General features: G+C 41.2%; 1 protein-coding gene across 1 annotated transcript; it reads right to left on the minus strand.

Annotated features, from left to right (window-relative positions):
- Nucleotides 1-14,734: 14,734 nt before the first annotated feature.
- Nucleotides 14,735-34,569, minus strand: LOC126134101 (glutamic acid-rich protein-like). The gene is made up of 4 exons (XM_049915192.1): nt 33,984-34,569; nt 32,733-33,196; nt 32,405-32,586; nt 14,735-14,768 (listed from the first exon to the last, which is right to left on the minus strand). The coding sequence occupies exons 1-4, from the start codon at nt 34,567-34,569 to the stop codon at nt 14,735-14,737; spliced, it is 1,266 nt and encodes a 421-aa protein (XP_049771149.1).
- Nucleotides 34,570-72,089: the final 37,520 nt, after the last annotated feature.

Below are 72,089 nucleotides of genomic sequence, written 5' to 3' on the forward strand. Positions count from 1 at the left end.
GGAATGCTTCCTGTAATTTGTATGTTTTCTCTTTCAGAATAGCTTTATTGTTGGTATGAACTGTCCGTAATGTTCTCATTAACGTACACGTTCCTAACAGACGTGCCACAATTGTCAAGCATTTGCAAATGTGCACGCTCGATGTTAGCAATCCTGTGTGTCATTTCTTGCTGCCACAGCGGTACTGGCAATTTGTATCTCGCTTCGCTTTTTTCACCTGCGAGTGGTAGCGTGTCTACTGTGAGTTGTTTACATACAGCTGCTCCGTTAGTTACTTTTTGCAGAGCACACTGTATTTTGCTTTCTACACGTTCTGTGATCTGGCTTTCTTTTTCAGTGAGCCAGTCATGGAACTCTTTTTCTACTTTCTGGGCTTGATCATTTAAATGCGTTTCTATGGTTTGTTTTTGTGTCATTTATAAATTGTCCATTCGGTTTGCAAGCTGCTCTACTTCGTCCCGGATGACTGTGTGTGCCGTCTGAAGCGTTTGCACATCTCGTGCTATGTTGCTTACAATGTTCGGCAGTTCGGCTTGGGCTTTCTTTATTTCTGTCATTTCTGAATGTATCTTTTCGAACATTGTACCTATACTTTCTATTAAGACCTTTTCTCTTTCTTCATTTTGTTCCCTTATCTGATTGACTAGCTGGTGATTCCTCTCTTAACTCAATCTCTCTCTTTCTTCATTTTGTTCCCTTATCTGATTGACTAGCTGTTGATTCCTCTCTTCCCTCAATCTCTTTCTTCGTTTTGTTCCCTTATCTGATTGACTAGCTGTTCGTTCTTTTTCTCTAATTTCCGTAAAAATTCAGCAAATGGATCCGGTATTGGTGAGCATACCGGTGTGGTAGTTGTTCTAATCATTGGAAAATTATCACTAGCCCTACTGGTAGTACCTATCGGTTTTACTGTTTTTGTCTGCTGGCTACTTTCTGGCATATCACCGGAAACTACATTGTTTACATTTTCTCCCCCCCCCCCCCCCCCGATCACTATTAATATTTAGTAAGTCAGTGTCACTATCCATATCGCTCAATAATTGCACCTTATTTGTAACATTGGACACATTATCTGGTTGCAAATCTAACACACGTCCAACTTTTCCCATAATGACTCTCACTGGGCTAACTACAAAAATTGTTCCAAGCTACAAATGCGGACTAAGTTCACAAGTCAAACTGCGTATTGTTTCCAAAATCACACAATATTAATATCTACACCACTGTACACCATGTATCATCTATGATACTATACTTTGATGATACGGGCCTATGTAGCAAGCTTTTACGCATAGTGGTCCTTACCTTGATTTCTTTTTTCTTTTCTCTTCTTTTTGCTATCTCGTCCTCTCAGGGTCTATACAGTTCTTCTCCGCTTTCCTCGTTCAAGTTTATATATGAAATGGAATTTGCTAGACATTAGAATACATACAATACATGTTAACAATTACATACATACAAACCCTAAAAAAAATATTTTATCTCATTGGGCCCCACGTAACAGGGCGATATTTATTATATCTCTTAAAAAAAGTAATGTAACTATTAATTTAGAGGAAACACTCTACTAGTAAATTTGTTTGTCCTTTGATTTATCGTGATCTGTTACTGATTTTTAGTGGAGTTAGTTTTTACTTTTAGCTTTCAAAAAAAATACAAAAGAGATATAATAAGCAAAATAATGAATTTCGTAGGTTGTCAATTACGTATTATATCTGGTTTTATCGAGCGCCAGGCTCCCTACAAATTACTGTAAATGCAATAGCGTAGTATTACTCAGCTCCAGTTCACTATCATAGAAAATAGACAAGTTTTAATAAAATTATTTCACTGGATTACTTCAATTAATCTCACTGAATATTTTTACATAATTTCTCCCGCTCCGGCTATCAGACATTGTGCTGTGAAAAAATATTTTTAAATGTACCGCGTAATGGCGGCTAATTGTTAACAATCAGAGATCACTATTACTCGCTCCGCAGCAGCTGGAAACATGCTAAATAATTTTCATTAAATATTCTTTTCATAAGATAAATGTGGCGTAGGTTCTTGAAATAACACACGGAGATCACTTTATACTAATATATTCTTACTAGGACACAGTTTACACCGTTAAATATTTGCAATTACATTACGACAGAAACAAATGCTAGCGCAGCACAATAGCTTGCGTACCTTATTCCAGCTAACACCAGAACGAACAGAACAAAACAGACTAGACAGAAGAATGAACATTGCATTGTGTTTTATACTCTTACAGAGATGATAATACTTCTTTTAATTACTTACACATTATAATCTCATACACTACAAATAATGTCTTTTCTGCATCTATCGATCTATATTGTATACTTTTACAGTTAGTATTATTACCTTTCGCAGATAAATCGATGTTTGCAATTCATTTTCGGTCACATACAGTCATTTTTATTCATTTTTCACCTCGATAAGGGTGAATATTGCAAAAGGGACACTACACTATCAAAACATATGTAATTGGTGTCGCTTTCAGTGTTTGAAAATATTTTACTGGGTGCTAAAAAGTTACCAATCACTCTGAATTTTTTGTTTTTTGCTCCATATTCAACCACAAAATTAAGTGAGGGATGTAGTTTGCATTATTTCGAAGTAGTTCACAGGGTACTCACAGGTAATCAAACATTTTAATAACTATTTTACAACATTATAAACCGCATATTCACACAAAAAATTAAACCTGCAGTATTTAAAGTACTTCACAGGGTGCTCAAAAGTATCTGCACAACCTAATATTTTATTTTTTAAGTTCTATTCAACTTAAAAGTTAGGTAATGGATGTAACTTGCAGCATTTTAAAGTACTTTAGAGGTATTCAGAAGTATCCAAACGCTATGAATAGTTTAGCACCATATTTATCCAGAAAATCATGTAAAGGGTGTAAATTGAAACATTTTGAAGTACTTCATAGGGTGCTCAAAAGTATCTGAACACTCTTAATTTCTTTCTTGCGTTGCATTGGTCCAAAAAATTATAGGAAGTGTATAACTTACAGTATTTCGAAGTAATTTACAGAGAACTTAAAAGGAACCTAATGCTGTGAATTTCTTTTTATTATGCCACGTTTATCAAAAAATTATGAGATTGGTGTAAATCGCAGTATTTCAAAGTACTTTACAGGATGCTTGAAACTACCTGAATGCTCTCTTATTGCACCATATTTATCCAAAAAATTATGTGAAGGGTATAAACTCCAGTAAATCAAACTACTTCACAGGGTATTCAAAAGAATCTGAATGCACCATATTTCCTTCTTAGTTTTTATTTGTGCAAAAAAATTAAGAAAGAGTTGTCAATTTCAGCATTTCAAATTACTTTACAGGGTACCCAGAAGTACTGGAATGCTCTGAATTTCTTTAGTACTGTATTAAACGAAAAATTACTTTAAATCTAAAACTAGCATCATTTCAAAGTACTTATGCATGCTCTGTACTAAGTCCAAATTTCGTTAAATGTTGTAAGGCACAACTAATCCTCAACTTAATTATTTTCCACATCTGTTATGATTTTCAAGTGTCACAAGACAATCAGATAGCAGCAAAACTGAACTATTGCCTTGATATTTTGCTTGTTCCAACAATTTCCTGCTGAATGAATTTTCATTCCTGTGTTAATACATTGGTCTTTCATGCCATGTGTGCACCTAATTTTATTTAGAATGTAATAATTTTATATCTATAGTATTTTTTGCTTGAGATTTTTTTCTTTCCTGTTCCCTCTGTAATATGTTACAAAAATGAAGATGGAATTTTCTGAAACAGAGAGAGAAAGAGAAAGAGAGAGAGAGAGAGAGAGAGAGAGAGAGAGAGAGAGAGAGAGAGAGAGAGAGAGAGAGAGAGAGAAAGAGAGAGAGAGACAGAGAGAGAGAGAGAAAGAGAGAGAGAGAAAGAGAAAGAGAGAGAAAAAGAGAGAGAAAGAGAGAGAGAGAAAGAGAGTGAGGGAGAGAGAGAAGGAGAGAGAGAAGGAGAGAGAGAGAGAGAAAGAGAGAGAGAGAGAGAGAGAGAGAGAGAGAGAGAGAGAGAGAGAAAGAGGCGAGAGAGAGAGAGAGAAAGAGAGAGTGAGAGAGAGAAAGAGAGAGAGAGAAAGAGAGAGAGAGAGAAAGAGAGAGAGAGAGAGAGAGAGAGAGAGAGAGAGAGAGAAAGAGAAAGAGAGAGCTGAATAGCAAAAATTTACACAATTAAGATGAAGATTCTGGAAAATACTGCACCATTGGCACTACTTCTTTCGAACATGGTGCCCAAAGAAGCAAATGTAGTATCATTAATCAAATTAAATATAATGAAAAAAATATTGCATTGTGATTAGTTGAAAAAATATTTCCCTACCTTTAATTTTTTTACATTCATTATCAACATTAAGTTTTGTAAATTTACCGTTGACCATCATCTTTAATATCTAAATCTATGACCATTTTTATGTTTTAATTTTGCCATTCACCACTGTCTATAATTTTTTAAATGTATCATCCATCACCATCTTTTATATCTAATTTCAGATTAAAATTCAGTTGTCAGTTCCACAGATATTTTTATTTCATTTTATACATTTCAGAAAATTAATTTGTTATCTTCAGAAGCCTACTATATTGGAAATATTATAAATCATTAGATCTAGTCTATACATTTGTATAAGAAATGTACTACAGAAACTTACTCAGTATTGTTCCTCCATAAAAGTATAGTGGAATACAATAATCACATACAAAATGTATAAATGTATAGCCAAGGTCTATGGATTTATAATATCACTAATTTTGTAGGTTTCTGAAGATGACTAATTAATTTGTCAAAGCTGTTAGAGCACAATAAAAATATCTGTGCAACTGATGATTAAATTTTATCTTTAGGTATGTAGTAAAGTTGCTGAAAAATGACAGCTGTGAATAAAACAACTTTATGTTTAAGATTTCTGATATTTTTAATTTTTAAATTTCCCACCCACTGCAGTTTTTAACTTTTGAATGTACCACATCCTTTTATTATATATTTTATATGTTGAATAACAATGATATTTGACAAAAGACATGTTCACTAAGGGTAGCGTCTTTGACTACTAAACAAAACATCTTGGGTCCCATGTCGAATCTAGCCACTGCTTAAATATTAAATAAAAATCATCAGCAATGGTGGCCAAAGACTTCTGGCATTAGAATTCACCCTCTATCTGGCAATAGCCTTGTCAAAGAGGCGGATGAGCAGACAGAGGCTCAGGACACCCTCTTGCCACTGAGGTGGGACACTGCCCTGAAACTACGGTAGAATCAGCAATGATCAATATTATGAGGAAGCAGAAAGCAGTGAAAACCACTGCATTAAATGCACATATTGACGTGCATCAACAGGACATGTGACATGTAACTGAAAATAAGTGTCATGATCATCTCGCCATTGGCAAAATATTCTGGATTAGTTCTCATTTACATCTACATCTACATCTACATTTATACTCCGCAAGCCACCCAACGGTGTGTGGCGGAGGGCACTTTACGTGCCACTGTCATTACCTCCCTTTCCTGTTCCAGTCGCGTATGGTTCGCGAGAAAAACGACTGTCTGAAAGCCTCCGTACGCGCTCTAATCTCTCTAATTTTACATTCGTGATCTCCTCGGGAGGTATAAGTAGGGGGAAGCAATATATTCGATACCTCTTCCAGAAACGCACCCTCTCAAAACCTGGCGAGCAAGCTACACCGCGATGCAGAGCGCCTCTCTTGCAGAGTCTGCCACTTGAGTTTGTTAAACATCTCCGTAACGCTACCACGGTTACCAAATAACACCGTGACGAAACGCGCCGCTCTTTTAGATCTCTTGTAGCGGACTGCCAGTGGGGAGCTGACCATGGGAATGAGCGCGTTACTCAAAAATGGGATAACATTCTACGAACTGGAGCATGTAATAACGGAAGTTTGAACGTAATAGGAAAGCTAGAAAATCTGAAAAGAGAAATGCAAAGGCTCAGTCTAGATATAGTGAGGGTCAGTGAAGTGAAATGGAAAGAAGATAAAGATTTCTGGTCAGACCAATATGGAGTACTATCAAAAGCAGCAAAAAATGGTATAATGCTGGTAGGTCTCGTTACAAATAGGAAGGTAATGCAGAGACTGAGCTACTGTGAACCGTTCAGTGATAAGGTTGTCCTCATTAGATTCGACAGCAAATACCAACGCCGACAACAATAGTTCAGTTATACATGCCAACGCCACAGGCAGAAGTTTAAGAAATATAGAACTACATGATGATACTGTACAGGTAATTCAGTATGTAGAAGGAAAACGTAATACTCATCGGGGATTGGAAAGTGATTTCAGCGGAAGAAGTAGAAGAAAAGGTTGCGAGAAAATAACGGCTTGGCAGTAAGAATGAGAGAGGAGAAAGGCAAATCGAATTCTACAATAAATTTCAGTTGGTAATAGCGAATACTTTGTTCACGGGTCACAAAGGAGTAAGAAAACTTGAAAAGACCAGGAGACACAAGAAGATTCCAGCTTGATTAAACCAATGTCAGACAAAGATTCCGAAATCAGATATTGGATTGTAAGGCGTACCCAAGTGCAGACAAAGACTCAGACAACTTAGCAAATGATGGAAAGTGGGCTGAAGTTTAACAGAATCGTCCGAAAGACTCAATGTGGAGCTAAGTGAGATAATGAAATATAGTGGAATGACGAGACGCATTTAAAGACCGTTGAGAACAGAGCAGGGCAAAATGCATTCTTGTACTTAAACATATAGATCTCTAAAAATATTACAGCTAAAATAATAAAACTTGAGACTGTTATGGACAACATAATACTAGATATTCTGTGCCATTTTTGTTTGAAAAAGTGCATCGACATAGGATTTGAATTTTTAATTACCATTTTTCTGTAATGTACCTTTTATTGTAAACTAACCAAGCAATAAAACTGGAATTTCATAGTTTACCTCTGCATAAAAGGCTAATAAAACTTGTGGAACAGATTTTTGTGTAAGGACGTAGTTGGTTTGAAATTAATTTTCCAGTTTCGTGTTACACGGGATTGCTCTATTTTTCTCAAATTTTAAAGGAGAACTTTTCTCTGAGAAAAAGTAATGGAACAGTCCTCCATAGGATTATTCAGTGAGTAATTCTTATTAACTATGCCAAATTTCAGTATGTTAGCTTTTATAGTCCCTGAGAAAAGGTGCATTATAGCTCAAAAAAGTCAGTTTACAGCAGTTTTCATTCAAAGTTTTTATTTCAGTTTTTGATAGTATTGCTATGCCTCTAGTGACTAATGCTGTCCATATCCATAATCTTTATTTTCTTCGTCGTCTTCCTGACGTAGTCTCTTCCCCTGCCTACTTTGCCTAGCCAACTTTTGCATTTTTTTCTTCTGGTGCCTGACCTTTGTCCAGTCATGCTTCATCGATGCTTCTGAGTATCTTCAGTGTAAATGCAACCTGTATGGAAGCTTAGTCTCTGCAAGCACTTAATCCTTCCTACATTTGCACTATTTAACACTAGGCAGGCATCACATGCAGCTATCTTCACAACAACTGAAGACACTGTCATCGTACAATCTAAAGCCTTTGACCCACAATTACGACATGCAGACGTCACATGCAGCTATCTTATAACAATTGAGGAGAGTGCCATCATACAGATTAAGACCGTTTGACCCACAATTACGACATGCACATGAAGAATTAATCACATGGGCAAGTATTTCTAAGTCAGTTAATCTAAATCCACTGAAAAACTCGTCTTTGGCAATGCACAAAGCATCACCAATTCCTTCACTAATTTTCTTCTTAATTGAACTCAGTGACTTTATAGAAAATTGTTCTTCACACTTAGGAGTAACATACATAACACTCTTATTTAAATTTCCTGTGCCTTTTACATGTTAAATTCGTTATTTCCTCACTGTTTTGAATATGTGTCCACTCTTACGACACATTTCGAGCATAACAGATTGATATATGCAAAACTAAAAACTGAAATAAGTTTATAGCACATACTATTAAAAAAACGCTTTGTAAACAAAGAAACAACCAAAGATAATCTTTCTCAGAGCCTTCATCTGTAGTTCGTTTCGATTGTGTGAACGAAAAAAAAGGCACAAAAAGTTTCTGGCTTAGGGAAGGTGTGGATCAAAGCACAGAAATATTAGATATCGCAGGTGCAGACGCAAAAACAAATTAAAAAAAAAAAGAAAACATATTTCTAGGCGGAATTAGACTACGAAACTTTGCATTGTTACTCTTATAGAAGCAATCTAATAAATTACGCAATAAAAAAATTGAATTTTTTCGCAATTTTGCCCCACGTCTGCCCTTAAGATGTGAACATTGCGATAAGGAAACCAGAGTAGGTAGCTCTGCTGCAGAGGAGTGGACATCTCTAAAATGGGCTATCAATGATGTTGGACATATAAACATACGTACAAGGAAGGTAACTGTGAAGAAACCTTGCGTAACAGATAAAGTAAGTTAATCGGCAAAAGACGTTAGTACAAAAATGTTCACGAAAACATGGAAATACAGCAATATAAATCCGTTAAGAATGAAATAAACAGCAAATACAAGACAGACAATGCGAAATGACTGCATGAAAGATGTGAATAAATCGAAAAAATATGATCGTCAGGAGGACTGATTCAGCCAACAGAAAAGTCAAAACAACTTCGATGAAAGTAAAAGCAAGGGTTCTACTATTAGATGAACAACGAGGCTTCCACTGTTAAATGCGGAAGAGTGAACATGTGGGTGGAAAGAGTGCACTGAAGGCCTCTATGAGAAACTGCAGGCGATAGAGGATCGACATAGGGGATCCAGTATTAGGCAGAACTTAAAAGAGCTCTGGAAGACTTGAGATCAAATGACACAAAAGGCATAGAAAATATTCATCAGAATTTCTAAAATCATCGGAGGAAGTGGCAAGAAGATTAAGTTGATCTGTAGAATCTATGGCACTGGAGGCGTTCCATTAGACTTCCAGACTCGCTCATAGCATTCGTCGTCCTAGAAAAATAAAATGGTGCAACATCGAAATTCTGAGAAAAATAGAAATACGTTATAGGGAAAGAGGGTAGTAAATAATAAGTACAAGAGTCAAGCGGGAACAATAAAACTGGAAGACTAAGAATGAAGTGTGTAAAACAGGGATGCAGTCTTTCGACACTATTATTCAACCTGTACATTGACGGGAGTGGGATTAAAATCCAGGGTGAAAGTACATCAGTGATAAGATTCTCTTATGATATTGCTATCCTCAGAGAATGTGATGAAGAATTACGGGGTCTGTTGGATGGAATGAACTGCGTAATGAGTACAGAGTAATGATTGAAAGTAAGGCGAGAAAAGGCAAAGGTAGACAAGAGAATAGCGAGAAATTTTACATCAAATTTGATCATGAAGTACAGAACATTAAGGAATTCTGCAGTGTTGGAAGCAAAATTACTCACGACGAACTAAGCAAGGAGAACATAAAAATTAGCCTAGAACAGGTAAAGAGGGCGTTCCTGGCCAAGAGAAGTCTACTGGCATCAAAAATTGCACTTACTTTGAGACAGAAATTTCTGAGAATGTATGATTGGAGCACAGCATTGTATGGTAGTGATGCATGGGGAAACCAGAACACAAGAGAATCGAAGTGTCTGAGATGTGGTGATAGAAAAGAATGTGGAAAATCAGATGGACTTAAAAAAAATGAGGACGTTCACTGCAGAATCGTGAAGGAAGTAACATACGGGAAACACTGACTAGAAGAAAGGGCAAGATGATAGGACATGTGGTAAGGCATGAGGGAATAACCTCCATGGTATTAGAGGGAACTGCAGAAGGTAAAATCTGTTGGGTGCAAATACTATTCTTAGGTGGAGAGAATGACACTGGAAATAACTTTTACAATCAAACTAATCTATATCCAAAATTCAGAGAATAATAAATATAGTTCATTACGTACAATAAAAATAATTGTTTCGTATCTGCAGGAATTCATTTAATGAGTAAAAGCTGTGTTCAGCCATGTTGACCTTTAGCTGGTTTTTAACTGCTTAGTGTCTATATACTTTCTGTACCACCAGTTAAAAGGATAGTCCGATGTCATGCTAGAATAAAATGAAATGAATCTTTATGAAATAATGTTGGTCTTGTTTTTTGCAGATGCATCTGTTCGTTTTGTCTTGCAATTATGTGCTTTGTAATTGTAGTAAATAAGTGAGGTTTTTGCATTAATGTTTCTTTTCATGTGCATCACAGTATCAAAATCATGTATACAATAAGGAGTCAAGGTACTGATGTAGATAACATTCTAAGGTTCTCGTATGTTTTCTGCTGTTGTAAATAATTCATCTTCACTGTACAGGAACAAAGATGAATGCATGCACTGCATGAATAGTGAATATGATCCTTGACTTTGCTACATTGTCTTTCTGTTGAAATATGTGTCATGTTAATTGTGTATGATAATGAATTTTGCTGCACTGCTTTTCTGTTGAACTATTTTTGTGCATATATGTCTATCACGATGCGTATAATATTACAAGAATTCACTTAGGATAAGCATTTACGATTAGAGGCATGTGTGTGTGTTTTTGATGAATGTATTTTTATTATCACTGTTCCTATGTTTACATGTTTGTTGTTAGTTCAAGTAACTACATATTTTCTGTAACGTAAGATCTACTATTGTGAGCGCACAAGAGTTTCTTGTACATTTTCATGACCATTTGTTACCATTAGAAGATAATGATGTCTGTCAGTTGCTCCTCTTGTTAACTTTACATTTTATCTGGCACAGAATGTTGTAAAATTCTTTCTGTATGTAGATGTATCCTGATCACACTGACTATTGTAATCTACAAATATTCGTGTTTTGTATGTAAGCTTCATCTTACACATTCATGCAATGCTCTTGTATTATTTCAAATACTTGTTAGGAATAAAGTCATTTCTTAGCCTATTTGTAACGTAAATCACAAAATAAATGGGGTTTACATTCTTCATATTCATCAGCATTAGTCACTTATTGATTCAGTACTACAGGGTCAGGATCTCATCAGTGGCTGTACTTACGTCAATATTGTGCTGGTTGCATTCTTTTTCTTAGCCACAAGATTAATGATAAGAGACACTAATAGTACCTTTGTTGGTGCTAAGTGGTGCAATATTATGCCTTAGAATGTATTCACATAATTGTATCAAGATTAATGATATGAGACAACGTAAATCTTTGCTGACTTTGTGTGATACAACATTTACGTACAACTTTTGAACTCAGCAAATACTCTATGTGCTTCCACCCTTTGCAAAGACAATCTTCATACGCTAAATTCAAATGAGAACGTTCTATTGTGTCTTGTGTTAGCTAAATCCTAATGCTTGTAATATTATTTATAATTGTAACTTATTGTACACAGTTCTTTGTAATATTTTTAAAATTTCACTATTCTTGACTTCTCACAGCTAAGACAAACAGTATTAAATGTTTTCTGGGGGGGGGGGGGGGCGGCAGGAGATAATGTAAGGTTCTCATACATTTTCTGCTATTGTCAACAGTTCACCTTCACTGTAATGGGACAAGGATGAATAAGCGCAGTGCATGAGAAGTGGATAAGATCTTTGACACTGCGTTTAGTGTTATCTGTGGTTGACTTGTTAGTCAGTCTGTTTTGCATTGCTGGGACATTTTTATTTGAGGCCTCGTAGCGTGCAGTTGAGTTTTTCGAAGAATGCGACCTGTTTCCTATGAACCTATGAAACTGAGGGGAAACTATCTAGAATACTTTATTGTGGAGGTGAATACAGATATACAATGCTTTCTTGTTCATGTTACTGATGGAGGAGATTTTGGAGGAATTTCTGGACAGCGCACAGAGGGAGTGGAGTGGCAGCGACAGTTGCAGATAACAGCACAGGCCGCAGACAGGGCGAGCCTACCCAGTAGCAGCCAGGACTGTTGATATTTTTAAAAATATCGGGTATCCGATATATCAATATTTAAAATAATTTTCTATCGACTGTCGATGTATCGAAAAAGGTCTCGGTAAATCGATACAACGAAGTAGAAATATCGACACCCCGGACTATAAAAATATCGGCTGCACATTGTAAATATACTGCCAGTTTTAGAGCTGTATATTTAAGTACAGATTTATTATTAGATATTGTGTATATCGGAAGCTACCAGGCTGCTTATCCCCTTAGAGCAAGATTTGAAAGGAAAACTGTGTACGTTCACTCTTGGCTATAACCACTTTACTAACAATGGTAACTGCATGTACATGGTACAATAAAAAGTGTCCGTTGGGCCTGCCGTTGGATTTCGTTACATATCCGAATTATCCGGAACACTCCATGCCGACTTCCCTATTTTTTCTTTTTTTAATTTTTTCAACGTCAGCTACCTGTCAGTTGTAGTGTTAAAATTGCGCGGTGAAGCTAAACGTTGCAGTTTCTGTCGGTAACGCCGAGCGCTGATTACGTCAGCGTTTCCCCTCACACCTCTCCTCCCACGGCAAAGACCGATCTTGTCATTCGGGTTTTTGTTCATCATTTTCGGCAACTGTTTTAATGATGTGAAGAAATACGTTAATACGTTAAAAGTTCTTTTTTTACGCAAATCGTGTGCTGTTTCTTCACATTGGAAATCTTGTTATTCCATTCGCACCTAACACCCCCAGTACGTCGGACTTCTTCTTTTGTGGCACCTATACTTGTTTCACACATTTAAAGAGAAAGATTGGAGGTGCTGAAATCTCAACAAGTAGTAAGAGTATTTTACAAAGTGAAGGTAAAAATATGTTCTAGTTATATCGGATTTTTACGTTGGGATAAATTTATTCTATTTGTTGTTAGATGTTTTCGTTAAATAGCTGAATAAATTGTAATTAGGAATGATTTAATTAAGCAGAGTAGAGAAGATAGTCAAAGAGATGTTCATTGGGCGGACATTGTCGTAATGTAACGTCATTGCGTTGTTCGGTTGTTAAAACAAGTCGTTTGTGTTCCGTTCTGCTGTTCGGTAGTACGCGTATCTCAAAGGAATTAATTCGGGGACAAGAATAAACGTTCACATAATAGTTACGATTCGATGTTCCGACAAAAGGGGTTAACGTCAGTGTTAATTTGAATTGTGGGCGACAGGATTAGTTTTGACAGATACGTGAAAACAGACGTAACGAAAGTTGTTCGCATATCATCCTTGAACGTCACTTTTTATTTAATTAACGATTGCGGGCTCATTAAAAGCTATTATCTCATGATTAGGATCAAACCCTCTTTCCTCCTAAATAGTGATCATTCATTAACATTTACGTCATAAGAAAAAGGATTATTAATAAGTGATGTTAAATGACAATTACGTGTTATTCCGTTAGTGTGGAACCGACGTAATATCTCTGAAATGACATTGATGTATAATTTGTGTTAAATGCTGAACTGAGATAGGAAGTAAATTGAAATTAGTGAACATTTGATACTGAGACTATAGAAGTAGAAGCGCTTAAGGTTTCTCTTCTCTAAAATGGCAAAATAGGTACAAACTTTAACTCAATAGTCGACATTATGTATTGCAAAGACATTAGCATTTCATACTTAATTTGACGACGCGCTGTTAAACAAAGGAACGTTGAGTCTCTGTACGAGTAATAAAATTAAATCTAGAAACATAATTAATAACGGCGAACTCCGCTTTAACAAACTGTATTGCGTGTCGTCATCGGGCAATAACTGCTCAACCATGGAGACTTGGGTGGTGAAATTAGAAGTTGGGCATGCATATAAAACAAACTTAAAACTCCATTCAAGCTACAGTGGAGTCGGCACAACACGACGTGGGCAGTTATATACTACAGTTTCAAAAGAACGGCTTCAAATTGTGAAAAAATATAATATAAAACAAAAATGTCGGCACTGGATATTGCCATTTTGATTTCGATATATAGTCAGAAGAAATATCGATGATGTACATCGATGTTTTTTCGAAAAAATATCGGTATATCGATATTTTATAAACAGGCCTAGTAGCAGCGCAGACGCGGTGGAGAGCGTGGAGTCGCAGACGCCTTGTTCCACACCACACCCTCTTCCGGAAGCGCGTGATTGGCCCGTGCTCCGAAGAGGTGAGTGGTCCAGTGGCTGTATGGATGATGTGTACGAAACTTATAGAAAGGTTGCAAAAAAACGACGCCACCAGCGGCTGATCATCCGAGAAGGTTTTATCTTTGGAATGCACCGAGAAAGCCTGCAGTCACTTGTACGTAAAATGAACCGACGTACCCTCAGAGGTGAGTGCTCTGCATATCCCCAAACCACCTCCCAGATAGCACAGTAAGCCGGTTTCAAACTTGTTTCCAGATGTAAAGTTCAAGTATATAAGCTTGATCAAAGCTGGAATATTCAGGCCTGTTAGTTGGATTCAAGCTTGAAACAAACATCAGAGTTGGCAGAGTTCAAGCTATATTTCAAGCTTGACTTATCAAGTTTGGCTCCAGCTGTATCTACACACGTGGAATACAGCCTGATATTTACAGCTTGTTTTAAGCTACATAATTATTAATCTGAATTTATTGAACCTAATTAATTAAATAAATATCAGAATGGAAATGGTGTGAAAAATATTATCAAGACATGTATGTTTAAAATTTTTTGTTTTCGAAGTGTTTAAAATTGTTTTATTTTAAAATTTAATTATTCTGAAGCCCCTCTGGCACCAGCACACAGACCAGAGCAGGATCAAATATCGTTGACTTCTGCTGGTATAATGATCCTGTAACAGATAAAAGAAAATGTTAGCCATACCTAAACATAAAAAATGTAAAAAGTTGAAACTGATCAATCTAAATATAATTTATGCCTCAGATTAGCAAAATAACTTCAAACTCACTGATGTAGTAAGAATCATTAACTAGTATAAACGTCACTGAGTAAGCAGCTGCTTCTGGTGACTTCATTCCAAAGATTTTTAAAGTAATTTGAAATAACTTTTTGTTTGAAATTTTTAAAGTAAAGATGACATATGGGTAATTTTGCGATGACTTCATGAAGAAGCCACACATCACTATTTCTCACAGTTTCAGGGTCATTTAATCTGAATTTGAATTATAAAGAAACAATTACTTGAAGTCATATACACCTCATACTGTAAGCTTATAAGGAAACCACCGTTTAGAAAAATGTAGACGTTTTATTCTACCCACAATTATTTTTTGGCGAGTGAAACGGAATCAAAATGAAATAAAAGATGAAGTCGAAATGAATTTCAGAAATTACCAGTTCAGTGGAACTGAAATGTAAAAGAACAAAAAAAGGCGACATTTTAAAAAGATAAAATAACATTAAGTTTTAATTTATTGGCGCCACGTACTAGAGAGCTAGTTTAAAATGACCTCTTTTTGCTGAACATCTTGTAATATGTATTCTTAGCTGGTAATCCATTTCACTTTCATCCAGGCTCAATTTTTCTACGTAAAAGAATATGATATTTCTTTACATTACGTAATAATATTTAACATTTCTAATATTAACGTACCACCAGAGAAAAATGCACCAACGTACCTGTAATCCTCTTCAGACCCGGTGTAGCAGTAAGGCAGGAGACGCCACACACTTACCGAACTATTTTCCAGTATAAAACAAACTTCACAACAGTCAACAATCATTAACGCGCTTCACAAAGGTAAAATGGCTGTAAACCTAGCAGAGTCAGTGCAAGGCTTATAAACGCTTGTGGCGCTTCCCGTGGACGTCTATGGAAGCTATGCTGCGCGCGCATCTGCTGTACAGCCTTCCAGGGAAATTACAGTTTATTTCAAGCTTGGGAAAATTATTTTAATTCAAGCTAAATTTTTACAGCATGATGCAAACTGTGTAACAGGTTGATTTTTCAATCTCGATTTTTCAACTGAACCTAAACTCAATATCCACCTTGAAATAAGCTGTGTAACAGGCTGATTTTTCAATCTTGAATTTTCAACTGAACCTAAACTCAATATCCACCTTGAAATAAGCTTGAGTGCTAGCTGGGCTTCAACCGTAATTTATTCTGTAGTGTACATGCACAATAAGTAAGTTTTTGTTATTTGTATCCCAGCTGGTTTTTAAGGTCAGCTGCCATAAGAGAGAACTGAGTGAAAGTGTGCAAAGTGGGCTAACGGGCTGGTCTGCAAGTCAGCACAGAGAGAGAGAATGCAAGAAGGCATAATTGAGCCTTTTGATTAACGTATCCGTGTGCTGGTGCCGGCTCTGTTCGTTCTGCATCTGCATCTAAACTACCCAAGCCACTGTGAAACACATAGCCGAGTGAACTTCACGTTGTACTGCTTTTCTGGGCTTATTTCCGATTCAGTCGCACATAGTAAGAATGAGCTTTCCAGCACATGTATACCCATTGTAATTAGACTAATATTTTATCCACGATGTCGGTCCGAGTGATGTATAGGAGGTCGTTCGTTGTACATTCAAAGATTCCTCACTTAAAGATAGCTCTTGAAATTTTGTAAGCGGGCTGGTCGGGATAGTTTGCGTCTGTCTTCAAGCGCCTGCCAGTTCAGTTTTTGCCAGAATCTCCGTGATCCTCTCCCATGGCTCGGGCAAAATTGTGAGTAATCATACTATCCTTTGTGTATGTTTAATATTTCCTGTTAGAACAAACATCAAAAAAAGTTCTGCATCATCCCAGTTCCCAGAACTCCTGAAGATGGACGTTGACTGGATATTGTATCACATACACAGGCCCTTTGACTGTTCAGAGATCTCACTAAACCCGCCCAAAGATGTAAACAACCATGCATGAGTAAAGCCTATTAGACAGAGGGCGTCCGACAGCCGATCAGTTCCAGTCATCCCACCAGGAAGGAGGTAAAAAATGAAAATGTCGTGTGACTAGGGCCTCCTGTCCGGTAGACCTTTCGCCAGGTGCAAGTCTTTCGATTTGACGCCACTTCGGCGACTTGCACGTCGATGGGGATGAAATTATGATGATTAGGACAACACAACACCCAGTCCCTAAGCAGAGAAAATCGAACCCGGGCCCTTAGGATTGACATTCTGTCGCGCTGACCACTCAGCTACCGGGGGCGGCCAGGGGTACACGGCTCATGTTGTCTTTAGTTCAACCGTGCCTAGACGGCAAATACCGCAGTGCGATCGCGTCCGCATTGTTACTTTGTGCCAGAAAGGACTCTCAACAAGGGAAGTGTCCAGGCGTCTCGGAGTGAACAAAAGCAACGTTTTCGGAAATGGAGGAGATACAGAGAGAGACAGGATCTGTCGATGACATACGAGGTGTGGCTAGAAAAAAACCGGACTAGTACTGGTGAAACAATAAAACGAATGCAATAAGGCTGAAAGTCGCGTGGCCTGTCACGTGACTCTCGCTCCGCCTACTGCTCGAGTTTCATCTGCCTCCTGCACTCAGTCTGCCCGTGGCGTCTGTTTTAAGTAGTTGACGTTTTGTCTGTGCGTCGGAAAATGTCGAGTGTACAGAAAGAACAGCGTGTTAACATCAAATTTTGTTTCAAACTAGGAAAATCTGCAAGTGAAACGTTTGTAATGTTACAACAAGTGTACGGCGATGATTGTTTATCGCGAACACAAGTGTTTGAGTGGTTTAAACGATTTAAAGATGGCCGCGAAGACACCAGTGATGACACTCGCACTGGCAGATCATTGTCAGCAAAAACTGATGCAAACATTGAAAAAATCGGTAAACTTGTTCGACAAGATCGCTGTTTAACAATCAGAGCAGTGTCTGAGTTAACAGGAGTTGACAAGGAAAGTGTTAGGCAGATTCTTCATGAAAGTTTAAACATGAACAAAGTGTGTTCAAAAATGGTTCCAAAGTGTCTCACAATTGAACAGAAGGAACGCCGAAGAATGATTTGTTCTGACATCCTGGAAAACATTGAAAGTGATCCCACCTTCTTACAAAATGTTATTACTTGCGATGAATCGTGGTTTTTTACTTACGATCCCGAAACTAAACGCCAATCGATGCATTGGAAAACTCCTGGTTCTCCACGACAAAAAAAAGCACGAATGTCAAAATCGAAATTCAAGGCAATGATGATTTTTTTTTTTTTTTGACATCAAAGGGATTGTGCACATTGATTGGGTACCAGAGGGACAAACAGTGAATCAGCATTACTACATTAGCGTCCTGGCTACCCTACGTGAGCGAGTACGGAGAAAACGGAACGATTTGTGGAGAAAAAAGTCATGGATCCTTCACCAAGACAATGCCCCAGCTCACAGTGCGTTGTCAGTGAAGACGTTTTTGGCAAAACACAACATTCCCATCTTAGATCATCCACCCTACTCACCTGATTTGGCCCCCTAAGACTTTTTTCTTTTCTCTAAAGTCAAGTCAGCTTTGAAAGGAACTAGATTTGAGACTGTTGAAGCAGTAAAAGAAAAAGCGACGGAAGTAATGTATGGACTTACCGAAATTGATCTGCAGCATTGCTATGAACACTGGAAAATTCGTATGGAGCGGTGTACAGACCGAGGAGGAGAGTACATTGAAGGAGATAACATGAAATTGTAAATAATTGTAAATAAATGTTTTTCCAGCATCAGTCCGGTTTTTTTCTAGCCGCACCTCGTACCTCGCTCAGACCGCCCAAGGGCTACTACTGCAGTGGATGATCGCTACCTACGGATTATGACTTGGAGGAACCCTGACAACAACGCCACGATGTTGAATAATGCTTTTCGTGCAGTCATGTGACGTCGTATTACGACTCAAACTGTGCGCGGTAGGCTGCACGATGCGCAAATTCACTCACGACATCCATGGTGAGGTCCACACGCAGCACACTACAGATGGGCCCAATAACAAGCCGAATGGACCGCTCAGCACTAGCATCACGTTCTCTTCACTGATGAGTGTCGTATATGCCTTCAACCGGACAGTCGTCGGAGACGTGTTTGGAGGCAAGCCGACCAGGCTGAACGCCTTAGACACACTGTCCAGCGAGTGCAGCAAGGTGGAGGTTCCCTGATGCTGTGGGGTGGTATTATGTCGGGCCGACGTACGTCGCTGGTGGTCATGGAAGGCGCTGTAATGGCTCTACGATACGTAAATGCCATCCTCCACAGCGTATCTGCAGCATATTGGCGAGGCATTCGTCTTCATGGACGACAATTGGCGCCCCCATCGTGGACATCTTGTGAATGACTTCCTTCAGGATAACGACATCGCTCGACTAGAAAGGTCAACATGTTCTCCAGACATGAACTCTACCGAAAATGCCTGAGATAGATTAAAAAGGGCTGTTCATGGACGAGGTGACCTACCAACCACTCCGAGAGATCTACACCGAATCGCCTTTGAGGAGTGGGACAATCTGTACCAACATTGCCTTGATGAACTTGATGATAGTGTGCCACGATGAATACAGGCATGAGGACGTGCTACTGGGTTTTAGAGATACCGGTGTGTACAGCAATCTGGATGACCACCTCTGAAGGTCTCGCTATATGGTGGTACAGTATGCAATGTGTGGGTTTCGTGAGCAAATAAAAAGGGCGGAAGTGATGTTTATGATGATCTCTATTCCAATTTTCTGTACAGGTTCCGGAACTCTCGGAACCGAGGTGATGCAAAACTTTTATTCATGTGTATGCTTTTGATACTCTGTTTTCTGCTCCATCTCCTTTGTGTTAGTCCTATTTGATACAGTTTTTTCTACGTAAACTCCTTTTAAGACTAAATGCATTTTCCTAGTAGCCTCACAATGGATCGAAGTCAGCCACCTAACTTGCCTACGATTGAGACTGTGTACTTTGTATTTCGTATCCTAGCTAACTCTTACACCCAGGTATTTTCATGACTTGACTTAGTCCAATTGTAGCCTGCTGACTTTGTCGTCATAGGATACGATATATATTTTTTCTCTTGTGAAATGCGTAATTCCACGTTTCTGTACATTTACAGCAAGATGACAGTCTTTGCACCACTTTGACGCCTTGTTAAAATCTGACTGAATACCTGCTCAGTTTTTTTCAGACAGTACTGTGTGGTTGTAGCTTTCGCTACTTAACCCACTGTAAACGGAAAACTATTAACCGTATGGGTACAACTTTGTGAGAATGCTCTTCAGACTGTGTTTTGGTTCTAGTGTTAGTGTATTGACCGGTACTTGGACGCGACTTTGGGTTGAAGCGCAAGCATCGGTGTGCTCCACAGTTGCAGTCAGTCAGCATGGTTTTGGACAAGGTGATCAGTGCTTTACTGTTAAGGCTCTCTTATCAAAACGACAGCAGTGTTGCTACTGCTCTTCGCGAGTACCGATGCGTTAAAGGAATGAAGCATGGTGTTTGTGCCACACCGGGGTTGAAGAACGTGATTCGGAAGTACGAATTAACTGGCGATTTGGGAACTGCTCCTGGGACAGGCAGACGGCCAATTACGCCACAGAATAGAAGAAATCCCTGTCGGCCATGGACGAGAATGCTGGACGTAATATACTATCTTCAAGCAGTGCAAGAGCTTTCCTCGTATCTTCGAAATGCTTCCACAAAGTTTCATTGTTCTTCATCACTCGTTTCTCATGGGGGCCCTCTCACGAAGCAAAAGTTTAATTACAACCAATCCATACTTTAAATATATTAAACTAGAAACCCGCCTCGATTGCGAAAAAAGCACCTAGTGTTAACCTAGGTTTCAGCGTAGATAACTACACCTTCTTCAGAACAACAAAATCCACAAGTGCCTAAGAAGACCTTTGTCAATGATTAAAAGAACACCATAGCTATACATTTATAAACGAAAAAAGAAAAACACAAACAGTACATATGTACAAAGTCTAAACGACTACTTAACTTAATGGTATAACCTCCACCTCACACCGGCCTGTGTTCGATGGGCCATGACACGCCATAAACGTCCTGCGATTCAGATAAAAACTGGAAGACCGAAATTAACTGTTTTGAGGATTTTGAAGGCACATAAACATCATGCGTGTCATATCACACAGACACAGGCATTAACGCCGAAAGATATGCAAATACGCGTGCATTTCTGCCAATGGGCCTTGGAAATGATAAGAGGTGACAATGATTTTTTTAGATACGTTATGTTCACCGATGAAGCCACATTCAAAAACAATGACAAATTAAATCTTCATGATTGTCAGTATTGGTCTCCTGTCAATCCACACTGGCACAGGCCCATTGACAGTCAACACAAATGGTCGTTAATGGTCTGGTGTGGAGTTTTAAATGGTTGCTAGATAGGACCATGTTTTTTTGACCGAAGTGTTACTGGGAAACCTTATTTACAACTTCTCGGCGATAATTTGTTGGAGCTAATGGAAGATGTTGATTTAGAAAATAGGCAGTAAATGTGGTTCCAACAGGACAGAGCAGCTCCACATTATGCTAAAAATGTGCGGAACGTGTTAAATTTACGGTACCCTGGTTGGTGGATAGGACGTGGCGGACCAATTCAGTGGCCTCCAGGTTCACCAGACCTAACATCTCCTGATTTTTTCTTGTAGGGTTATTTAAAAAATATTGTTAATGAAAGACACGAAACGATATGAAGCAATGCATTCGAAGAGTGTGTGCAGCCATACCACGGGCTGTGCTGCTCAAAACTGTGGACAACTTTCACAGACGATTGACTTTATGCATTGAAGCAAATGGGGATAATTTTGAACAATTTCTTCATTGCTAATTTCATTAATTAAGCACCCCAAACTGTGAGAGGCAAGGGGACTCACACTAATGAAGCACCCCAACATGTGAGAGGCAAGGGTACTCACACTAATGAAGCACCCCAACATATGAGAGACTAGGGGACTCACACTAATGAAGCACCCCAACATGTGAGAGGCATGGGGACTCACACTAATGAAGCACCCCAACATGTGAGAGGCAAGGGGACTCACACTAATGAAGCACCCCAACATGTGAGAGGCAAGGGGACTCACACTAATGAAGCACCCCAACATGTGAGAGGCATGGGGACTCACACTAATGAAGCACCCCAACATGTGAGAGGCAAGGGGACTCACACTAATGAAGCACCCCAACATATGAGAGGCCAGGGGACTCACACTAATGAAGCACCCCAACATGTGAGAGGCAAGAGGACTCACACTAATGAAGCACCCCATGGGAACATCATTCTACTGCGTCCATGTCGTTGCTCCTGGGTAGCTCTAAAAGTAGGATACAGTACATTTTGTACAAAAATATCTTAATTTGGTTTAATGAAAGAATTGGTGCATATTTTTTATCGATTTGATGCGTCTTTCTCGGATAATTCTAAATAAATCAGAGTTCTTCCCCAATTTTACTTTTTTCTCGATTTCAGTGCCTCCTGTCAATGGTTTAAAAAATGTTTAAGACAAAACTTGATTACTTTTTTATGGAGAATCCGAATCTGCAATAAAAATGAAGGTTTCCATTTAAGATTTAAAAGTTGCCTCCTGCCTCACCCAAGGGGGCTGGAGGTCACGTGTAGTATCATTTGATGTCCCCCTTTGAGCTTACGAACTTGTCTTACCCACTATTTTTACCCAATGTATAGTTTTCGAGATAATCTCATCCGAAACTTCAGATGGACCACCCTGTACATGGCAGCCAAACCATTCAACCTGTCATCCATCATACTGTCGTACGAAGGTAAGAGTTTATCAGTTTAAGCGAAGAGAAGGTGGACTCCACACTACAAGTAGATACTGGTAATGTAGGAAGAATTTGTAAAAGCATTTTTATCTCAGGGAAAAATTCATTTGTGTCTTGATGTACCTCTGCTGCTGTTTGAGGGGGATGTTCCCTGTCTCCCCATAGCTCCTTCCAAAGAGTTTTTTCTCTGGATGACGAGAGAGGATGAGGCAAGTCGCTGCTACAAACACGTGGAGCTGCCACTAAAAGAGTTCAGAATTTCTGTTTTTACGATGGCACTTGGTAGAAGGGTGAACAGGTCGAGAACTGAAGAGTGCTGCTCTCGAAAAGCGACTCCTCAACTGTCATAATACAAAATCGATGAAAGGAAGGAATGCATTCAATCTGATACAAGACACGACGTGACATTATTCTCGAACTCGAAAGAACGAAAAAGAAAGAAATGCTGCATCAGACAAAAAAACGTGTGTATGCATTAAAGGTTTATTTTACCTGTAGTATTCCTTAGCATCAAGTGCTTCTATATTTGAGCAATGAGCAGAACGTTTGGCGATTCTGGGTGCCTGCACAGGGATGTCAAAAAGTTCTGAGAGGTCTGTCTAAAAAAGTATCCGACCTTTGATTTTCCCTCGCAAAATAGAGACGATAGCGCGGCGCCACTGTACACAGTAAATGAAGAGACCCCTATGCGCATGCGTGAATTTTGTCCCCGCCTTCCAGTGCCCCAGTCGGTGCCTGTCGGTCGCTGAGTGAGGAGCTACACAACGTGTTCGTCGGATTACCGATTCTCTCAAGATGACTGAACGTGTTGAGCAAAGATACTGCATCAAATTTTGTCAAAAGCTTGGTGGTTCTCAAAGCGAAACAATTCGTAAGATTCAGCAGGTGTTTGGAGAAGATGCGATGGGTGTAACACAAATTAAGGAGTGGTTCAACCGATACAAAAATGGCTGCACATCAGCACAGAGTGACCAGTGCTCTGGCAGGCCCCAAATTGCTCGGAATGCAGCTGTTGTTGAGAGGGCGCAAAATTTGGTAATGGCAGATCGTCGTTTGACTGTGCAGGAGATTGCCCAAGAGGTTGGATTGAGTAAATATTCTGCACATGCAATTTTGCGTAATGACGTCAACATGCACCGAGTGGCTGCGAAATTTGTGACCAAGTTGTTGTCGCTGGAACAAAAAGACCCCTGTTTTGACTTTGCACACGACGTTCTGCACACCACCAACACTGATCCTGAGTTTCTGATCACCGTGATAACTGGAGATGAGTCATGGGTGTACGGGTACGATCCAGAAGATAAAAGACAGTCATTGCAATGGAAGCATCCCGAGTCTCCAAGGCTGAAGAATGTGCGGCAGGTGTGAAGCAAAATCAAGGTGATTCTGACTGTCTTCTTTGATGTCCGTGGAATTGTGCATCACAAATACGCACCAGGAGGACAAACAGTGACAAAAGAGTACTGCCAAGATGTTCTCCGCTGACTCCGTGACGCATTTCGGCGCAAAAGACCAGACATGTGGACGGCGAAAAACTGAAACTGCATTAAGACAACGCCCTCGCACGTTCATCCCACTTGATCCAAAATTTCTTGGCCAAACATGGAACTGCAGCAATTTGTCAAGCTTCCTACTCTCCAGACATGGCTCCTTCGACTTCTGGTTGTTTCCAAAATTGCAGACGCCACTAAAAGGATCCTGTTTTGAGAATAGAAAAGAGATAATGCTGAACACGAGACGATAGATCCGAACACCATTCCAATAGAAGACTTACAGAGATGTTTCCAGCAGTGGAAGGATCGGTGGACTAGGAGTGTGCAAGCACAAGGGGCCTACTTTGAAGGCGATTAGGACCCCTACCCCATTAGGCCTTCGAAATATTTTTTCTGGCCAAAGGTCGGATACTTTTTAGACAGACCTCGTACAATATGACACACCTCTTGGAAAATGTCTTCATATTTCGTTTCTACGTATCGTTCCAGTTATTACACGGTCTACCATCTCATAGCAAAGGTTTAGATCTAATGCAACAGCCTGAAGTTGCCATGAAAGCGAATCAGTAATTTCAAATACAGCGGCGGTTACCGTCAAAGTTAAGACAAAGTCATATCATTGAATAGAAGCCAGAAGACTTGCACTTCCCGATGACAGAGAACTTCTGTCCACTTCTTCAAGGAACTGTATGGTAGAGTCAAAGAGCTTTTTCAGTTGAAGGAGTGCGTCATGCCTTTCAAGCCAGCGTAACTTTTTTCGACTCTGGGTAATTTTCAAGGATAGCTCGCTTGATAAATTCAAACTTTTTGCTGACCCACGCACAAAACTGGTATCACGACTTACAACTCCCACCATATTGCGAATACTAGGCAAGCTACAGGCCCTCACGAAAACTAGGTTTGGTTTATGTGCTGCGCAATGCATATCAGTTGCTAGCGGTTGAAGCCGCTCGCTTTATTCGGGATTGTACGCCACTAAACTTCCCAGACATGTTGGCACCTCCAAATTATTAACTTGTAGGCTTACTTAATTTAATTGTTGAACGATTTGATCGCTTAATGCAGCACCAGCCATGTCAGTTGCAGACAAAAAGCATATGAAGTCTTCGTGTATTGTGCTTTTTGTGAATTCAGATACTTAATACATACACTGAGGTGTTCTGTACCACTGGCATCCGTTGTTTTTTTTTTTTTTCCCTTTATTGAATTTCAATTCCCCCCGAAGGGGGCGGGCTGGCAGCAGCTTAGGACGCCGCTCTGCAGCCTACAGATTTTCTGACAAAGAGCAGGAGAATAAATAATAATAAAAAACAGGCGATAAAATCGGGGACTTAGTGAGTAACAAGGTGAAAAGAAAACGTGGAAATTAAAACAAACAACAGGGGGATGATGAAGCGAATAAAAATACATACGTAGCAGAAAGGGAAAGAATAGACAATTAAAAAAACACGGCGACAGTCTGGATTCTGTTCGCAAAGGATATAAAATTCACATCCAGCGACAGCATGGTTTCTGTTCGCAACACGTGAAAGACAAACAACACTGAATAGTCACTAGAACACTGCACAAAAAAGTCGGCAAAGGTGACACCACAGTCGAGAGCAGGTGGGGGTAAACGGGACAGAAGATGGGAAAACAAAAAGGGGGGGAAAGGAGAGTAAAAGCGAAGGGAGGGGGGACCGGGAAAGGAGCTGATGGAGGATGAGGACCCATAAGAGGGGTGGGGGGCAGACGCGACAGGGAGAGGGGGTAGGCAGAGGAGGGGAATACAAAAGGACTGGGGGGGAGAAGGGAGGTAGGGAGAGGTGTAGTGGGGAGGAAACAGGACGGAATGGGGGGGGGGAGAGGGAGCCCAGGGAAAGGACCGCGGAAAGGAGGGGGAGGGAGGATCAGAGTTGATAGGAAGGATAAATGGAGGGAGAGAGAGCATCATCCGGGAGGGGGAGTTGACGGAAGCCACCTTGGGAAAGGAGATGGAGGGTGTAGAGATGGAGGGTAGGGGGGACACAACAGTGAAGACGTGGCAGGGGGCGAGGATGGGAGAGGAGAGGAGCAACCAGGGGTTGAGGGGGTTCAAGACGGCGGGAGGTGTAGAGGATGCGGATATGTTCGAGGAAGAGGAGCAGATGGGGGAAAGGAATGAGATCATAGAGGATCCGCGTGGGGGACGGGAGGCGGATACGGAAGGCGAGGTGGAGTGCATGACGCTCAAGGATCTGGAGGGACTGATAGAATTTGGGGGGTGGGGGCAGATATCCAGGCAGGACTGGCATAACAGAGGATGGGACGAATTAAGGATTTGTAGGTGTGGAGGATGGTAGAGGGGTGCAACCCCCATGTCCGGCCAGAGAGGAGTTTGAGGAGGCGGAGACGGTTGTGGGCTTTGAATTGGATGGATCGGAGATGAGGGATCCAGGTGAGGTGACGGTCAATGGTGAGGCCAAGGTAGGTGAGGGTGGGGGTGAGACGGACAGGACGTGCGCAGACAGTAAGGGAGAAATCCAGGAGCCGGAAGGAGCGAGTGGTACGACCTACGATGATTGCCTGGGTCTTGGAAGGATTGAGTTTCAGGAGCCATTGGTTACACCATGCAGCAAAAAGGTCAAGGTGATGCTGGAGAAGGCGTTGGGACCGTTGGTGGGTAGGAGCGAGGGCGAGGAATGCGGTGTCATCAGCATATTGCAAGAGGTGCACTGGAGGGGGGGGTTGGGGCATATCTGCCGTGTACAGGAGGTAGAGGAGAGGGGAGAGGACAGAGCCCTGGGGCACACCGGCAGAGGGGTAGAAGGTGTGGGAATTGGCATGATGGATGGTAACGTAGGAGGGGCGGCGGGAGAGGAAGGAGGCCACCAGATGGATGTAGTTGATAGGAAGGGCGTAGGTTTGGAGTTTAAACAGGAGACCGGGATGCCAGACACGGTCGTAGGCCTTTTCAAGGTCAAGTGAGACAAAAATGGCGGAGCGACGGGAGTTAAGCTGGAGGGAGAGGAGATGAGTGAGGCGGAGGAGTTGGTCATCAGCAGAGAAGGAAGGTCGAAAGCCACATTGGGTGTTTGGGAGGAGGTGGTTTTGGTGGAGGTGGAGATGGATGCGCCGGGAAAGGATGGATTCCAAGAGCTTGCTGAACACCGATGTGAGACAGATAGGACGATAGGAAGAGGCATCAGATGGAGGCTTATTGGGTTTGGAGAACATCAGGATACGGGAGGTTTTCCACAGGTCGGGATAGAAGCCAGTGGCAAGGATGACATTGTAGAGGGCGGCAAGGAGGGAAAGGAAGGAGGGAGGGCAGTGTTTGAGGTGGCGGTAGGTAACGCAGTCGTGGCCGGGAGCAGTGTTGCATTTAGTGCGGAGTGTGAGGCTGATGTCCTGTGTAGTGATGGGAGTGTTAAGTGCAGATGGTGGGGTGTGGCCCAGGTACTGGAAGCTAGGAGCAAGGGGAGGAACAGAGGTATCTGTACGGTCCATGACATCAGGGAAGAGGGAATAATCAAAGTGGGGATCATCTGGGATGGAAAAAACATCAGAGAGGTGGGAGGCAAAGTGGTTGGCCTTACTGAGGTTGTCAGGAAAGGGACGGTCATTAAGGAGGAGAGGGTACTGGGGGGCGGGGCGGTTCCCAGTAAGGCAGTGGAAAGCAGACCAATACTTGGAAGAGTTTATGGGGATCGTGGTGTTGAGTTGTGTACATGTCTGGCGCCAGGCTCGGCGTTTCTTCGCAACAAGCAGGTTGCGGATGTGTCGCTGTAATTGCCGGTGGCGGGTAAGTGTATCCCGGTCACGAGTGCGGAGAAAAGAGCGGTAGAGGCGGCGGGACTCGCGAAGGAGAAGGACGGCCTGTGGAGGCAGGGCGGGGCGGTGAGGGTGGATGGCTTTGGTGGGGATATGGGTGGCGATATGGGTGGCGTCAGACAAGGTCTGGTGCAGGAAGGCAGCAGTGCGAGAGATGTCATCAGGAGACTGGAGGGTAAGGTCGTGGCTGTCAACCTGGGTGTGAATGGAATCCCGGTAGGCATCCCAGTTGGCACGGGAGTAATCATGGACAAGTTTAGGAGGGACGTCAGGGCGAGGAGCGTGGCGGGGATGGCGACTGTTAGAGATAGTGAGGAGGACAGGAGCATGATCACTGCCAATGAGGTCAAGGACATCCGCCGTGATGCGCCCAAGGAGGTTGGGAGAGGCAAGGACTACATCAGGAGTGGTGTTGGATTCGGGCCAGGTGTGCTGAGGCAGGGGAACCAGGTCTCCCTGGAGAGTGGTGAGAAACTGATGCCACCGCCAGAGGTCGGCAGGATCACGGCTGTGGATATTGAGGTCGGCGGCAATCACGTAGGTGGAGAAGGTGCGGTCAATGTGGGCCAGGAAATCGTACGGGATGGGGGGTGAGGGCGGACATAAATGGTGGCACAGGTGATGGTAAGGGCGGGGAAGAAGAGGCTGAGGGTGAGATGCTCGGCAGGATTGTTAAGGAGAGGTTGGGGCCGGACAGGGAGGTGCTTGAGGTGGCCTATAGCAACTCCGCCACGTGCCAGAGGGTACGGGTTATCTGCGATGTAGGGTGTAAGGGGCAGTGGAGACGGAGATACGGGGCTGAAGGAAGGTTTCATTTAGGATGAAGGCATCCACGTGGTGCTGACGTAGGGTGTGGAGGAAGAGGAGTTTGTGGGTGGGCAGGGAGTGAATGTTGTGGTACAGGATACGGTACGGTTGTTGTACCATGGGAGTGGAGAGTTAGACGAGGGTGGTGAGGGGGGTGAAGGTGAAGTGGGCCTGATTGTGGGAGTAAGTGGCATAGGTGGTAAGATGGAAGATGGAACGGGCAGCGAGGGCGATTTGGGAAAGAGTGTGGGAGCGCTGGAAGGGGTGGATGTTTTGGAGCACAATGGTGGTGAAACGGATGATGTCCTCAGCAGTAGGGGGAGGGCGGAGCGAGTTGTTGGGGTGGATGGGGTCATCAACAGGACGGACAGGGACGGTGAGCTCAGGGGTTACTGGAGGAGGTTTCGCTTTACACTTCGAGGAGTAGGTAGGATAGGGTTCATTACAAGTGTTGCAGGAGGGGGGAGAGGTGAGGTTGGGGCAATGCTTGAGGAAGTGGGAAGCTTTGCAGAGGGGACAAGTAGGGGGGTTCTTGCAGGCAGAGGTAACGTGGTCGTTGTAGGTGAGACAGCGTTGGCAGCGGTAGGATTGGACTGGGGAACGGGAGGGGTCCACCTTATGGCGCTGATTGTAGATGAGGGCTCCCTCGGTGAGGAGGCGGTCAATGGAGGAGGAGGATTCAGTGAATATCCGCATGAGAAAAGTCGGCCCGGCATCATTGAAGATGCGACGGGCCGAGCGGATTTCGATGTCGGGCCGGGAGGTGAGTTCCGCCAACACCTCAGCCTCCGTGATCACGGGGCTAAGCTTCGTGATCACAGCGGTGAAGGTCGGCGGACGTCGGGGAGGTTGAGGCTGACGGGGAGAGGACGGGGTGTGGTAGGGGGTGAGGGTTGCACGTTGGCCAAATTGGATACGAGGGATGCGGGAGAGGAGGTCGGTGTGGAAGGAAGCATTGGGGGATTTTATGAGGACCGAGTCCTTGCGAGGAATCAGTTGGGAGATGGGAGCATTGGGGCAGTATTTCCGGATGGCGAGAGTGAGGGAGCGGGCATCAAGGAATTGAGGGTCAGGATTGGAGAGGACAAAGGTGTGGGTGGCAGGCGTGGCGGGGGCGGGGGTCGGGGCCGCGTACATGGGAGTGGGTGGGCCACGGGGATTGGGTTTTTTTTTTGGAGGAGACTTCGGGGGAAGGGTCAGCATTCGGGCGCTTGGAAGGTTTCGTGGACACCACTGGGTGGGGAGGGGGCAGGGGGACGGGTTGCAGGGGGAGATGGCGGGGGCAGGACCACCCTGAGCAGCGGAAGACGCAGACGGTGGGGGCGTGGGTGTCACTGAGACTGTGGAACGTCGAGCAGAGATCCGTGCTGGCTTGGAGCCTGTCGGAGGCGGTGCGGGGAGCGGCGGAAAGTCTGTAGCTGTCGATGGGGCGACAGTGATAGGGGAAGAGGAGTTGGGGGTGGTTACAGCCGAAAGTGGCGCAGGGGTGGGGTGGACAGGGAGAGAAGGAAGGACGGGAAGTGGGGTGGAGGATGAGCTCCATGTGATGGTGGTTGGAGCAGCGGAGGGAGAGGTGAAAATGATAGTGGTAGTGGTGGTGGGTTGGGACATGGTGGCGGCGCGCGAGAAGGGCGGCGGCGGCGGCGACCAGACGGCGGCGGCGGTGACCAGACGGCGGCGGCGGCGGCGTTGGCGGCGGCAGGCGGCGAGCACCGGCAGGCGGTGACCAGGCGGCGGCGGCGGCGGCGGCGGCGGCGGCGAGCACCGGTAGGCGGCGGCGGCGGCGGCGGCGGCGAGGACCGGCAGGCGGCGACCAAACGACGGCGGCGGCGGCGACGGCGGCGAGCACCGGCAGGCGGCGACCAGGCGGCGGCGGCGGCGGCGGCAAGCAGTATTGACGACGAGCAGACGGCAAGGCAAGGGTGGGGATCTTCCACGTCGAGGGTGCACCCTGGGAGTAGCCCAGGCAGTGAAACTCTTGGACGAAGAAGTGAGGGAATCCAACCCTCGAATGTGTGGCATCCGTTGTTTCGTCTCCAAGGACATCATAATGTTTTGCTTTTTCACTTTGTCGAGTACCTTTTTCATAATGACAGAATGGCAACAATCAATCAGCTGATTCTGAGTAGCTTTGCTCAGATATGGGGCATTTTTTTGGCGCTGTCTCTAAAAGTTTTTAGAGAGACGAATCCCCTGAGTCAATGTCAAATTTTAAAATCGCTCGAAATTTTCCTTGACTCATTTCATCACTCACACACCCATCATCTAGATGGCCTCTTAACGGTATGTTTTCTCGCCCACATAATGTGAACGTCTTTACTACAGGAATCAGCCGCTCTCTGTTTGATTTAATCATTTTCAGTGTCTCAAATTCGATTAAATTATTTACAGCTCTGACACTATCCTGCGCAGACGGATCCACTTCTTCACTTCCACCATACTCATTAATCATTATAGCAGGGCCGGCCAGAAATTCTGCATTCGTGCAGTGCTCCTGCACACGTGCAACTTCCGGTCACAGCGTGCACACCGCAGCCGTCAGCGTTCATGTAGTGCATGTTTCTACGCACAGATGTCGCTTTATCCTCTTGCTGAGATACTCTGTACCGGCACATTCTAGTGCTCTTTCCACAGCTTGCAAGCCAACCATGGGAAGGTATTTCACGTATTAAACATTTAAAATACTGTCACAGTCTACTCATTGAGACATCTACTTTTATGTTAACAGCTTAACCCAGTAAAACATGTAATACAGTTAACAACCGTGGGTTTTTATTAAGGAAGCTGGACAGACGGCAGGTAAATACGCGTAATGTTTTTGAGCTAGTATTTAAGAAAGAGAGCACTTAGCGACTTCCAACGAATCTTATTCATGATTTCAAATAACATTAAACTAGTGCAAGGTTTCCTATAACTAATTCTCGGTGCCCTCAGTTAAACCCACATAATTTCTCTCTCACTGACCTTTGAACAGAATGATAACCGCAGACCTCTCGATGATCACCTGTTATTTCAATACCATTATTGCTATATCTTTCATCAGTTCCGTCTGAAATCTGAATAATAACCGACAGTTAGATGAATGTTATGTTTTATCGACTTCAGCTGAGCGTAGCCCTTCACACATTAAAAAAAAAAAAAACCTGTATGTAAGTATACATTGAAACAATTGGTTTAATGACCAATTTGCCTCTTGCTTGTACCACATAAACAGCAAAGTGGAGCCGCCGCCGTTCATTTAGGACACATGTCTAATAACAGATGTCGCTGTCGCTCCCTGTCGCACAGGTGCGCACATGTGCAGCACTTCCGCACGTCTGCACACTGTGCAGCGTTTGGCCGGCCCTACATTATAGCCTTCCATTAGTTTTGTTGTCCTGCAAATACGGATTGGCCAGTCACTTAGTTCTTCATCCTCACTTGGTCTCTTACCTACGAATGGTATAGTGATAAGGTTATCATTAATTCTTATCATTACGTCATTGGTCCCGAAATTTAACCATCCTTCATGTTTACTAAGAAAATCGGCAACCCCCAGCATATCAACACTTAGTCCACTAATTACTAAGAAATTCTGCTTAATTGCTACCCCCTTTACCACTATGGGTAGAAATATTTCTTGCTTCACCACTTTTTTGATTTTTCCTGTTGCTACAATTATATTTAGGCCACTTACTGTGGCATCCTTACCACTTGCTTATTTGCTGGGATTTCATTAACAAAATTTTGGGACACAGCACACACCTCTGATCCTGTATCAATCAAACAATTTACATTTTCATCAAAAACGCTTACCTCTACTATAGGCTGTCCTAAATACTCTCTTTTATTTGCAGGTTCTACCTCGTCTAGTAAATCCTGCAAAAATATGTCAAAACCTATGTTCTGTGTGGATATCATATTCATGTTTACCGGGTCTTATTACTACTAGTGACAGCTCCTACCAGTCTGTCCACTATCGCTAAATTGAAACATGTTTCTAGTGTTTCCTTTTCTGTATTTACCTCTGTTTCTGCGACCCTATACAAGGTGTTGTCAGCATTATATATTTCCTCCTCTTCTTCCTTTTCCTCCTCCTCTTCACTACTCTCAATTACTTCAAATAACCTGTCAAGCACCCTTTCGACCCCTGCTCCATTATTGATTCCACAACTGTCAGACAGTTCCTCCTCTGTTTCACCGTGCAGATTTACCTCCACCTCCTGATTCAAAATCTTATTATTAGTACTTATCTCCTCTACAAATGTGTTCTTATGACAAGTGTTACTACTACTGTGCTCCCTTAACTCTACATTGGTTGATTCTCTTTCCTCTTGCTGCTCCCAGTTATTCTTCCCTTCTTTCTTAGTAACTACATTAATACTAGGTGGTTGTACTGGTGCCGTTCTTACAAATGGTTTCGAAAGCGGGTTCAACTGGTAATGTTGTCTATGAGCGCCAGCCTTCACGTAGACTCGTAGCAGTTTTCCTGTTGATGTATGTCACCGCTAACTGACATTCTCCGCCAGCTGGTTGTGTCATCTCCTGGCAGCTGTCTACAGTCCCCATACTGATCTCGGTCACTGACCCGATTATCTTATTATATCCAGCCTCTGCCTTGTGATCAACCTCGGTATCCGCTTCCTCTCTGTCCACTCATTCTGTTTATGTTTACCTCGGCTCGATTTTCATTCTGCCTTACAGGATATCGATACTCTCTCCTCACGCTGTCCTCCTCTTTTAGTACAGATTCTACACATTCAAGATATTGCACCAATTTATCTACATTATCTCTAGGTGCAGATATAATCTTTTTCTTCCAATACCAAGGTAGCTTACTTTCTACCCCCATAACTATTTGTTGAGTTTCTACCTTAGTACTAAGGTAGGATAGAGTAGTTACCCACCTCTGTATGAATCTTTTTATCCCTTCTTTCTTGGGCTTGTATTTTTCCCCAGACCAAAACTGATTTAGCACATCTATTTGTTTACGCTTTCCCCAGTACTCTTGAAAGAAACTTGCTTAAATTCCTGTAACTTATTATATTTATGTGAGGCCAAGTTGCCCCAGATTTGTGCCTCCCCCATTAAGTTAGAAGTAATAAACCCAATCTTCTGCTTATCACTCCACACTTTACACAAGATATCCTCAAAGTCATTCCAAAATTCACATGGATGTACACTTTTATTTGGATCAAACTTGAAAAACTGACTATGTGTGACATAAGCAATCTCAGTTGATTCTATTATTCCACTAGAAATAATGCTACCACTACTTTTAGTAACACACTGTTCTACTTTTGTTATTCGACAGTCATGCTCAGACAGTTGCTCCTTCACACTGTTACTGAATTGTTTAAGATGGGTTTCCAAGCCATTGACTTTATTTATTACATGTGCCCCAAGTTTTTCACACTTATCTTTACTTTCTTTCGATTTACATTCTAATACTGCGTGATTTATTTCACCATAGTTTTCCACCCCTTGGATATGTTCACGAGCCTTGACTATCTCTGATTTAACATGCACTTTAAACTGTTGGTGGTCATCAGTAACTTGTTCGATCTGTGTTGTTAATTCACTTTTTACTTTAACAATAGATTGTGTACATTCATGTTTAACCTGATTGATTTCAATTTTTACATTATTGTTAAGCACTGCCATGTCAAACTTCGAAAATTCTCTTAGATCTGAATTTTTTTTATCCAGTTTAGATTCTATTTCAACACTCATATTTCTCATTTTTGAATCTAACCCACTCATTTTTGTATCAATATCAGACTGCATTTTACTTATTTTAGATTCCATCTCATCACTTAATAATGTACCCATTTTTGTCATATTAGAATCTAACCCACTCATTTTTGTCAATAGATGTGTAACTTCAACATTTTTCACAAAATACTTACAGTGCCTCTTAGCAGCTAAAATTTTGGCAGTGCATTTCTTTCATTGTCTTCTTCCTGTGTAGGTTTCAACATGTCTTATTGGACCATTCCCTGGTATAGATTATCATCTTTACTGTGTCCATTGTTGTTGAGTATAACAATGACACCATTGTACCGCTCATGGATTACTATCTTCTTCTGCACACATTCAGCAAATAATTTTGTGAGTTTCTTTCGGGTACTTTGGCTCCATCTTTAATTATTTCTGTTGATACACCATTATGTTCCAGCACCTTCTCTTTCTTCATACCTTAAATGACATTATATGCTTCATCTGAAATTACCTTTCAAACATCATTGTCATCATCTTTAATTATCTGAATTGTTTCATTTCTCCAACTATGCAAACATTTAAAGAAATCTTTGAATTTTTGCAGAATGTTGTGGTTAGTGTTAGCTACTATGTCATCTTAGTTCATGAACTATGATGTTTACTTAATATATTTTTATTTGCTCTTTATATTTTCGTTGCTTTCATTCATTTACCGAATCAAATTTTTGCTATGCCAGCTCAAGTCATCTCATAGACATTGTCAAATAGTTTATCGACTTCGGAATGTTCTACCAGTTTTCTATTATTGTTTGCTCCAAACTCTTGCTTTTTCTTAAATAGCTCTTTTGTACATTTCAAGATTTTCTTTGTATACAGTATTTTTATTTATTTATTTATTTTTTATTAATTGCAACATCTATAGTGTTCCTAACTACTCTCACTGAATTATTGTACCATTTGTTTGTGTCTAAATAATCTTAATCTTTATTTGCTTAGATGATGCTTTGTTGCTTAATTTAATCCAATTTACCTCCTAATAAACCGCTTTGATATCCTACCTGGTGAGTTCTTTTCTAACAGTGTATTCACTTTTACTCTGCAACTTACTAGTTTAATATCATTTGAAATTAAAAGTGATTTAGGAAAGATATAGTCTGTATGATTTCTTTATTGTTTGAAGAAATATTGTCAGTTGTATGTCCACTGATATTTGGTATTTGACAAATCAGTTTTCTGGTAGGCTTCTTATGAAAGAACTTGTTAAAAACAAATATGTTGTTTTTCTCTGCTATCAAATGTAAGTTTTCCTTATGAAGACTCATTCTTCAATCAACATCTTAGTGTGGGGACTTGAATGTTTTTTATGGAATATCCTCTATATTTTTAAAATAAGTCTTGTTATTCAGTCTGGTGTTCCTTATATTTTTATAATGCTTTTTTAAAAATAATTATACTCCTCTGTGCATCATATTGTATATTTTGATTCTAATTCCATCTGGACTTTGGTTTTCTGATCCTTAATTCTGCTACATCTCACTGTATGTCACTTAACCCTTCTAGCAGTTCCACTAAGCTATCCTTAGGAAGTTCTAAAGTTTATTGCTCCTAAATAAGAAATGGGAGAAACTGTTGGACTTCTAAGTGCCATGTAGTTTCCAGACTCCCCAAAGTCTGTAGCTAAGCAATTTCTCAGCAGTTCCTTTATTGGAGAGAGGCACTGGCAGAAGCTAAGTTATGATGGTAGGCCATGAGTCATACCTGGATAGCTCAGCCTGTAAGAACATTGGTCACAAAAGGCAAGGTTCCAAGTTTGAATTTCAGTCCAGAACAAATTTTTATTCTGCCCAGAAGTTTCAAGTCCATGTCATTGTATACTTAGCCAAATTTTATGTTGCAACACACTGGATACAAAAGTAACTTGGTGTTGTCATAAACTGGCCTGATCTGCTGATTTTTTTATACACAGTTAACCAGCTTTATGCTTGTCAGATAAAAAATGTATGCAATGAAGTTGATGTGTTTGGCAATATATGGTCTTTGTAGCTAAGAATTTGATGGAAACAGTCACACAATTACATACAATACATAAGGAGTCCTTTTGGCTGTGATATCATGTGCTCAATGAAATTTACAATAAAACCAAATGATGGAAAAATGCTAATAGTAAATGAAAAGTTATATATTATTTTTCACACACTAATTTTTAAACATGTACTGCTACTGTTCTTTAGTGAACTGATGACAAATAGAAAGAATGGAAAACTCAGTTATTCATGCTTAAAATGATCACATGAAAAAGATATCATGGAGCAGCTCTCACTTAACAAAGCACATTTGTTACAAAAAGCGCAAATATCCTTCAGGCTCAGTTGGCAGCCCTTATTGGCAAATAACACTGAGCAAATGGCTCATACTTTTAATTGTATGTGAGCTTTCTAAAAACCTCTTCTAACATTCATGTGCTGTTGCCTATTCTGATCACTCAGAAGGTCATTCCTATAAATGAAACACTTTGACGTTAATTAATGATTAAACCATTGGCCACATAAAAAAATGTAAGAGGAATTTTCGTCTTACATTTTTTGTACATTCTTTGAGTGACATGCCCAAATACATTAGAAGGTAATTGTGAATAACCTGTTTTTTTTTTTTTTTTAATAACTTCATTGAGCGTTACATATTATATTTTGCAAAGGATATTTTGGACAACATTGCTAACATATACTCGAAAAATAAAGCTTAAAATGTTAGTGATATATTTAAGGTTTTGTGATGGACGATTGAGTTATGAAATTATTTGCTTATCAGAATTATCAGTTGTTAAGGAATCACAAAACTTTTTGATAACTTGAGCTCATAATATTGGCTTTTGACATGCAAATCCACTGAAGTGGTGTCAAATAAAAAGGCTTTTATCAGGTTGATGAACTCCCTGGAAGGGGATTCCCAACCAACAATGCCACACAGGGGCTTCACTAGAGTTTGTAAATGTCTAGTTTTGTAAAAATATTGTTTATTTATGGGCTTCTGACCAAATTGTGTTACTTTGTCACAATTTGTGATATCAGATTGTCCATTTTCATATTTCATTAATATGATCAAAAATTAATTTGTGTTATTACAATGTCTCAGATCAAGAACCCTAGGCAAAATATGTTTTGTAAAACTTCAGACTGATTATAAATTGTAAACCTTTATGGGATATTACAAGACATAGGGCACTGCAACATCATTTGCTACCATATATTGCTCCCTAAATTCTGACACCATCACACAAGTGCCCCTGGCCCTGTGTTTTCAAAGTTCTTTTACCTGAATAAGAATCAATGTCACAATATGGGATACTGTCAATGAGGAGACTCAAAAAACAGAGATGAGTAGGAGCAGGTGTAACTAAGAGGAAATGATCATTTATAACAGATGTACACTGTGTTGGGAAACTTTTTAACAAACATTTCATAACTGTTACTGTAAAGACAGGGTTTTCAGGTCCACCAAGCTACCAAGGAATGTCTAAGACCACCCATAATGAACAACTTTAGCAATATGAAAAAAGTAATGTAGAAAATAAAATCTTTAAAATCCTAAAATTCTAGTGGTTATGATAAAACATCAACAAAGTTAACATGAGAGTGTTGTTCTAAGTTTGGTAACATTTTAATTCATTTGTGTAACAATTCATTTTTTGACAGAAATATGTTGATGTTAAGTCTCTGTATAAGAAAGAAGATAAAGAAATGTCATCAGATTGGGTCCAATTTCCCTTTTGCTGGCATCCCTGAAAATTTTAGACAAATTAATACACTTTCAGATTCTTAATTATATGATTACAAATAAATAGCAAGAAAAATTCTGGCAGAATGAAAATGATTTAGGAGTAAGGGAAACCAAAAGCATTGAATTGGCACACAATAAAGGAAGGAGCACTTTGCTAGCTTTCAGAAGAAATCCTTTAACAAGCTAGTGTACAAATACATATGCAACCTCCCCATCCCCCACCTCCCCACACACATGCTCACTCCCACACGCCTACATCATGCTGACTGGACACACAATGCTGGGATTGCAGCTCAGCTGTGGTGGGAGTTGTGTCAGGTATGGTGGGTAGGAAGAGAAAGAGGTGAGAAGTATGAGAAGGGTTTGGGAGTGAGTAGCTGTGGCTCACAAGATGGTAACATGTTTGCAGAACAGGAGGTGGGGGAGATGCTACACACAGGCACTGGAGCCAGTGCGTTTATGTGGAACACAGTGAAGATGGACTGGGGCGGATGGGCAGGGGAAGGGAAACTGTTGGACAAAAGGTTGCGGCAGTGGATTATCAGAGATTGAGACCAGGAGGATTGTGGGAGCAAAAGATGTGTTGCAAGGATAACACCCATCTACATTGTTCAGAAGAGGTGATGCTTAAATCATGGTCCACACCCATTGGGTCTATGGAATGAAAGCTAAAACTAATCTAATCTAATCTAATAGCCTACTGGTATATTCTGTGATCTGTCAAATGCATTTGACTGTATAAATCACAATATCCTTTAAGTACATTAAGATGTTATGGTGTAACACCAGCAAAATGGTTCAAATCATATCGCTCTGACAGATAACAAAGAGTATCAATTTTAAAAAAAGTCCTTTATTAAGCAATCAGTCATCATTCAAATGGGAACTAATTACATGTGGTGTCCTAAAAGCTTCCATCTTAAGGTGCTCACTTACCTTAGATCAATAACATTTCCAGATATGAAGTTTATTTCTCTTGCAGTATAGCTAAGTGGTAGCTTTCGTCATTGCAGCAGCACATTGAAACACAGTTTTTTTGTGAATTAATACACTTTTTCATAAGAAGCAACTTATTTTGAATTTCCTCTGCTCTTTTTAGTTTAAACTCCTGAATTTCAGGTACGTTTGTGTATCTATCAGGAAAAATTATGTTTTTATTAATTGTGTAGTGTATAGTACTGCTCCTGCATCACAAGAGGCATTTGTTTTTGTTTGAAGAGCCACTTACAGTTGCTAGTCTGTTCAGTTGAGTGGCAGCTTCCATCAATGCAGCAGCATGTCAAAGTATACTATTTCAGGTGTGAGTAAAGACAACTTCTCAGACGAGGTGACTTATTTTGAATTTCCTCTGCACACTTTAGTTTAAACTGCTGGATTTCATGTGAGTTTGTGTATTTATCAGGCACAGTTGCATGTTTTAATAACTGTCTTGAGTATACTTCTTCCATCTTTAGTATGGATAGTGACTGTGATTTCCATGTTTAGATGCAAGCTGAGATGATGATCCTCAGCTCCAGGTGGTGCTACAAGCTGAGATGATGATCCTCAGCTCCAGGTGGTGCTAGTTTCAGTCACACAGTAGGGGAGCAGATTAGGGGAGCAGATATGGGGATCCAAGAGACATTGTAAAAAAGGCAGGTGGTTCTTTTCAGCTGTTATGTTTTTTCTCCCCTCCAATTTTTTTTTTTTGCAAATACCTTCAGTAGTGTCATTTTTAAATGACATGTGGAAGGTACACAAAATCTTGGTCATTAACTCGAGGCTTAGCCAACTTGACTTTATTATCTATCACATTCATTTAGTTAATGGAAAGCCATTGGTGTAATTAGTTTACCTAAAAGCTGTGCTAATTACAAACATAAGTAATTTCATATTTTGTTACCATTGTCCATACAAGACAAGAAACATAATGAGACCAATTTTTTTATCTACGGAAGTTTACATTATTTTTCTTCAAATGATAGTACTGTCCCCTTCAAATTAACACTTTGTGGTCTAGCTGCAGGCTGTGCCCACAGTCCCTGTAGTGAGCGTTGCCGATGAGTGATGAGCTATGCCCACAGTGATGTATAAAAATGCATAGAAAACAAACTACGGGCTATACTCTCAGTTCATGTGTTCTGCTACGCAGCTTGATGGTTTAGTTATGCAAAAAATCTGCTGGATAGCAGCACCAACTGGAGAAATTTTCGTTTCTATAGGTTCTGTCACATCCATGCATTAGCAGTGGCGTCAAGATGTCACGGTGTAGACAAAGACTTACAGATGAAGAAATTTTGCATGTTCTGTTCAATAATTCGGGTTCTGAAGGAGAACTTAGTGACTATTCTGAAGATGATAGAGATACTACAGGTAATCATAACATATTTACTGGAATTTAGACTGTGATACGTTGAAACATGTAAGAAACAGTAGGCTACTCATACATGTTTGCTATGTATATTTCGAGTAATATATTTTAGACTTATAATGATAATATAAGTTTATCCATTTGTACATATGACTTATTTATTTACAGAAGAAGAGCTTCAGAATGATACTGACTTGACATCTCAGCAGGAAACGCATCCAATAGATCACGAATTTTGGAGTGGTGATTGCTCTCACTCCCTCTCTGTGCTTATAAATAATCATTAGACTATAATAAAAGTAAACAATTTTGGCCAGTGTCATGTAATAACTTGTTGAGGTATTTAGGTAAATAATACAATACATGTTAGCAAATCCTACATACGACTAATTTACAGAAACTGAAGATCAAACTGATGGTGTGGAGACACCCCAGCATGTAGAGCAAGCTGCTCCTGATCATGAAGTTGAAAATGGTAATTATTTTCAACCTTATCTTTCTCTTTACCAATAAGAATACTGTTGATTTAGAGCAAAATTATGACACCCTAAATTTACAAATCTACTTTTATATTGTCATTTTAGTTCATCAACCGAATCCTCAACCTACACGTCGAGTACATCAAGTAAGAAGACCCAGGGCAGACAGCGATGCTGACTTGGGATGGGATGACATTCCTGTGCCTGCACCTCCTGTAAGGAACACTGTTTATGGAGAAGTTCTGAGAATTACAGTTCCACTTGATGCCACATCAACTGAATTTGACTTTTTGAAAACAATTTCAGCAGGAATATGGCGAAATGTGTGAAACAAGAAACAAACAGGTATGCTGCAAATACCATTGCAAACTTGAAACATACCAAACAAATCTAGGAACACAGTTTGTGGTCGCATTGGAAACCTGTTACTTCAGCAGAGGTTTATAAACTTTTTCTATAGTAATTCACATGTGCCTGGTAAAGAAGTCATCCATAGCAGATTACTGGTCCACAGCTCCCATTCTTCACTCCATATTTGCAGCTAGACTGATGTCCCGAGATTATTTCAAGTCAATTTTGGCAATGCTGCATATAAATAATAATGATACATACATACAACGTGGACAGCCAAATCATGATCCTTTACACAAAATCAGGCCATATTTTGATTATCTTGTGCAGAGCTTCAGAGACTCGCTAGTGCCAAGTGAGAATTTGACCATAGACGAAGGAATGTGTGCCTTTAGAGGCAGGATACATTTTAGAGTTTATATGAAGAACAAACCAGGGAAGTATGGCATCAAACTGTTCTTTGTGTGTGACTCAAACACCGGTTATGTTCTAAATATGGAGGTTTACACAGGCAAAGGTGATGACTTCACAATTATTCCATTGTTTGAACATCTACTTTCACCCTACTTATCTAAAGGTCACACTGTTTACATGGATCGGTTTTATACTAGCCCTAAAGTTATTGACTTCTTATGGAGCAGAGACACTTTAGGTGTTGGCACTGTTATGCTAAACAGTAAATAAATGCCTAAGAGTTTGAAAAAAGCTGTACTGAAGAAAGGTGAAATGACATTCAGACACAGACCACATATGATGGCTTGTAAGTGGAAGGACACCAGGGATGTGGCAGTGTTGTCTTCAAAACATGAGGCAACAGTATCTGACGTAACTGTCAGGGCTAAAGGGGGTTATATAAAAAAATTCAAGCCTGATGCAGCCCTTGATTATAATATAAACAAGACAGGTGTTGATCGAAGTGATCAACTTGTTGTTTACTATCCCTTCAAAAAGAAAAGTATGAAATGATGGAAGAAGCTTTCTTCCATCTTTTCATTCAGGGAAGAGTAAATAGTTACATAATGTATAAAATGTCACACAGACAACCATGTTCTGTGCATAAATTCATGTCTGTGATTGGAGAAAAACTGGCCATAATGGCAGGGGAGGAACAAGTGGGAGTGAACCCTTCGACTGTAGGCGACAGAGTAACTGGGCATCATTATGGAAGAAAAATTCCTCCAACTGACAACAAAGCAAGGCCATGCAGATCATGCAAAGTGTGTGGTGACAGAGCTAAGAAAGAAACTGGAAAGTGGAAGAGGAAAGATACAACTTATTATTGTGCAATGTGTGATGTTGCGATGTGCATGCCAGAATGCTTTGAACTATTTCACACGAAAGCCAATTACGTATAGAAATGATTTATACAAAATGTAAGGTAATTTAGTTGTGCACTGTAATTTTTTAAAATAAATACCTTTCATTTTGTTTTTATAAAACATAATCCAGTGCCATATTCTTTCTACCAACAATAAATCCTACTACAAGACTTTTTTATTTTCCTTGTTGCAGCTATCAGCTTGTGATAACAGTGTACATTTAAGTGAAGTTGGTAACTATAATGTGTTACTTCATTGTAAAGTTTAAGTTACAGTGGTAAAAATGAAAAAAACTGTAATGATTTATCTCTAACCATTCCTGAATTATGATTTTTTGAAAAACGACAAAAAACCCCAGTCTCATGTGCTAGAATGTCGTACTAAGTCCCAGACCTTAAAGTGTTAATTCTGTTCTGCAGTTATGCACCAGTGAAGTCTTTGTTCCCAAACTTGATAGCAGATCTGAAAGGCTTCAACTGGTAGGGCCTTTAACACTGTGGCGGTTCCTCCTGCTTTTAATTCTTCCTTTGTTGATTGTTGTCCTCAGTCTTGACATACTACATTGCTACACTGGCTGAAAAATGGGTTGTGTGTATTCTGACACTGACTACTTTGAATGATGTAACCGACATATGCACAGTTATGTTTTACAGTAGTTTAATTTCTCTGTTCACAACCTCCTAATAGTGCACAATTATATGGCCAGTGCACCATTGTTTAACTTTTGATAAGCCTCATTATTAGTTAGTAGGCAAAACTCCACATACCACTTCAATAGTTTCTTATTGAACATCTACGAGCAGTAACACCTAACCACAAAGTTCACAGTTCTTTAAGAATAATCAGGTACGTATGGAGCAGACACTGTCACTTTTTTTACACACAGCCTAATTGTTTAACACTTATTTCACAGTTAATTTGAAGCATTGTTGTTGTTCTAACCAGCACAGGTTACTCGTCTGAAACTCGGCCGTGGACTGACTGACTCATGACCTAAAATCAGGCCCTTATATATCTTTACAATAATAGGTGCTAAAATTACACATTGTTTGAAGTTAAATTTACAGAAATTACAATTAAAACTTAACTCATTAAATTAACTGAATACATCAAAAATTTCCGTATTTGTAACAGTTTCTTATACTACAAGGTTTAGGCCAAATTATTTGTTTAAGCTATTAAATTAACAAATATCTTTATGCAAACAACACTTTTGACAAAACTGTTAATTACTTTGGAACTAATTAAGGGTTGGCTTTGCTAAAATGTTTTCAAATAGAGCCAAATAGATACTTTAAGATTAGTAGCATTTTGTCTTCCAAATGTTTACAATTAGTACAGAATTCATATTTGCTTATGTCAACAATAGAATTTAAGTTCCAAAACAATTTACTGTTGTTAAACCCTTTAGAACTGAGGTCCACCCTTTAGGTTTTATGAAAATACAGATTATATTCACGTATGCAAATTGTAAAAAATGAAAAAAACCAATTTAAAGAGGCAGATGGTAACACAACAGGGGAATTAAAATTATCCCAGCTTGCTTCATCACAACATATCAGTCACATTCTTTTAAATGTTCTCCGGAGTCCCAAAGATTCTGTTCTTTTAAGACGTTTTGAATTTTGGGAAAAGAAAAAAGTCACAAGGACTCAGGTCAGGGGAATAGAGGGACTGTGGAACAACAGGAATTCCTTTTGAGGTCAAAAAGTCCCTGATGGAAGTGGCAGTGTGACTTGGGGCATTGCCATGATGCAGTATCCACTTGTCCACAATGTCTGGTCTGATTCGATTCACCCTTTTCCTGAGTCTTTCAAGGATACCCTTGTAAAACATCAGCCTGATCTCACAAGAGCATACACAAATTTGATGTTTTGATTGGTTTTTGAAGTTGAAGGTCTCTCTGAGTGAGGTTCATCTTAAACATGTTGTCAGCCTTCCAAAAATGATTTGTGCCAACAAAAATCTTTTGCTCTTGATAAATAATGTTGCTGATAGGCCTGTTTCAACACTTCAAAGTTCACACTTGTGGATTCACCAAGTTTAAAACAAAAGTTTATGGTATAATGTTGCTATAAATTCTACTGTTGCATTTTTGTAACACACAACAAAAATACAAATTCACTGATGGCACTCTCAAAAATAAAATGATGACTGTATGGAGCTGAAACTTCAACTGAGCAATTGGAAGCGATGAACACACTGATCTACACAAGCAGAGCAACACAGCATTGTCAGATTTTTTGCAACGTTGTCAGTCTCTATTTTTCTCACACACCTTGTATGATTACCAACTTTCAGATAAAGTAGATCAAAAATATCTATGAATACATTAAGTATCAAGCTAGCTAATGCTTTTGCACTCATTTACTTTCAGAGCATTTAGTATTCACAACATTGTTACTGCAATAGAATATCATATTTCGTAAACTAGACAGTATAATTTAATAGAAATTGTTCTTTTTTTTTACAAGTCTTCTGTCAATCAAATCTTATTTCCCTATACAGTCGTTCACAAACAGAAAATTTTGGTTCTTAGTTTGTAAAAAGATAGCAAACAACAATAGTTGAATGTGTGGTGCCTATGAAATCAACACCGACATGGATATACATTCATCTTTGGACTCTAAGCTTATCTTTGCCTGTTCCGAAATGTTCATTTCAGTTCTTTGTGATCCTTGTATGTGTTAAGGTTAATAAATGCACTATTGCTAAATGGGTGTGATTATTGGCGCAACCAACCCAGTAATCCTCCTCACTGGTGACCCCGAGTTGTAACGTCTTCCATTTTTGCCGTTTTACTGTGTCCGCGACATCTGCATCAGTTATTTTTGTGTGTATTACATCGACACAGCATTTGAACAATGACATCGGCACAGCACCTAACGCTGGATTTTATGATCGACATGCATCATGTTGCGGGCGATGTACACCCGCCAGGACTGCAACACGATGCCTCTCAATTGATGATTCTGCTGATTTCGCTGGACGTTTTCAAGCCTGCAACAATAAGTGAGGTTAGGAGTGCGCATGACTCTGGCTATCAAACGCCTTTGTTCCCGACACATGTGCCCTCCCTCATCGACTGTGTAGTTACCTCTTACGAATCTCCGTGCAGTGCAGGACCAATGCCGATTTCTGCAAATGCTTTGTCTGACAACCTACTACTGCCGGGACAACGATTTGCCAAGCCGCAATCCATGCAGTACCACGCGGATACCTGCCATGTAGCTGGAACTGCTTCGTTCACAGGTCTACCTCCTCAGCATCCGAACACACCCTCACCTGCCTCCCTTCAGCATCAGCACATGCCTTCCTACTTCGATACCTATAACAGGAACAATAACTTGTTATCTGTTACTGACCTCCACCTCCATCCCACTGCTACGCCTCAGTGTTTTGTGCCACGACATTCACGTTATCCACACACCGTTTTGAGTGGAGTGACTATGAACAGTGAACATTCACACATTCCGTCCCATGTTCAACATCATTTCCCACACTGTGCTTCTGGACATCCCGCATCTCCGCAGCCTCCCTGCAACACAGGTGGCCCTGGCTCTGTTCATACGTCGAGCTTTCTGCGAAGTAACACGCATTCTCAAACTTTGAACTTTTTCTCACCTGTTGCACCGCGCCAATTCCAGTCGAGCTTCCGCTACAGTTCTCGGCACATCTCAGTGCCTCATCTGCGTCGGTCTTCCATGACACATCAATCTGAACACACCCACAAGGTGTTGAGCTTCCGCAACTGCAATCGACACCTTACGGCGTCTCACCCGCGTCGGCCTTCGGCATCGTGACGGATCGCGCTCAACCACAACGTGTCACCTTCACACTGCCACCTGCACAGCCGTCATTGCCACATCCCCTGTAGGCACACACTCTCCTGGAATACTACAGCGACAACAGCTTGATCCAGGCAGTGCCCCAACGAACTCAACTCAACCTGTTCTTCCGAACATTCTACAATGGTTACCGATGCTGCCGCCATTTAATCCCAACAAAGCAACAACCTGGTTCAAAATTGTGGACAAAGTGACCATTACAAACTCGACAAGTTAACCAGGTTTCTGTGCCTCATCACCCACCTGCACAACCAGGAGGACTTGATTGCTGACCTGGTCGATGTCCCGCACTCATCTACCCGGTACACTCTAGCCAAAAAGACAGCCCCGTCGGCTTGCACGCTCAACTGAGGCAGCAATACAGCACGCACTCCACGTCGAGCAACTATGCGATGACAAACCTTCCCAGCTCTGGAGATGGCTATGTGTCCTGGTCAGCGCCGATCTATTCTCTGACACAGCTCTCCTCGTCATCTGGTCAGATATACTATCTCCTCACATCCGCTTTGCTCTTGCTCAAAGGTCTCCTGAACCTGTCGAGCAAAGAGTGACAATCACTGACAAGCTACACAATGCATCACTGCTATATTTCACCAGCCACTGCCTGCCTGACAAGTCTCAGGTTCAGGCTCATCGCCCTGTGGCCAGACGCGGCCAGGGCCGTACTGTGCCGACAGTTCCGCTCGCTCCGGGAAGCAGTAAACATGCTACTGGGACGTGTCGGTCACTCCCCCTCCTGCAACTGAACCTGCTACGGCCACCAAACCTTGGCCACCGCCACTGGCAACGAACTTTCTGCAGGAAATGCAACCGCACTACCCATACTGTTACTTCCACACATGGTTTGGTGAGGTGGCACGGACCTGCAGATCACCCTGCTACTTCCCAAACGCCAATTGCACGTAGGTCCGGGTGCCGCTTCCTGCGCACAACATGACAGGCACCCCACAGTGCTCCATTCTGTCTAGGAACGACCGGGTAATTGCGGATGACTTTACATTAAAGACATTTCGTCTGGATACCTTTTCCTAGTGGACACAGGCGCCGCTGTTTCGCTGCTGCCTACGTCCTTAGCGTCGTCAAACATCTGCCCTCATCATACTTCACTGCAAGCTGTGAATTAAACTAAACTACAATGCTGGGGTTCAACTTTCCACATCGTCTCACTCTCCGCAAGCTGCAACTTTTGTAGTGTGCGAAACTGACAAACCTTTACTAGGAATTGACTTCTTGCGACACGACAAAGTTTCACCGGACCTAGTGTGAAACACCATGTTTCATCATACATCCAAGACTCACTTCCCTGTGCTCCGTCGATCAACACCCCCTCCCCCCCCCCCCTCCCGTGACAAATCGGTCTGGGCTCATCCCATCCATACATGCTCGTATCTGTCGACGACGTTACAAGAAACCACGCACAAGTGCCTTGTCGAGCTTGAACACGAAGCTCGCCAATGCCAGGAAAACTTCGAGCTCTCCCTCCGGCTCCACGAAAAAAAGGCTACAGCCCTCCAATGCAGCAAAGGAATTACAGACACTACAGAAAGGACAAAGCAAGGTCAGTAAGTGCGACAAATCTGCTTGCAGTCCCAACAATCGAACCTCCGTACATTTACGGCAGTGTTTGTCACTCGGCCGGACACAAATGCTCACGCACAATGAGCGTCACATGTTCCTGAACTGACACCTTCTACACCACCCCTTGCGGACAGCACCTCAAACTATACAACTTTGGCTCCTACGCGCCGCCGGGTAACCGCCACTGACAACACAAACAGTGCACTCATGCCAAGGGTTTCGCCCATGACCGTGCTGCTACAGGCCGTGCCCTCGGACAATGGACTCACTAATGGCTCACAAGCTCTACCGAGCTCACCCGACCACGGTGCCACTGCTTCAGGCCGGCGGCCATCTTGTCGTGTTGACTCCTCCGACACTTTGCTACCTTGGCTCCTGTCAGATTCGCCGAGTGGCTCCGAACACCACGACCATGCCTCGCCTGCCCCGCCCGCCACACATTGTAAACCCACCTCCCATGCTGCCGGCAGCATTTCCGTCATCACCAATGGCACAGTTCACAAGCTTCGCCTCACGCCAGGTCCCCTGATCTCCAGTAAACCACGTCGACTTTGTCTTGAGTGCCTCTCCGACCTTAAAAATCAGATTTCTGAACTACTAAGCTCCGGTGTCATCGAACTTTCTGCTAGTAGCAGGTCTATGGCCATACATATGACACCAAGAAAGACGGGTCCTGGAGCATGTGCAGAGACTATCAATGACTAAACGCACAAACAATTATGGACACCTATCCCATACCCAACACTGTTGACTTTACCAGTTCCCTCGCAGGTGCGAACACAATCTGGGTCATTGATTGCAAACAGACCTACCACCAGATCCCCATGGCACCTGAAGACATCGAGAAGACAGCAATCGGGTTATTTCAGTTTCGATTCATGCCCTTCAGTCTGAGAAATGCAACCCAGACCTGGCAACGCTTCATCAACAAAGTGCTATTCAACCTAAAATTCTACTTTGCATATCTTGATGACATTCTTGTGTTCAGCTCCTCTGTCGAAGACAACATTCAACATGTGCAAACTGTTATGAAAACTCTCGCGGCAGCAGGCATCGAGACCAACTAGGACAAATTGCATTTACATCAACTGCTGTCACTTTTCTTGGTTTTCGGGTCTCTGTCGATGGCATTTCACCACCTCCTGAGAAAGTACAAACAATACTAAACCTGACATCTAAGATGTCAACAGATCACTGGGAAAGCATGAAGAATTACAATACTAAACCTACCCAGACCTTCGGCATTCAAATAGCTCCGGCGCTTTCTGGGGATGGTTAATTATTTTGCCAACATCTACCTTGGGCTGCGGAGATTCAGGCTCCACTGACGGATGCCTTGGCAAGCACCAACACTTCTGGATCTCACCTCGTTCCATGGACCCCTTCTATGACTGACTCTTCCACTGCCCTCAAAAATCTTCTTGCCGACGCCTGCACCATCGCACATCCTCAACCCAATGCGCAGCTTTTCATCACCACAGAAGCGAGCGATACTGCCACTGGCGATGTCATCAGCCAGACAATCGATGGCCAAACTTCGCCTCTGCAGTTCTTCTCGCGCAAGCTCACCAATGGACAACAGAAATATTCCGCGTTTGACAGGGAGTTGCTCGCGGTCTACGAAGTGATTAAGCATTTTAAGACTGACGTTGAAGGACGCCCTTTCTATGTTTTAACCGAACACAAACCCCTGGCTGTGGCCATTACAAACCCACCCGCTGACCCGCCTCCTCGCCACTTCAGATACATGGACTTCATATCTCAGTTCACCACTGATGTCAGACACATAAAGGGTGCTGACAATATAGTTGCTGATTTACTTTCATGAGTCGATGCCATCCATTCGCTGTTAGACCTCTCTGAACTGCCTAACCTCCAACCCACCGATGAGGAAACACAAAACCTGAATTCAGACTCTACTTCTTCACTACACTTCATCTGCACCACCTTCCCTGGCATTTCTGGTGAGATCTGGTGTGATGACAGTACGAGCATGCTACACCCCCTCATCCCAACCACATTCCGTCGAGCTTTCTTCAATGCATTGCATAATTTAGCCCACCTCAGTGTTCATGCATCCGCCCACCTCATAGCAGAGCACTTTGTGTGGAGAAATGTCAACAAGGACTGCACACAATGGGCATGCTCCTGCATCGCATGCCAACGCTGCAAAGTACGCAAGCACACTTCACCCCCCTCGGCGCCTTTTCGATCCCTCCTGGGCGTTTCCAGCATATTCATATTGACATTGTCAGCCCTCTCTCCCCATCTAACAGCTTTCGTTATGTTCTCTCGTCTATCGACCGAACAACTCGCTGGGTTGAGGCTGTCCCCCTCCCCAATATTACGGCAGAAACTGTTGCTCGAGCTTTCGTCGAGTCATGGGTATTGTATTTTGGATGTCCAGCTATCATCACGAATGACCAGGGCAGACAATTTAAGTGAGCCCTGTTCAACGGGATTTGTAACATTTGTGGCATCCTGCACATCCATACTACAGCATATCACCCACAAAGTAGCGAACTAGTCGGGCGCTGGCACTGCACTTTCAAGGTAGCTCTTCGATGCGACGACTCTCTATGGACGGAGGCCCTTCCCCTTGTGCTACTTGGCATTCGTGCAATTTATAAGGAAGACCTCAAAGGCACAATAGCCGAGTTTGTATACGGCAAGAACATTGTTCTCCCTGGCGAACTTGTGAGCCCTTCCGTTTCTCTCCCTCAGTCTGACTTACCTACCTTCGTGAACCGAGTCAGATGCCACTTCATCAACCTCCATATCCCTCCACCTGCCAGCCATTCCTGCCCTAAGGTTCATGTCCCGAAATCTCTGGACAATTGTGAGTATGTCATGCTCTGAGATGACACTGTCCGTGCTCCCCTCCAACCTCCATATACCGGCCCGTACTGAGTTCTCCACCGCTCAACCAACACCTATGACATCCAGATGAAAGATTCAGCTGTTACAGACTCTCTCAACAGACTTAAGCCTGCCCTGTTCTAGCCTGCCCTGTTGAGCCTACTTATACCCCCCTTCAGGCCACGGCCACGCCACTCACTGACATGGCTCACGGCACTCCGACCACTCCCTCCACGTTGGACTTATACACTCCGTCGAGTGACTTCCAGCTCCCATCGTCGAGCTCTCCTCCGACCTCGCCCTCTACTCCGGTCTCACACACTCTGTCAAGTGACCACATGCTCCCCATCTTAAGTTTACATACGATCACGCCCTCACCACCGGGCCCTTCGCTGGTCCCTTCGACCTCTCCACAGTCGCCTGCCTCGCCCTGTCGAGGTTTCTCACGCCACCCCGTCTTGAACGTGCCCTCGCTCAAGGTGTTTGTGCCTGTCCCCCCAGACATAATCCACAACATCTCAATAATACTGCACGATTATACACTGTTTGTCATGTGTTTCTCTTCATCCAGTGCTCATGACACAACCTCCACCATTCCCTGTCACCTGGTGAAATGTGTTCCCCTCCTGCCCGACATCGACCTGGACATGCTTCGTGTGTTCGCCACACCCACCGGAGACATCATCATCATCACTTCATTCCACCCCACAAACCGCTGGCCTACCTATCGCTGCATGACCAGCACACCCAGTACGATGCCCGGTCGCTTCAACGGCCTCCAGGTTCAGTGGCCGAACCTTCCTTCACGACATCTACGCACACAGCTCCCCAATAATGCTCTCAAACTGACCATGGTCTGGCTCCTGTGGACCACCCCTGCTGACACCATAGTCACACCCTCCCCTCCCCCCCACCCGGCCTCTCAAGAGTACTCCGTACTGTGGGAGGGGGCTATGTTGCCCCGATAAAATCAACACCAACATCGATATGCATTCATCTTTGGAATCTAAGCTTATCTTCAGCTGTTCTGCCATGTTCAGTTCAGTTCTTTGTGATCCTTGTATGTGTTAAGGTTAATAAATGAACTATTGCTAAACGGGTGTGATTATTGGTGCAAACAACCTGGTAATCCTCCTCAAATGTATTGCTAATCATTGTGATCTTATAATGGAGTGGCTGCTGGAAGCTATTTCAGACAGTCTACAGCAAGTTATGAAAAAAGCATGATCTGTGTACAAAAATGTATTACAGGTGAATTAGCACAAATTATTACATATAAAATGCGCAGAGTTTCATCTAAATTTTGCATCTGGGGGATCTTTTTGTAATTCAGTGAGTGTTGACTATGAACTTGTAATTAGTTTCATATACTGTTCAGTAATACTTGTGATGACAATAGGAGCAGACTGTGGACTACGTTATTTCCAAAATTACACTGAGGTGATAAAGTTGTGGGATAGTGATATCCACACATGCAGGTAGTGGCAGTATTACGTACATGAGATAAAAAACGTAGTGCATTGGTGGAGCTGTTATTTGTACTGAGGTGATTTGTCTGAAAATGTTTCCAACATGATTATGTCAGCCTGATGGAAATTAACAGACTTTGAATGCAGAATAGCAATTGGAGCTAGGTGCATGGGACATTCAATATCAGAAATTGTTAGGGAATTCAATTTCCTGAGATTCAAAGTATCAAAAGTGTGCCAAGAATATCAAATTTGAGGCCTTACCTTTTACTATGGACACAGCCAACCACTTAATGACAGAGAGCAGGAGCATTTGCGTAGATTTGTCAGTGCTAACAGACAAGCAACACTGTGTGTGTGTGTGTGTGTGTGTGTGTGTGTGTGTGTGTGTGTGTGTGTGTGTGTATGTGTGTGTGTGTGTGTGTGTGTTGGAGGGGGGGGGGCGGTGAGGAAAAAAACCTGATATAAATGTGGGATGTTCAATGACTGTATCCATTAGGACTGTGTGGAGAAATTTGGTGTTAATGCGTTATGGCATCAGATGACCGATGCAAGTGTCTTTGCTAACAAAACAACATCGCCTGGAGTGCCTCTCCTGGGCTCGTGACCATATCAGTTTGACCTTAGATGACTCAGTAACGATGATGTGGTCAGATGAGTCCCAATTTCAGTTGGTAAGAGCTAATGGTAGGTATCAAAGGTATCAAGGGTGGTGCAGACCCCACAAAAACCCTGAACCCAAGGTGTGAACAAGGCATTGCGCAAGCTGGTGGCTCCAAAAAGGTGTGGACCATGTTTGCATGGGACCAAGTCCTCTGGTCCAACTGAGTTGATCATTGACTGTAAATGGTTATGTTCAGAAACTTGAAGAATATTTGCAGCTATTCATGGACTTCATGTTCCCTAACAATAACGGAATTTTTAAGGATGACGATGCACCATGTCACTAGGCCACAGTTGTTCACGATTATTTTGAAGAACAGTCTGGATGATTCAAGCAAATGATTTCACCATCAAGATTTCCCAACATGAATCTCATCAAATATTTATGGGCTATAATCAAGAGATCACTTAGTGTACAAAATCCTGCACCAGCAACACTTTCGTAATTATGGATGTCTACACAGGCAGCATGGTATTATTTTTGAAGGGGACTTCCAACAACTTGTTGAGTCCATGAAATTTCAAATGCTGCACTATACTGCACAAAAGGATGTCTGACACAAATTAGGAGGTACCCATGACTTTTGCTGAACTAGTGTATACTTACTGTGCACATAGTTTGCGGGTTGGTTTGATTATTAGACTTCAAGAACAGTGATTTAAGAAGGTTAATTAGATATCTGCCAAATGTAAACTTAGGTCACTTCAACATTAGGTTACTGCACTCAAGCAATCATGTTATAGGGCATCAGTTGATTGTAGTATGTGGCTAGCTTTTTATTGTAGTGTTTCTAGAATTTCTATGTAAATTGTAGAAACACTCGGCCTTTTACCGTCTGAAATGTACAATATTTTAGATGTGAGTGTGGGATGATAGAATCCTACCTACTGCACACCACATGTCTGTGTGTGCAGGTTTAAATTCAGTTGCAGGAAGAATGTAGACACGGCGGTTGAACGGCACCAACAAGAACCCCTCGAGCGAACCATGGAAGTTTTAGTGAAAGTGTATACGAGAGGACCAAGGAGTATTTATGTAACACTATGATAATAGTGTCAGTGACTTTATTGTTAGTGAAAAAAGAACAGCTGAGAAGTTAGTCTTGAAAAATAAAAACTCTTAATCCAGCCTTGGTAGAGGCAAGACCTATTTTATGATTCATGTGAAATAGTCATGGTTATTAAGCCAGCTCTTATATAAACATAATTAAATTTGTTTCTGACATTGAATGGAGCAAGTGACTCATACAGAATGTCACATATGTATATTAAAAGTGTGAATTTGCTATTGCACATGAAGTCCAAATATACCAAAGGTTTTGCTGAAAGAGCACAGTTTTAGAAGAGAAGGCCTATTAAAAAGGTCGTCACAAGATGTTAGAACATGGTGATCAGTGAGAAAGGACTGAAAAAAAAACAGGAATTCTAAGACCAAAAAACGAGGAAAGAAGCTATTGTATGTTGCCATAGCAACTAAACCAAAATAATTTATTCTGAGACAACAGAACATTCTCAAGTATTTAAAGGAGCAAAATTTTGAATTGAGAAATAGAGAAGAAGATTCCAGTGTGTTGCTCTAAGAAGAAATATGCCTAGAACACTTTGATTAAGAAGATCCAGTGTGGGGAGTGTAGAGCTATCAAACACACATTGCGGGGATGCAGATGTGGAAACCAACATCCAAAGCCACCAGCACCAGTTGCTGTTCACTGGTGCTGACCTGCCTCTGCATCTGCTCACTGATGCAGTGCAAATTCTCTGCCACGTGAGTGTAAAACAGAACTCTGTTGTTTTAGTGCAAAGTGGTACAAACAGTTCAGTAAACTTTATTAGTGTAGATACCATACTTAAAGTTAGTTAAATGCTTACAAGATCTAAATCTTGCAAGAATATGAATAACATACAACAGTTTTGCAGTGACAGGGTGTATCTGTGGACAAGGAAAAAAAATTCCTGGATTTCCCTGTTAAAAATACACTTCCTCCCAGATGAAAACACACTTTTTCCATGTTATTAAGTGGCAGCATATTTTTCATCGGAACTGTAAAACTTATCAATCCTTTGAATGGTTATGTTTTTATACGTGGGTGTAGAATTTCCTGGCACTTTAGAAAATGAAACCTGATATTAAGCTTTTCAGTGTGGGCTTCGGGATGTAAATTTTCTTGGGAGTACGAGACCTGTATCAACTCATTTTTGATTCTTTATTATGGCATAATGCCATACATGCTAGAAGATGAAAATGTGAACTTGAAATGCAGTGAGCAGTTGAAATTAGCTGATAGTGTGGAACTAAACACTTTTTTTGAAATGCATTGACTGCCTCGGTGGAAAAGATTAATAAAAACCAAATTTCTTTAACAAACTGACAAAAATAACTTCATTGTTCTACAAGGCGATTAATGCATGGCTGTCAGAAAAGTGGAAATAAAATCAAATCTGAAACTAATAACTTATAATAGCCTTCCGTAATTAGGTGAATGTATTTTAATTCACTTGATAGCTCCCGGCAATAGAAGTCCATTTTATTTTCATTTGACATGAGAGCAGTAAACAAAGAGGAAACAGAAAATTCACTAAATGTAAACACAGGTCACATGGACACTACACTCTTCCCCATTATAACTCAGATTGCTGTGTGCATCAGCCCCAGATCTCCGATATTTCCGAACTGGGGCAATACTAAGAAAGTGGAGTCCCCTCCCCCTCCCAGCCTCACTCCCTTGAGCATTTGAGATATGACGTCAAAAATTAAAAAAATTGAATTTTCAAAAATATGTTCTTTTGTAGCACACGTCTTTCTGAAGAATCTGATACATAAAACATATGTGTTAAAGTAAATGTAAGACATGTTATTTGGTCTTAAGAGTGCCAGAGTGCAGTGCCACCCCTCTTCGCACAGCATTCTTCTATTGCATGTCACTCTATTTAACTCTGTGGAATTGAAACGTGTATATTTCATACAGGGTGCCAACAAACTATACTCAGGACAGTGGAAATTAAAATGTCCTGTGGTGCCTCTCCTGCTTCCAGTCGCCCAGTTTGACATCCTTCTCCTCTTAAAGAAAAAACTTGCAATTAATACTGGATGGGACTATTTGAAATAGGGAGAACAAAAGCTCTTCAGAAAATTTGCACTCTTTATTGCCTGTTAGCTAATAACTTTCTGTTTTGGGTGACATAAAATTAAATATAGGATACATAAAACCAGTAAAGCCAAGAGACAAGCAATAAAGTACACATTTCTTCAATCATTAGCTCCTAGCATTGTTTTATCTCTAATCTTGCTACAGAAATATAATCGTAATCCTACTCAAAATGATCTAACTCCCCAAGACACTATCCAAATTGAACCCTGCCTGGAACAGTTCCATTCTCCATCACAGCGGGACCCACCTCCTCTTCCTCAAAATCACCCTCTCCAAACCTTCCAGGAATTTCTCACTTCCAGCCTTGCCTTTCAATCTTTCTTGACAAACCTTAACCCTATTAGCCACTTCCTCATCCCCTCAAACCCAGAACCTCCCACAGAAGAACCCCAAAAGTGCTCCACTTGTGACAGGATACTTTCCGTGACTGGATCAGACTCTGAATGTGGCTCTCCAGCAGGGATACGACTTCCTCAAATCCTGCCCTGAAATGAGATCCATCCTTCATTAAATCCTCCCCACTCCACCAAGAGTGTCTTTCCACCATCCACCTAACCTTCATAACCTCTTGGTTCATCCCTATGAAATCCCCAAACCACCTTCCCTACCATCTGGCTCCTACCCTTGTAACCTGTCCCATGCACCATCCCACCACCACCTACTCCAGTCCTATAACCCAGAAGGTGCACACGATCAAAGGCAGAGCCACGTGTGAAGGCACCCACGTGATTTACCAACTGACCTGCCTACACTGTGAAGCCTTCTATGTGGGAATGACCAGCAACAAACTGTCCATTCACATAAATGCACACAGGCAGACAGTGTATGTTGGTAATGAGGATCACCCTGTGGCTAAACATGCCTTGGTGCACGGCTAGCACATCTTGGCACAGTGTTACACCGTCCGGGTTATCTGGATACTCTGCACCGACACCAAGCTATCAGAACTCCGGAGATGGGAACTTGCCCTTCAATATATCCTCTCTTCCCGTTACCCACCAGGCATCAACCTCTGCTAATTTCAAGTTGCCGCCCCTCGTACATCGCTTGTTATTCAACAACATCTTTGCCTCTGTACTTCCGCCTCGACTGGCATCTCTACCCAACCTCTTTGTCTTTACATATGTCTGCCTTTGTTTGTATATGTCTGGATGGATATGTGTGTGTGTGTGTGTGTGTGTGTGTGTGTGTGTGTGTGTGTGTGTGTGTGTGTGTGTGTGTGTGTGCGAGTGTATACCTTTCCTTTTTTCCCCCTAAGGTAAGTCTTTCTACTCCCGGGATTGGAATGATTCCTTACCCTCTCCCTTCAAACCCACATCCTTTTGTCTTTCCCTCTCCTTTCCTCTTTCCTGATGAAGCAACCATGGGTTGCAAAAGCTGAATATTTGTGTGTGTGTTTGTGTGTTTTTTTATTTTATTGAGCCTATCAACATACCAGCACTTTCTCATTTGGTAAGTTAAAGCATCTTTGTTTTATATATATATAAAAACAAAGATGATGTGACTTACCAAATGAAAGCGCTGGCACGTCGATAGACACACAAGAAAACACAAACATACACACAAAATTATAGCTTTCGCAACCAACAGTTGCTTCATCAAGAAAGAGGGAAGGAGAGGGAAAGACGAAAGGATGTGGGTTTTAAGGGAGAGGGTAAGGAGTCATTCCAACCCCGGGAGCGGAAAGACTTACCTTAGGGGGAAAAAGGACGGGTATACACTCGCACACACACACATATCCATCCACACATATACAGACACAAGCAGACATATACAGAGGCAAAGAATTTGGGCAGAGATGTCAGTCGAGGCGGAAGTGCAGAAGCAAAGATGTTGTTGAATGACAGGTGAGGTATGAGTGGTGGCAACTTGAAATTAGCGGAGATTGAGGCCTGGTGGATAACGGGAAGAGAGGATATATTGAAGAGCCACAACACCCTAATTCAGTAGTTAACCTTTCCTCCAAACCTCTCTCCCAATCCGAAACCTCTGTCCTATCCAAAGGCCTCTCTTTCAGCCCCACTCCCAGATTCAACCAAACAGCCCTCGTCAAAGATTTACTGTCCTACACTCATACTCTCTGCTGGAAATATCACTTTGCCACAAAGAAAAATGATCCTAATCCTACTCCTAATGATCCAACTCCCCAAGACACTATCCAAATTGAACCCTACCTGGAACAGTTCCGTCCTCCGTCACAGCAGGACCCACCTCCTCTTCCTCAAAATCATCCTCTCCAAACTTTCCAGGAATTTCTCACTTCCAGCCTTGCCTCTCAATCCTTCTTAAAAAGCCTTAATCCTACTCCCAACATCACCACTGCTGAAGCCCAGGCTATCCGTGATCTGAAGGCTGACCAATCCATCATCATCCTTCCGGCGGACAAGGGTTCCACGACCGTGGTAAGAGATTGTCGGGAGTATGTGGCTGAGGGACTGCGTCAGCTTTCAGACAACACCACATACAAAGTTTGCCAAGGTAATCCCATTCCTGATGTCCAGGTGGAGCTTCAAGGAATCCTCAGAACCTTAGGCCCCCTACAAAACCTTTCACCTGACTCCATCAACCTCCTGACCCCACCGACACCCCGCACCCCTACCTTCTACCTTCTTCCTAAAATTCACAAACCCAATCATCCCGGCCGCCCCATTCTAGCTGGTTACCAAGCCCCCACAGAACGTATCTCTGCCTACATAGATCAACACCTTCAACCCATTACATGCAGTCTCCCATCCTTCAATAAAGACACCAACCACTTTCTCGAACGCCTGGAATCCTTACCCAGTCTGTTACCCCCGGAAACCATCCTTGTAACCATTGATGCCACTTCCTTATACACAAATATCCCGCACATCCAGGGCCTCGCTGCGATGGAGCACTTCCTTTCATGCCGATCACCTGCCACCGTACCTAAAACCTCTTTCCTCATTACCTTAACCAGCTTCATCCTAACCCACAACTTCTTCACTTTTGAAGGCCAGACATACCAACAATTAAAGGGAACAGCCATGGGTACTAGGATGGCCCCCTCATACGCCAACCTATTCATGGGTTACTTAGAGGAAGCCTTCTTGGTTACCCAGGCCTGTCAACCCAAAGTTTGGTACAGATTTATTGATGACATCTTCATGATCTGGACTCACAGTGAAGAAGAAATCCAGAATTTCCTCTCCAACCTCAACTCCTTTGGTTCCATCAGATTCACCTGGTCCTTCTCCAAATCCCATGCCACTTTCCTTGATGTTGACCTCCACCTGTCCAATGGCCAGCTCCACACGTCTGTCCACATCAAACCCACCAACAAGCAACAGTACATCCATTATGACAGTTGCCACCCATTCCATATCAAACGGTCCCTTCCCTACAGCCTAGGTCTTCGTGGCAAACGAATCTGCTCCAGTCCGGAATCCCTGAACCATTACACCAACAACCTGACAACAGCTTTCGCATCCCACAACTACCCTCCCGACCTGGTAGAGAAGCAAATAACCAGAGCCACTTCCTCATCCTCTCAAACCCAGAACCTCCCACAGAAGAACCACAAAAGTGCCCCACTGGTGACAGGATACTTTCTGGGACTGGATCAGACTCTGAATGTGGCTCTCCAGCAGGGATACAACTTCCTCAAATCCTGCCCTGAAATGAGATCCATCCTTCATTAAATCCTCCCCACTCCACCTAGAGTGTCTTTCCGCCATCCACCTAACCTTCGTAACCTTTTAGTTCATCCCTATGAATTCCCCAAACCACCTTCCCTACCCTCTGGCTCCTACCCTTGTAACTGCCCCCGCAGTAAAACCTGTCGCATGCACCCTCCCACCACCACCTACTCCAGTCCTGTAACCCGGAAGGTGTACACAATCAAAGGCAGAGCAACGTGTAAAAGCACCCATGTGTTTTACCAACTGACCTGCCTACACTGTGACGCTTTCTATGTGGGAATGACCAGCAACAAACTGTCCATTTGCATGAATGGACACAGGCAGACAGTGTTTGTTGGTAATGAGCATCACCCTGTGGCTAAACATGCCTTGGTGCACGGCCAGCACATCTTGGCACAGTGTTACACCGTCCGGGTTATCTGGATACTTCCCACTAACAACCAACCTATCCGAACTCCGGAGATGGGAACTTGCCCTTCAATATATCCTCTCTTCCCGTTATCCACCAGGCCTCAATCTCTGCTAATTTCAAGTTCCTGCCACTCATACCTCACCTGTCATTCAACAACATCTTTGCTTCTGCACTTCCGCCTCGACTGACATCTCTGTCCAAACTCTTTGCCTCTGTATATGTCTGCTTGTGTCTGTATATGTGTGGATGGATATGTGTGTGTGTGTGTGTGCGAGTGTATACTCGTCCTTTTTTCCCCCTAAGGTAAGTCTTTCCGCTCCCAGGATTGGGATGACTCCTTACCCTCTCCCTTAAAACCCACATCCTTTTGTCTTTCCCTCTCCTTCCCTCTTTCCGGATGAAGTAACTGTTGGTTGCGAAAGCTAGAATTTTGTGTGTATGTTTGTGTTTGCTTGTGTGTCTATCGACGTGCCAGCGCTTTCGTTTGGTAAGTCACATCATCTTTGTTTTTAGATATATTTTTCCGGCGTGGAATGTTTCCCAAAGAAAAATAAAGCAAGAGTGGAATTAATCATGCTCATCATTAGGAATTGTCAGTTTAATAAATACTGTGACAAATTGTAGGATAGTGGGACTTGAATAGTATATATAGACATATTATCTACTAAGAGTATAGAAGTTGAGAAGTAGAGGAGTACTCTAGGGAGTAAATGAAGCAGTAAAAACTTAATTTAAAGTGTAAAATAGATTATAATTTTTACCTGAAAATATTTAATTTTAGTATACATAGGAATGTATACTAGAGTAATGAACCATGAAGCCTACTCAGAAATGATAGGGGGGGGGGGGGGGGGGGTGTACAAATAGGAATATTTTATAAAGGGGCATACCTACCAGAATGGAAAGAGGAAGTGCTCTCATAAGGTCAACCCACAAGCCAGTTTTATAGGGATGATTCTGGAAAGTTTGAATTCTATGCACAACTACCATTGTCATGTTTCATGTAAGTTTATGAGTGTCAAAAAGAACGCTTTCATTTTGTCCAGTGTTATTTCAAACTACAAAAAATTGTGAAACTAGTATACACTAAACAAAAGTAGTAAAAAATAGTAAAAATAGTGTATACTAAGGAAAAGTAGTATATAAAAAAATGAGAACGGAAAGTAGATTACTCATGTGTCACGAACAACTGAAGTTTATGATTGAAAATGAGGAAAGAATCCTTACAATTCCTAAATACTGTGGAAGCTGATTGAACCACGAATAAATGCTCATGTCTGGATACCAAAGTAAAGTAAGAACAGAATAAAGAAACGCTCAGCTAAAGATTGTTCTAGAGGGGAAAAAAATGGTTGTTGCTGAAATGAAAGATGTATGTATAAAAATGTATAAGAAAAGTATATTGTTGTGATATGAAATGTTGTTACGAGTGATATTATGTCTGTAATGATTGTGTATAAAATATCACATATCTGATCTCGTGATCTGCAGGGTGGGGAGGGGGGGGGGGGAAATATGCAGTGTTTCGTGAATTTCTCTGTGAATTCTAGAACCACTGAGCTTTCTACCACCTCAACCTCAAACACACAATGTTAGATAGAATCCTACCTACTGCATGTCACGTCTGTGTGTGCATGTTTAAATTCAGTCGCAGGAAGAAGTAGACGCAGGGGTCAAACGGCACCGACAAGTACCTGTCGGGCGATCCATGGAAGTTTTAGTGAAAGTGTGTAAGAGAGGACCATGGAGTATTTATGTAACTCTGTGATAATAGTGTCAGTGACTATTGTTAGTGTAAAAAGAACAGTTGAGAAGCTACTCTTGAAAAAAACTTTTGTCTTAGCCTTGTTGAAGGGAAGACTTGTATTGTGGTTCTTGTTGACACCAGACATGGGTGTTTAATCCAGCTTTCTCTTATATGTAAATTAGTTTGTTTCCAATGTTTGGAGACATGAGAGGTTTACAAAGCAGTATATATTTATATGAAGAATGAGGTTTGTAATATGTCTGAAGTTCAAATATATGTCATTACTTGAAGCAAATGAAGTTGGTATGTCTATTTTTATAAGTAGAGAGAGTCTTAAGAAATTCCTGTACCTAGCAGCACACTTCAGAGAAGAAAGTGAAAGACAGTTTGCAGCAGCAAGCTAACCAGCAAGGAAAGTCAGCCAAGCATGTCAAGTAAGTTATCTCGTAAAAGAAGATGAAGTTAGTATATTAACTTCACACTTAAATTGTCATCCAAAGCTGTTAGATTATCTGTGCATAAATTATAGTAGATGAGACTCAATCTGGCCATAAACAGTAGTTCATTGAGCAATCAAAGTGCAGGTAAAGTCTCTGACCTGCATATGATTATGATTCACCTGGTCAGTCCACTACTGTGGATTCCCCTGGGCACTGCCTGCACCACTCGCCTTGATCAAGTGGGAGGTTGTTCTGAGAAGTGCCAGGCAGCAAAAGACTTCCTGGAGGCTAAACTAATTGCCTCCCTGGTTCATCTGATGAACAGGTTTCAGGAATTCTCTGTAACTGATAAATATCCTGAGCCAAATGCAGTCACTTGCCCTGTTTCAGGGGTTGTGGAACAGATGCTTTTGGATGTCTCCAAGGGCACATGGTGCAGCCAATTGTAGGTAGTGGCTCATATTGGTACTAATGACATGTCTCACTATTGATCAGAAGAGATCCTCTCTGGTTTCAGGTGGCTAGTTGAAATGGTAAAGACTGCCAGTCTTGCATGCAAGATGAAGGTATAGCTCATGATCTGTAGCTACATTGACTGTAGACATTTGGTACAGAGCTGAGTGGAGTGTCTGAATCAGAGTGTCAGATGGTTCTGTGAGCATGTAGGCTGCAGACTACTCAACCTGCACCATAAGTTGATGGGTTTTTGGGCTCCATGTAATAGGTCAGGGGTCCAATACTCACAGGAAGGAGTTACATGGATCATAGGGGCTGTGTGGAGGGGACTGACTTGTTTTTTAGGTTAGAGTATCTTGGGAAACTACAGAAAGGGTATCAGCCTAAAATGATGAAGGTCAAACACAAGACAAGGTTAGGCCTATCAAAAATCAGCATTATAGTTGTAAATTCCTATAGTCATCTTGGGAAAGAACCAGAACACTAAGTGCTAATAAATGGCACTAGAGCTCAAATTGTTATAAGTATGGAAACCTGACTAAAGCTGGAGAAAAGTTCACCCCAAAATTTCTACACAGGATTTTTTATTGACACATCTAGTTCTGTAGGACCAAATTGAGGAGCAAATCTCCAAGGTCATGGAATGTGTCAGTACATGAAATTAGAACATAAAAGTAATAACAGAGAAAATAAAATGTTTATGAACCCAAAAAAGTCAAGCGTAAGTTTAAGTAAATGCAATCAACCATATAGCATAATAATCAGCTTAATTTTTCAAGGAACTCCTCAACAGAATAGAAGGAGTGATCCATGAGGAAGCTAACTGTGTTCAGAAAGGATGGAATCAAATACAGTCTGTGGTAAGTGTTATTTCTGTCAGAAGCAATTTAACTTGTAATAAAATTGATGTAGATAGTTCCTGTGAGTTAGTATGGGTAGAGGTAATACCTGACAACTGGAATAAATTGACAATTGGTTTCTTTTACTGACCTCCTGATGCAGATGATACATTTGCGTAATAGTTCAAAGAAAATTTGTCTCTCATTTCAAATAAGTACCCCATTCAAACAACATATATAACAGTTAGTGGTGACTTCAATCTTCCCTTGATATGTTGGCAAAAATACATGTTTAAAGTCAGTGGTAGGCACAAAACGTCCAAATCCATACTGAATGCTTTCTCTGAAAACTATTTTGAACAATTAGTTCAGGAGAGGTTAAATGATTGCGAAAAAATACTTGACCTCTCAGCAACAAATAATCCTAGTCAAATAAGGAGCATCATGATGGATACAAAGATTAGCAACCATAGGGCCATTGTAGAAAACCAAATACCATAACATACAAATCCACCAAAAATAATGCAAAATATATCTAAAAAATCCCTTCCTAAGAGAAAGGCTCCACTCCTTCAAATCTTACTACTTAACTGTAGACCATATGAGATTTAAATTCAAAGAAATATATCATAGCAATTGAAATATATATACCAAATAAATTAATAAGAGGTGGTACTGATCCCCGTGGTACACAAAACAGGTCAGAACAGTATTGCAGACGCAATGAAAGACGTACGCCAAATTTAAAAGTATGCAAAATCCCCAATATTGGTGAGGTATTACAGAGGCTCAACATTTAGTGTGAACCTCAAAGCAAGATGTTTTTAATAGTTTCCACAGTGAAACACTTCCTTAAAATCTGTCAGAAAACCCAAAGAGATACTGATCCTATGTAAAGCATGTCAGCTGCAAAGATGCAATCAATAGCTTCATTGCGCAATAGCAGTAGTAATATTACTGATGACAGTGCCACAAAAGCAGAGTTACTGAACATGGTTTTCCAAAATTCCTGCAATGAATAAGATGAAGCAAATATTACAAAATTTGAATCAAGAACAACTGCCAACATGAGGAACTTGGATGTAGATATCCTAAATGTAGCAAAGCAGCTTAGATCATTTATAAATAGGAAAATCTTCTGCAGCAAAGTACACTTGGTATTTTCATTTCACAATGACTAGTTTTGATAGAATCTTGCTGTCATCATTGGATACAATGCACCAAAGATACAGGCACTACAAAGTGAATTTATCACACTGTAAAAACCAGCATATCAGTGATACAAGGTACCTAAGTGTTTATTTATTTATTTCATGTTCCGTAGATCTCGTATTGTGAGCACGTCGCATGAGATGTGGAACGAGTCAACCATACAAAACAACAAACATACAAAAAGATACAAAACAGTCTTCATTAAATATAAAAAAAATGTTCTACAGAACTGTGTATAGTTAATACAAAGTTTAGAGGAAAAACAGATAATGTACATATAACAGCAGATTTCTTTGAGTGTTAATACAAAATTTCATGTTTTAATTTGGAGAAAAATTGGAAGCACATTTCTTTGTTAACAGGATGGATAATTCTATCTAAATGCTAATTCCCTTTTTTGCATCATAAAACTCTTCTAATATATAAACAGACATATTTAACAAATATTCCTTAAGTTTTGCTTTAAAAAGAGATTCATTTTGTCTTAAACATTTTATCTGGTCAGCGAGATGGTTAAAAATTTTTGTTCCTGACCATTTGACACCTCTCTGAACAACTGTCAGGTTCTTAAGTTCACAGTGAGGATTTTCTTTCCCTCTTGTATTATATTTGTGATACTTCTTATCTGATGGAAATTGTGCAGGGTTCTTAATTACAAAATACATCAGCGAATATATGTACTGGGATACAGTGGTCATTATTTGCAGCTTTTTGAAAAGGTTACGGCATGATGTCCTAGGGGGTAGTCTGCACATAATTCTAATCGCCCTTTTCTGGGCCACAAAAATTTTCTTTGCCAAAGCTAAATTTCCCCAGAAGATAATTCCATAACACATAATTGAGTGAAAATACCCATAGTATGCGGACTTCATAGTGGTTAAATCTCCAGTGGAAGACATCATTCTGATAGCATACATAGCCAAGCTCAATGTTTTTAGGGTCTGTTGTATATGGAAGGACCAGTTCATTTTGCTATCAATATGTACTCCAAAAAATTTAGACACATCCATTCTGTCTATTGGTTGATTTCCACACGTTACATTTATTTCTCTCACTTTTTTTGTTTTTGTATGGAACTGGATAAAATTTGTCTTACTTGAGTTTAGAGAGAGACCATTAACACTGAACCAGTTAATCACTTCAGAGAATATGTTGTTAACTGAGTCCACGAAATTAACATCTGATTTTCCACTCATGAAGATGGTGGTATTGTCAGCAAAAACAGTAAATTTGCAAGTAGGGTGAGATTTGTACTTCTACCAGTGGGGGGGATGTCTTAGGGGGTTAGTAGAATTATATATGTTACTAGCTTGGACCGTGGCGTTACACATGGTTAAACAGCTATTTATAAATAGATGTTAATGCCGAAACTCACTATTGACACGAATGCATTATCAGAAAAGCCATCCCTTGTTATATCTTTAAAAGTACATTATAGGTAAAGCTTATTTACAAAATCATCTACATACGGGAACAGATATACGAGGGGAATTCAAAACGTAGAGGCACATTTGTGAAAAATTGTACTTATTCTGATGATAGAAAACTGAAACAAATTAATAGTGTTAATAGTAAGACTTATTAAAAACTTTCAGTGTTCGGCTCCACAAATTTACATTATATGTAAAGTTTTACTCCAGTGCATGGGAAATAATTATCCCAGGTTGGGATACATAAACTAAAACCAGAGGAGTGGATAGTCTGATGCAGAGGGGGGGGGGGGGGGGGGGGAATCCACCCCATCCGCCCCTGCAAATCGCACACTGTTTGCAAGGCAGGCTTGCACACAATGGCAAATCATTTATAAACATCAAAAACAACAGTGGCCCCAGAATTGAGCCTTGAGGCACACCACAACTAATAGAAGTCCACTCAGACTGGGCAGAGGTATCCCTTGACTCATCTGAGCTGTTAAAATTACTTTCTGTTTTCTTTCCTGAAGATAAGATTGCAGCCAGTTACCTGCGACACCCCTTATTCCAAGTAGTTTGGCTTTCTGCATGAGAATGTGGTGATCTGCACAATCAAATGCCTTTGATAAGTTGCAGAAAACACCAATTCCTATCATTTTTTGATTTAGACATTCAAGTACTTCATTTGTAAGTGCATACACTGCATCCTCAGTTGAACAACCCCATTTGAAAGCCAAACTGGCTCTTGTTGATAAGTCTGTTCATTATGAGAAGTTTAGTAATTTTATTGTGCATTACTTTTTCTAGAATTTTAGAGAAGGCTGTTAACAGTGAAATAGGGCAGTAGTTAGTGAGCTCAGCTCTATCACCCTTCTTGTGTGGGTGCTTCACAATGGTATACTTGAGTCTTTCAGGAAAAATGCCTTGTTGAAATGAAGCATCAGAAATATGGCACAGAATATCACTAATCCATTTACATGAAAATTTCAATAAATTATTGGATACATTGTCTACTCCTGCAGAGTTCTTACACTTTAAAGACCAGATGACTGTTAGAATTTCCTCTACAGTGATAGGATTAATGTACATTTCTGGTATTATGTTGGAGTATGCATCCTGACATAAAGTCATAGCTTCCTCAACAGAGGACCTACAGCCTATTTGTTGGGTTACTGACAGGAAATGGTTGTTAAAAATTTCAGCCACACTTTTCTGATTTTCTATTAAGTTACCCCCATGCCTGATTTTTAGTTGATCTGTGTCGCTTGTTTTAGTCTTTGTCTCACTTTTTATAATGTTCCATATTGTTTTCATTTTATTATTAGATTTATCTATTTTCTCCTTATAGAAAAGGGCTTTTGACTTCTGTATTATTTTCTTTAAAATTTTGCAGTACAATCTATAATGATTCCATTTTTGTGTATCATTAGTTGTTCTGACTTTAGCATAAATTTCTCTCTTAGTTCTGCATGACTGTTTAATACCTTCTGTGATCCAAGGCTTACTTACAGAATTTGGGTTAATATTTTTGACCCATTTCTTTGGAAAGGATTCTTCGAAAAGGGCACAAAAATCATTTGTAAAATAGTTAAATTTGTCATTAGCATTATCAATGTTGTAAATAAAGGACCAGTCCATTAGCTGCAACTTACAGTTGAAGGATTCTTTTGCCTCTTTGTTCATTATTCTTATATGTTTCCACTGGGGAGATAGTTTAACAAGAGGGTTAACACTGTAAAGAGTGATTAATTGACCATCATGGTCTGTGAGACTGTTTATAACCTGGTTTACATTAATGTTCTGGTATCTACTTAGATTTAAAAATACATTGTCTATCATAGTTTGGGAATCTGGTGTGATTACTGAATTCAGATTATAAGTGGACATCACGTTCTGGAAGTTATTTCTGTTGTTATTATCAGTCAGACAGTCTACAGTAAAATCACCTAATGCTACAATATCCTTTGTTTTTGAAAATAAAACTGATGATACCTGGTCCATGAGACTAAAAAACATTTTTATATTTCCTGATGGTGCCCTGTAAACAGCCAGGACTATTAATGAATTGAGATTAGTTTTTATTTCAGTAGCACATGCTTCAAAATGTTGGTCCGTACAGTATTTTGTAATGTCAATTACTTTGTAGTCAAAATTTTCCTTAACATATATTGCCACTCCCCCCATTTCTTTATTTACTCTACAGTATTGGGTTGCTAAGTTGTAATTGGTAAAAAGGGCATGATACAGTTGCTAGTAACATGGTGCTCAGTGAAGCACAATATCTGGGCATTATTTATACAGTCTTTCTCATTAATGTTGATAAGCAATTGGTCTATTTTGTTAGTGAGGCTTCTCACATTTTGATGAAAAATTGATAACCCTACCTTCTTTATTTTGTCAGTGCTGTTATTTCTTGACTGAGATTCCAGAGGAGTCTGCCTAAAGTCATGTGGTAGTAAACATTTGACACTGTTTAGGGCACTGGCTTTTTTTTTCTTCAGGCCTGCACATAAAAAATCATTGAAACGGGAAGGTGGCATGACATTTCTTCCACGAGACACCATTCTATCTGTTGTAGTTGTCTTCTCATTTGTGGTTGCTTTTGATACTGTTGGCTGCCTGGGTGACTCTGTCATCGCTGGGACTGATGCTCCTGTTAATGTAGCTTTTGTTGACTTCACTTTTTCAGGTAGACCTACTGCTTCTGTCACTGTTCTCTCTGTTGGCATGTTAGCAGGAGTTCTATTTACAGTACCATTGCTTTTGAAGTGGTAATCAACTGATACTGATAGCTATTTGACTGTTTTTGGATACATCATTGGGATGGCTGTATTGTGAAGACTGTTATCTTGCAAACTGAGTCTTTCTAGTGTACATACATTTTTTTCACTGAGTAACCTTTTGCCACTTCTGTTCAGATGCATTCCATGTTTTGCGTAGTTGCACATTTGTGTACATTTTGCAGATCTTGTGGAACTGCGTGTTTGCCTTTTTAATTTCGAAATTTACGCAGGAAGTAGCCATCAGATCGTGTCTGTGAGGTATTCCATTTACAGTTACGATGCTCTGTCTTGCAGAATGTAAAACTTGTTTCAGGTTACCGATAGCAGATGCTAGTTCATTTCTATAAACATCATTGGCTTCCCCAATCAACACAATACTTCTGTTTTTGTTTTCTAAATATTTCTGGTCGATACTTTTGATAACTTCCTTCATGGGTGCCCCAGGTTTAACAAAGCCACATCCTTTCACATTGAGTTCATAACGAAATATTTCTGAGAGATTTCGTCCATGACTGTCAGAGTAAATAACTATTTCTTCACTTTTACCAAATACCTGCGACTTCTTACACTTTTCTTATACTAAATTGTTCACTTCAGATTTTTCTACAGCTGCGGTGTTTGCATCTGAATGTAAGTTCTCACAGCCAGTACAACTTAAGTAGTCTGGAGATCTTGGTTTTAGAGTCTCATCATTGTATACGCGTTTCTTATATTGGCTGTTTTTCTTCTCTAGTTCCTCACATCTGTTACGTAAAGCGCACGTTTCACTTAAAAGCACTGCAATTACGTCGTCTTTACTGTCCCTTTTGTGTATAATGAGAGCAAGATTTGCATTGATACATTGCGAACAAAGCCATGTCTTTAGATTGGGATTGATGTTTACACATTTAAAATGGTACACAGTTCTGCAATTCACGCATATTATACCTTTTTCAGCACGCTTCTGACAATGACATGCCTTCGAGATCGGCGGCACTTCATGAATTGACGAGCTAGTCGCACACGCAATTTTACTATCACATTTTTCTGCTTTAAAAGTGCTTCTTTCTACTACTTTTGTGACAATATAGCACGCCACAAGTAGCTGATCACAATACAAACCGAAATTATTGCAAGACGAGCACTTTTCATCGATTACCGAGCATTTATTTACGGAACTCACAAACTCACTTTCCACCACCACCGCCATTGAAGGTACAATAAAGCACAATGTGAATCCAGTGATGACATATTCCTGCAGAATTTCTAATTCACGTCCATAACTGCCACCAACACAATGGGAAAACTTTCCCCTCATAAGAATGGATGCCATGTTGGCTTGTGAAATACGTAAAAAAAAGACTACATAAAATACCCACTGCGCTAACTGTGTGCCCAGGACCATGGGTGATCAAGTAGAAAGTGCAGTCATGGTCCAAGGGCATCACAGGAAAAAGAGAACCAGTAATTGCCACTCTTACATAAACTACAATGGAGAATCACTGCTCCATGGAATTCCAGATTTATCATATGATGCACTGGAAGTTTGACATCAACATAGATACTAACTTACAGTGGATACTTCAGCTCTGGCTGTTGTTGTGATCGAGACTATTTACTGGTGATCTGGTTATTTCTCCTGTAAGGAAGGGTGGATGTCTAGTCTATGAGGTTATACTTTGTTTATGACATCTATACTATAGTGTATGAATAATGGTATACTGCACTAGAATATCATGCATGCTTTGCCTGTTCACATTAGAGCTGACAGTATTTGTCTTAAGTTGGTATCTATGTTGATGTCAAATACTCAGTGCATCATATGATATATTAATTCATCACACAAAAAATTGCAGGCAACTGGTATATTTTGTGATCTGTCAGAGGCATTTGACTGTGTAAATCACAATATCCTTTTAAATAAATTAGAATATTATGGTGTAACAGGAAATGCTGGAAAATGGTTCATATCATATATCTCTGACAGGAAACGAAGGGTGTTATTAGGAAAGAGACATATATTATCTATCAGGCATCATCCAACTGGGAAATAATTACATGTGGGGTCCCACAAGGTTCCATTTTAGGGCCATTATTTTTCTTGTGTATATCAATGACCTTCCATCAGTAACATTACCAATCTGGAGGGGGCAGGGAAGGGGAAGGGCTAGTAGTGTACACATGGGAAGACAGAGGAATACTTTGTGGTTGACTGTGCACAGACAAGGATTCCAGTAGGCACAGTGTCAGAAGGAAAAAAAGAAGTAAAAAGGAAAGACGTGGGGAAAGATTGGTGGGTGCACTGGCAGAGGGCAGCAAACAAAGAGGCTGGGAGACAAAAATGGATGGAGATGATAGGAAAGAGGAGGTGGGAACTGTTGGGTGGAGGGTGTGGGGACACTATGTTACCATACATTGAGGCCGGGAAGGTTAACGGAGTAGAGAACGTATTGCAAGGATAGCTCCCATCTGTGCAATTCAGAAAAGCTTGTGGTGGAGGAAAAGATTCATATGGTTCAAGTATTAAAGCAGCCATTGAAATCAAGCATGATATGCTCAGCTGCATGTTGTACCATAGGATGGCCTACTTTGTTCTTGGCCACAGTGTGGCACAGACCGTTCATGCCGGAGGACAGCTTGTTGGTAGACATACAAATATAAAATGCTGTGCAATGGTTTCAGCAGAGCTGGTATATGATTCCTGGCAGATTTAAACTGTGTGCTGGGCCAAGACTCAAAATCTGGGTTCTTTGCTGTTCATCCTCTGCTTCCCCACATTTGAGTCTGTCAGGCACACAGTTTTAATCTGCCAGGAAGTTTCATATCAGCACACACTCCACTGCAGAGCGAAAATTTCATTCTGGAAACATCCACCAG

Source organism: Schistocerca cancellata, chromosome 1 (genome assembly GCF_023864275.1).
Source record: "Schistocerca cancellata isolate TAMUIC-IGC-003103 chromosome 1, iqSchCanc2.1, whole genome shotgun sequence".
In the NCBI taxonomy this organism is placed as follows: domain Eukaryota; kingdom Metazoa; phylum Arthropoda; class Insecta; order Orthoptera; family Acrididae; genus Schistocerca; species Schistocerca cancellata.

Excerpts from the sequence above, each read along its gene's own strand:
- LOC126134101 (XM_049915192.1), bottom strand. The coding sequence starts at position 34,569 with ATGAGTGGGTTAGATTCTAATATGACAAAAATGGGTACATTATTAAGT. Across the intron at positions 33,197-33,983 it reads AGAACAGTGTGTTACTAAAA|GAAAACTGCTACGAGTCTAC; the intron begins GTAGTGGTAGCA and ends ATACATCAACAG. Across the intron at positions 32,587-32,732 it reads ATAGGGTCGCAGAAACAGAG|GATTTACTAGACGAGGTAGA; the intron begins GTAAATACAGAA and ends ATATTTTTGCAG.